The sequence below is a fragment of the Stenella coeruleoalba genome (genome assembly GCF_951394435.1).
Source record: "Stenella coeruleoalba genome assembly, chromosome: 2".
NCBI classification, from domain to species: domain Eukaryota; kingdom Metazoa; phylum Chordata; class Mammalia; order Artiodactyla; family Delphinidae; genus Stenella; species Stenella coeruleoalba.
Window position 1 is genome coordinate 106,839,755 of NC_137147.1, and position 72,089 is coordinate 106,911,843.

Consider the following 72,089-nt stretch of genomic DNA (forward strand, 5'->3'; position numbering starts at 1 on the left):
CCTGAAACTCACACAACATTGTAAATCAACTATATTTCAATAAAACTTTTAAAATGAAGAAAAAAAGTACCAATATCCACTTCTAAGTCAACATGAGCACATGGGCCACAGAGCTGTATAAAAGATGTTTAGTGCAACATTGCTTTTAGCTGCAAAGAAGTGGAAATGACTTCAACGTCCATCAGTAAGAAATGGATAAATATCGTGTAGTTTATTCAAATGGTGAAATACTACATAGCAGGTGTAACAAGTGAGCTTGATCTGCATATGTCTTCAACAGACCCCCGAAACATAAATATGTACAATCTGTGCAGTATAATAGCGTTTACTTAAGTAAGACATACTTACATATTGTTTATGGATGTGTATACATACATGTTTACACACATGCACACACACATGTATAGCTGTAAACAGCTGGCTGAACGGACACACGCCGTGTCGTGTGTCACGTGCCTTGGCAGCCTGAGGGGAATGCAACTAAGTGTGGGGATTAGAGTAGCTTCTGATGACATCTGTCCTGTTTTCTTTAATAAGAATAACAAAATGACTAGATGGAAATAAAATTTCAACATCTGTTGACACAGGGGGAGAATGGGTCCTTGTCACTCTAGTCTCTGTGCTCTTCTGCATCTTTTAAATTTCTCTAAATTAAAGACATAGCCCATCACTTAGTTGTGCAGCAGAAACTAACACAACATTGTCAAGCAACTATACTCCAATACAAATTTTTAAAAAATAATAAAATAAATATATTTTCAACCCTACAGAAAAGTTTCAAGAACAGAACAATCCCATACTGTTATAATCTGTATACGTTTCTGTAATACTTCAATAAAAGAAAATTCTGACCAACAAAAAGACGTAGCCGAATATTAAGTGCTGGAGTACCTGTGAGCTATGTTGCTCACTGAAAGGTGATGAACGTATCTGCAGCTCTGGAGAAGTATTGGCAAAACGCGTGTTTTCTTAGGAATGCTGCGGCGCCTGCCGGTCCCCTAATCCTAATGGAATCCTCTCTGCTCTCACACAGACACAAGTACTCCTGCGGGTGCCTGGAGGCAGGGCCAGGCTTTTCCAAAATACGTTTCAATGTCCCAGGGAGCTCTTGGCTAACAGCCCCAGACTAAGCATGTAGAAGAGCATACCCTCATCGTGGAACTCCTGTGGGCACCTGTATTACAAAAGGACGTTCCCATGGCACGTAGAGCATTTCATCTTGAAGAAGGCACAACCTCCTGGATCTGTCATGGTCAGGAGGTCATGACATGAAGTAATTAAGCACTGTCAAGCAACTGGAAAATACTGCACACTTTTTTATGAATTTGGGGAGGAGTGTTCATCTGCGTCTACTTTTAAATGGCATTACATATACTGGATTTTTCTTTGGGGTTAGAATTAGCAGTAGATCTTGGAAGATAATCCCGTTACCATGTCATTCGTGATTCACTCATTAGGACGCTCCATTTATTTATTCATCCATCCATTCACATGCAACTAATGTTTATTAAGTACCTAGGATAGGCAGCATTCTGAGATGGCCCCCAGGATTCCTGCTCTTGGTGTACATTTCCTATAAAATCTCCTGTTGAGTGTGTTTGAACTTGTGAATCTGATAAGATTTCACTCCCATGATTAGGTTCTGTTATATGGTAAAGGTGAAGTTATTTAGAAGATGTAATTAAGGTCTCTGACCAATTAACTCTGAATTAATCAAAAGGAGATTATTCTGGGTGGGCCTGACCTAATCAGGTGAGTCCTTCAAAACAGAGTCCACACCTTGCCGGGAGAAAGAGATTCAAAGCTCAGGAACCCCTCTCTTGCTGGCCTTGAAGATGCAAGGAGCCATGTTATGGAGAGGGCCATGTGGGAGGGAAACGTGGGCAGCCTCTGGGAGCAGAGGGCCTCAGTCTTACAACCTCAAGGAAATGAATTCTGCCAATAGGCACATGAGCTCAGAAGGTGACACCCTAGCCTCGGATGAGATGTCAGCTCTGGCCGACACCTCGACTGAGACGCTGAGCAGAGCACCCAGCTAAGCCATGGAAACTGAGATGATAAATGAGTGTTGTTGTAAGCCACTAAGTTTGTTATGCAGCAAGAGAAAGCAAGTACAATATCTGTTATCTGTCAGGTACTGGGGCTGCAGAAATGAATAAACACCATTCCTCTCCCAAAGGCACTCACCGTCTGTTGGAGGAGACGGAAAACTTAAAAGACACAATTTAAAGCGAAAAGTTACCATGGAAATAGGAATAGGGGTACACGTCCGGTTAACCACGGAATGCTCATGGCTGCCAAACCCCCGCATATGCCAGTGAAAGAGGCATTGACCATAAAGGTGAAGATAACGGCAAGTGGGGAGGGACAGCTCTGTTCCTTCCCTGGGGCTCACCGGCTGGATGCCATCAACCTGGAATTTTCTGTGCCTGTGCATTCCTTCTCCACCTACCACATGGAGGAAGCCGGTCAGCAGGAGGAAAAACAAGGTCAACAAACAGACATAGAGTTGAAAGGTGAAAGAGAGAATCCTGATGATGTTTGACACCCGGGTCCAACCGAGCCTGAAGCCAGTTTGATGCTCAACCCTCCCAGTTAAAGGAACCAGTAAACCCTGGGGATTTTGTTACCTCCAACCCAGGTATCCTGACTAATGAATACAGATAGGTAGTTGGGTAAACAGTATGGTAGGCGCTCAGTAAATTTTAGTAACTCTGGTCATTACTAAACTGATTGATATGAAGTAATTAAGCGCTGTGAAATCTTTAAGGGCAGCCACTTCATCTTGGGGTGTTTATCAGGGAGGACTGAGTTTTGTATGCTGAAAGAGAACATTACAATACGAACAGGCCACTCCTAAGATTCAGGACAAGGGCAGACACGTGGGGTGAGTCTTCTGTAATTGGATCAGCTGTCTGGCTTGCCTGTGATTTGGGGTCACCCTGAATGGAGGTCAAGGACTGAGGTTTTTTGAAATGATGGCCTAAAGTGGCTGGACCCAAAGAGACCCCCTGGAAACAGACCCGCACACTTGTATATGGTTGTTGTAGATTAGGGGGCCATAGCCCTGTGGGTCTCAGGGCCGCAGCCGGCAGGCCACACGCCTGGATATGCCCCACTGATCTCACCTACTGGGTGTGTTTGTCTCTCTTCCCGGAAGGGGAGGGACCATACACTTGTCGCGCTACACGGCATTCCAGTAGGCCTCTGATCTCTATGAATGGGACGCCAGGAGAAGGCCCTAGACATTTGAACAAATCAGGTCATTCAGATCTGTGGTCAGCTCCTGCCTAGACATGGCCTTCCTCCTGCCAAACTGGCCCGCAGGCCTCGGAAACTTGGGCTGGCTGCGGGTGACCTGGAGACACTGGTCGGTGCTGCTGTTCTGCTGGTCACTGCTGGATGCTGCCGACATGGAATCAGATTCTGTGACGGATGGCTCGAACTTGGCCTTAACTCTCGGCTTCAGAGGGTGCGGGGGGGGTTGGAAATTCCGGTAGCGTGGCTTTTTATACACATACATCGGCCGGTCAAGCTGACCCTCAATGCCATCATTCCAAGATTTGTAATGTGTCCGTCTCTGGAGCTCAGGAGTCAGGGCCTGACTTTCTAAACTTCTGCCAACATAAAAATGAGGAGCCCCGTGGAGGTCGGTCAGGGAGCGTGGGTAGAAAGCCCGTCTGCTCATTTTTCTCCTCTGCATCTCCTCCTCTTCTTCACTGAGCTGTGGAGAGGCCCAGGGAATACACTGTTGCATGTTCCTGGGGTACATCTCCACAGCGTCCCCAAAGATGTCTACCTTGAAACGTCTTTCTGGCCAGAAAGTCGAATGGTTTTCTTGGTGAGGGTCACGTTCATTAACCATATAGTATCTGGGGGCACGGGACCTATGACCCCGTGGCACCAAAGCTGAGACCCTTGATCCATGGTCGATTTGCTGAAGGTCTTTTCGGAAAAGAGGCTCTGAGTGAACGTCTTCGATGCGCTTTGTAAACATTCCAGGTGTGCAGGGTCTCTTCCTGTAAAGATCACTTGTGCTTGCACACAGACCACGTGGGTACCTGAAAGACAGAGGTGGTTAAACACCTGCAGCGTTGGTGCTCACAGACCCCTATGCTGTCCCAGCACCGCGAGCTAGAACAGCAGTTCTCTGCATTTCCACTGAAACTTGTTCTGAAATGTTAATGGGTGTCCAGTGGGGAATTTCCCACTGGTCCAGTGGTTAGGACTCTGTGCTTCCACTGCAGGGGGCACGGGTTTGATCCCTGTTAGGGGAACTAAGATCCCACATGCCGTGCAGCGAGGACAAAAAAAAAAAAAATTTCCTAATGGGTGTCCAGTGGGTTGCATGCACAGGAGGCTTCGGGGAACTGGGTTAAATAGATTTCTTTACTGCTGGAATTCTCAGAACCCTTAAAGTAATGATGTGCACCGTGAATCTCCATGGAGGGCAAAGCGTTGTGCTGGTGTATTTCATCATGGAGACCTCCTTTTGTCCAGGAGTATATAGTGGGCCTAAGAACTGTGGAGCACACGCTGGGAACACTGCCCCTCACTATCTCTGCCATGCAGCCGTCCAGGTTCTTGGACACTTCCTCCCCATAGCCTATGTAGACAAAGAATGTCACCTGTCATTTCAGAGAACAAAGGATGTAAAGCCATCGGTCACTGCGGCTGCCGTGACGGTGCCCCCTACGGGGAATTCGGGATGGAGAAAAACAAGATACTGGCCCTAGATAGTTAAGATGTGTATCAAAGAAATAACTTCAATGAGCTCAGACTCTTGCATATTTCCCTAGAAGATAGAAAAGCACTAAAATCATTAACTTGAAATGTCTGTCTTTTTGTGATTAGCAGTAAGGCTTTGATGTTCAACCACGTGGGTTTTTTTTCAGCAAAAACTGCTGTATCTCCTAGCTCCTTCTTTGGAACGGTCCTTCAGAACCATCTGAGAGGCCATGTCCCAGGTCATAGTCCTCAGTAAGTCCACCAAATAAAACATAATTCTCAAATTTTAGGTTGTGCTTTTTTTTTTTCAGTCGACACCTATCCAGGACTATTGGAATCTCTCCTCCGTACCAAAGCCCAATAGATACATGAAGACAACTCCTAATATAGCAAGATTTTGAATTCTTTGTTCACTTAGTCATTGCTTTTACAAACAAAACAACCTCACCCCTTATCCCTGCCAAACAACTCTCCTATATATTACCTGTATTGCTTTCACTGTGTTACATTCAGATCAGATATAATTCTCCATGTAAGTTAGGGTCAGTGCATCCTTCTAGATGTCCTACCTCCCTGAAAAGAACGCAGGGCTCTACTGCTTTCTTATGTGTAGGTACAACTGAAATAATTGACCCATACAAATGCAGAAATGATCTTGCCCATAACTTGGCCAGCCTGGAAGTAAAATATAAAAGATCTTGCCGATAATATAGCCAGTCTGGAGTGAAAAAATAAAAGATAAAAAAAAATTTAAACAACAACGTCCTACTGTATAGTACAGGGAACTATTGATATATTCAGTATCTCGTAATAACCTATAATGGAAAAGAATATGCAAAAGAATATATATGTATATATACATGTTTATATAACTGAATCACCGAACTAACACTTGAAACTAACACTGCTGTGTAAATCAACTATACTTCAATAAAAAAAAAAAAAAAGAAGAGATAAAGTCCCAACTCCAGAGAGACTCAAAGGCCTTAGTGGTCTGTGTTACACTTCTTTCCAGCATCATCTCTGGCTTCCCTCCAGGCTCCCTTTGCTGCAGTCATTTCCCAAAGATGCCTCACTTCTTCATAACGTCATACCTTTGTTCATGCTTATTCTCCACTATGGTACATTCTTATTTTTTCTTTTTGGTTTTTAATTTTTAAATTTTTTGTGTTTTCTTTATAACATTCTTTCTATATCCTCCCAAAAAATATTAAATGGAGATTGGTTAAATAAGTCATAGCATATCTAGACAGTGGAATAATAATTGACCTTTTCCTCCCCATCTTTATTGAAGTATAACTGACAAATAAAAATTGCATATGTTTAATGTGTACAACTTGATTTAATATATGTATCCATTGTGAAATGATTACCACAGTCAAGCTAATTCACACATTCATCATCTCACAGAGTAACCACTTTTTTTTTTTTATGACACATGTCATTGTCTCCTTTTAATAGAGGGATTTAATTGACCAAGAACTGCAAACTTTTTTTTAAAAAAACTGGTATATGGCTTAGGCAATACTGTCTATTACCAACCAAGAACGCTCTGGAACATATTCTAGTTTCTTTCTTAATAAATAAAAAGAATCGTACACTGTGACCAAGTGTCGTTTATCCCAGAAATACAGGAATTGTTTTTTTTAAGTCTTAATTTTAAAAAATGGCTTTTCATTGATACCAGTTTATTTCTCAACACTGGTACATTCTTTTTTTTTTTTTTTTTGTGGTACGCGGGCCTCTCACTGTTTTGGCCTCTCCCGTTGCGGAGCACAAGCTCCGGATGCGCAGGCTCAGTGGCCATGGCTCACGGGCCCAGCCGCTGTGCGGCATGTGGGATCTTCCCGGACCGCGGCACGAACCCGTGTCCCCTGCATCGGCAGGCGGACTCTCAACCACTGCGCCACCAGGGAAGCCCTATGGTACATTCTTGATTCTTCTCCATTCGGTGAGCTCTTACTTAGTTTTTAAAGCCCAAGTCCAATATAATTTCTCCTAAGAAATATTTACGCATTCTCCACGTAGACTTTATCTCAATCCCCCTTGTCCTCTGAAAACATACTGTTTATCACAGAAGCATAGCATTGATCACATCATCTAATATTTAACTACATCCTTCTCTCACTCTACTTTCAACTCTCGGAGGCAGAGATGTTTCTGATTAATCTGTAGTATCCATCCCAGAGAGTACAATAGAGTTGATTCTCAATAAAAGTTTGTTGATTTAGATACTAGAGAATTCTTTACAATACAAACGTGTTTGGATTATGCTAATCTGGAATTTTTTGAGTTACAGTGTTGTTGCCATTGACAAGCAAACAACTAATATTCTAATTACAATTAATCCCTCTATTCATTAAACCAGGTCCCCAATGGAAAAAAAAATTTTTTTAAGGCGTTTTCTTTTCTTAGGCTATAGAAATAAATACCCTAGTTTGGCAGGAAGGTTTGCTTATACGTTATATGGCAGAAGGTCGAGGAGGAAGAATTTGTCCTGTTTGACAAACTTTGTCCCCTGATTTCTTCTCAACAGCAGATGTCAACAGGCAGAAATGGCCTTGTGGCCTTCGGGCACAAATGGAATTTAATGGCTCTCACTTCCTGAACCTGTTAGGGCCTTTGAAGCCCTCATGGTTTTTTTGTTTTGTTTTGTTTTGTTTTGATGCACAAAAACTGAACTATAACTTTATTTTCTATTTGGAAATAAACACAACAAAAATAAGAACGAATTTTTATCCTTCTAAAACGCTCTATCAGGTCTGGATGACGGGGACAGTCTCCTCTGCTCTGAGAGACCTGTGTTCTTCTCGATGGGAAAATAATGCTCTGGTCTCCTGCTTCTCCTCATCACCTAATCCTTCCTTATCCGGTGCTGTCCCTAACATTTCAGCTTCCCTAATGGCTTTTTATCCTGCTCTTTATGGCTCTGGACCGTCACTGGTAAGTATTACCCAGGAGGCAGATTTCCTGCCGAGCTGCAGTTAACTCACCTGGTAGAGTTGTGCCCGGATCTGGAGACGCCAGGAAGAGGCAAGCTGGGATTGCCGGGTCCTGGCTGGGGACTCGGGGGCACGGGCTGGGTGATGGTCTCCACCCTGCTACTCATGCTGCTCGATGAGTCGAAATTGACCACATTGCCATTGTTTTGGGGTGTCGCCGAGTGAGCCGAGGACAGCTGGCTGCCGAAATCGCTGTCCTTTGGAAACCTCTTGGTGCTGTCGTCTTGGGTTTGGATGCGGGCTGCAGGAAGAGAGAGGGTGAGGGGAAGACAAGCTGAGGGGGGACACGCTCAGGCTGGTTTCGCTGCAAGTGTCCTGACTTCCAACAGGTGGGTCCACAAACAGTTGTGTGCACTCGCAGATACTCCTGACCCCATGGGTGACAAACATTTCGTAATTCAAATCATTTCTTCACTGAGAGTTGGAGCTGGAAGGGAGCGTAGGAGGAACCAGATGAACCCCGAGGCTTTACACGTGCACCATCTGATGCCCCCATGAGCAAAGTGGATTATTCACCAGCTTTGGGGCTCTGGTTCTTTATCTATACAATGGATACGATGAAGCTTAGATGATAATTACGATTTTTTGGAAATAGTTCACAGAGCATTCTGAAAAAAAGTGTGGTCTTGGGCTTGAAAAACATTAGATGACAATATTGTTATCCTGAGAAAGTTCCTAGTTTTTGAAGGCAACCTGAACTAAACTTAATTATGCTTCATGGGCAAATAATATTTGATAATTACAGTAGAATTTTATAACATGAGCTGCAGTCTCTTTCCACAGCAGTTTTTTAAAATTTTTTATTTGATACTGGAATATAGTTGATTAACAGTGCTGTGTTAGTTTCAGGTGTACAGCACAGTGATTCAGTTACGCATGTACACGTATCTATTCTTTTTCAAATTCTTTTCCCATTTAGGTCGTTACAGAACACGGAGCAGAGTTCCCTGTGCTATACAGTAGGTCTTTGTTGGTTATCTATTTTAAATATAGCAGTGTACACATGTCACTTTCCATAGCAGTTTTTATCTGTAGGCTGGCTCTCTGAGGAAGTGGATGGAGCAAACACAACCCTTAGGCCTCATGACTCTTACTCAGGCATTTTCTTGGAAGGAAACACATCCCTCCCAGTTAGCTCTGCATTGAAGCAGACAAAGGAGTTGGTCCGCAAAGCCTTTTTGGGTCTCATTTTTGTTTATTTTCTGAGGAAGAGTATGGACTACGTATGCCATTTTGCCGTTGCCCACTGATCTTATTAGTGGCTCCAAGTGGCAGACATGTTTCCTTTGAGCTGCACCTGCCCACTTTCCCCTCCCTTCAGCCCACACCAGACTTGTGCTTCTTGTATTATCATTCTTTCTACAGGGAGGCTCTTTCCTTTTCCCTCAATGAGCCCAGATGGGAACAAGTATGTCCAGGTGCTGCTGGGGAAGATGGGAAGAAGTGTGCCCGTTGGGTTTGGATTTCATACTAGGGAATCTGTTTTCATGGCTGGACCTGCCCACCTGGTATTGCTCTGCAGGCAGGGACAGAGAGGACATGACCTAAGGGGCAGAGAACTGGGGAGGGGGGATTGCAAGGAAAAAATGGGCCATTGAGAGGAAGTACACAAAAGTGAATAAGGCCAAGATGTTCTTATGGGTTTTCTTCAGATTTTTGTGCTTCTTTTTCTCTCCTACTTCAATACTTCCTTGTGATTTCAGATGTGTTTTGGGGTTATTCACAGGTCTGGGTCTGATGTAAAAATTATAGATATAAACCAACATTTATATCCCTAGATTTTTATTGTGTCTAGTTAATTGTGAAAGCCACAGTTGAGTAGGAATGTTTATTCGTGATGAACCTTAAACTGCTGTTTTTTTAAAATGCTCACCAACTGAGACATCGGGAATTTTTGTTTGTACTTACCTTCTACCATTTGGGCAACCTTTTTCTTATCTTCAGATCTTGCCTAAAATATAAATGATAACCATATGTTTGTTTTGGATTTACAGGAAGGAGTAACAAATACAGTTAAGTCCCCTACATATGAACGGGTTCCATTCCGAGAGGGCGTTTGTGAGTCCAATTTGTTCTTAAGTCCAGCAAAGTTAGCCTAGGTCCCCAACGAACACAATGGGCTATACAGTACTGTATTGGAATAGGTTTATAATACTATTATAAAATAATGCACAAAAACAAACAAACACACGCAAATAATACATAAAAAACAAACAAAAAATAAAGAAAACATTTCTAATCTTACAGTACGGTACCTTGAAAAGTACAGTAGTACAGTACAACAGCTGGCATACAGGGGCACGTTCGCATCTTTGAAAGCTCTCAACTTGAAGGTTTGTGTGTAGGGGACTTGCTGTACTATTCTTGGGGGTGGGGCTGGGGAACGATGTAGGTATCACTGCTGATCCTTTGGGCCATGGCTGAGCTACATCACCTGGGGACAGTGTGCTCTGGTCCTAAGCCTGTTACTTGAATGAATAAATGCTGACACCTGAGAGCTGAAGTTTTATCCCTGGCAAGTTTCATTTTTAGGGGCAGCTCTTTGATAGACCATGTTGAGATTCTGCTAAGCATGGTTTGGCTGAGACACAAAAGAGAAAATATGGATCAACCACACGGGAGATGTGTGTTTCCATAAAAATGCCCTTTGCAACTCCAGATGCAGATGCATTTCCTTCTTTTTTTTTTTTTTTTTTTTTTTGTGGTCATGCCATGTGGCATGTGGGATCTTAGTTCCCCGACCAGGGATCAAACCTGGGCCCCCTGCAGTGGGAGCACGGAGTCTTAACCACTGGACTGCCAGGGAAGTTCCTAGATGCATTTCTTATTTGACTATATACAAAATGAGTTGGTGTTTCTTTACATGAGTTGATATTTGTGAGAGTTGTTTTTTTTTAAACAGAGAAAGGTGGAAGTTTTTTGCGTGGGGTTCTGGGGCTGGGTGAAGCAAGTGAGGTATCCAGGGGTCAAATTTAAGGAGGTGCTCACTCTTGGGGCTGTGGGAGTGCAGGGTCGGTGTGACCCTGAGAGTCTGTGCCTCTAAGTTTGGCAGCCTGGTGCCTCGCCCCAGTCCTGGCCCTGGGGGAGCACCTGGGGTGTGCAGAGGAGGAGAAACTGTGGAAGGATGGGGGAGTGTCGGTTTCCCTCTGACTGTTCTGAGAACTATGGTTTGAGCCCCAGATGGGAGAGAAGGTATAGTAAGTCCCCCACATATGAACCTTCAAGTTATGAACTTTCAAAGATGTGAAAGTGCGTTCCATCAGTGTCAGGCGTGAGTGATATCGCAACTCGCCCTCCGTCTCCTGTTGCTGACGATCCTTCAGCTCTACCATCTCCCACCTCCTCTCCCTCCTCCAGTAACTCTTCTTGCCTGTTCACTCGATGCCAGCCCCTGGATGCCAGCTGTTGTACTTTACTGCTGTACTTTTCAAGGTACTGCACTGTAAGAGTCAAAATGTTTTCTTTATTTTTTGTGGGTTTTTTAATATATTATTTGTGTGAAAAGTATTATAAACCTGTTACAGTACAGTACTATGTAGCTGATTGTGTTAGCTGGGAACCTAGGTGAACTTTGTTGGACTTAGGAACAAACTGGACTTACGATTGCGCTCTCGGAGCGGAACTTGTTCGTACGTAAGGGGACTTACTGTAATGACAACCAGAATTTAAAAGATATGAAAAGGGTGGGTCTTTGGGTCCAAACAGTGTCTTTGGGCTCAGATGTCCAACTCGACATGGGATTAGGGAGGGATCCTTTCTCCCCGCCCAGTCAGTGCAGCCAGCAGAAAAGCCCAGTACATTGCAAGCTTGGTGGCCACAGGAGGGGGAGCTGAAGTGCTGAGGGCATGAGCGAGGCCTCTAGGAGAGGAGGCTCATTCTGGCAATTGAGGGCCTGGGTATTCTTAGAAACAGCCCTGGGAGCTCCTGGCCGGGGAGGGGTGGCCTTGCACTCTAGCTCGTGGCCAAGAGTCCCAGTAATTTGCAAATGTGACCTCACTGGTATTCCCTGGCCAGGGAAATCAGTCAGATGGTTGATGCCCATTCACGGTAGCAAAGGTTACGTAATACTTGCGTTTTGGATCTGCGTTCTGAGCTGGTGGTTGCTGAGCTTTAAGGATCTTGCGATGCTCTGAAGATAATAGATGAGCATGCTAGGGCAGAAGAGCACAGGGCGGTGAGCGTACGTCATCCCCCTGGCCGGGCTTCTGTGTTCCCGGCCCGATGTGGGCTACCCACTGACCGCCCCACCACCCCCTGAGGACAAAAGGTATCAGTGAGTTTTCAGGCTGGCAAGTGCTGGGAAGGAACTGCTTTCCTTTTCTCTCTCCTGAGTTTCAAAGCGACCTCCATTGACCTGGAATTCTGCACGGATGACAGCCGTAAGGAAGGAGTGAAGACGGGAGGGGCGTGTTACAGTGTATCGTGGTAGGAGTATTGGATCAACTACTTGATGTTATTTCCCCTTTAAGTTAAAACAGACGCAAGTTAGCTGCACTGTAAAATTCCATGTTGAGATTAAACTGCTGGAAAATAAGATAATGATAATCACATTCAACCCCATGATCATGGCCACAGCGATCGCCGAAATGCTGTTGACGAATCAATCATGCTCTACCTCCCTGGCCCGTGTCATTCAGCAGCCCTGCTCAGATCATCCGGCTCCGTAAGTGACTTTTGAATGAACTCACTGAATTTATACAATTATTGGAAAGCAGTGCTTTCTTCTTGGCCAAACACGCAGAAGTCCCCCCAAAGCAGGCAGGAAAGTACTCACAAAAGAAGCAGCACAGCTGGCAGGATAACCACAGGGCTACTGATGTACCCAACCACAGAGCCAAACCACGCGGGAAAGTCCTTCTCAATCGTTTCTGACACGATGTCATAAATTTTCTCTTGTCCGCTGTGAGAAAGAAAACCATAATTCCAGATTATATTGCTTTTGGCAGAAGGATCCTGCAAGCCATGAAAAAAAAAGAAAAAAGGCTAGCTAGCTAGAGTCCAATCCTCAAAGTCAGTTTCAAAGCTAAAGTTAAGTATCTGATGAATGTGAAAGATACATAACATTCCTGAAATGATTTCATCTGAAGGAGCCATTTAATTAACATGTAGGTTTGAAGATGGGGTCAGTAACTACAGGGTGTGTGTGTGTGTGTGTGTGTGTGTGTGTGTGTAATGTATACAAAGATAGACTCTAAATGTTACATATACGTTGTATCAAAACTGACTGAAAGCAGATGCTAGGTGAAGATAATTGAAGTGACTTCTGTCTTGATGCAGCTAGATAATGTAGAATCAAAAGTGACACGGAGGGCTTCCCTGGTGGCGCAGTGGTTGAGAGTCCGCCTGCCGATGCAGGGGACACGGGTTCGTGCCCCGGTCCGGGAAGATCCCACATGCCGCGGAGCGGCTGGGCCCGTGAGCCATGGCCGCTGAGCCTGCGCGTCCGGAGCCTGTGCTCCGCAACGGAAGGGGCCCCAGCAGTGAGAGGCCTGCGTATCACACACACAAAAAAATTTTTAAAAAAACTTCAGTCTTATCCAATCTCACGGCATCTCAAATAAAAACCATAGTCCAGGTCTTCCCTGGTGGCGCAGTGGTTGGGAGTCCGCCTGCCACTGCAGGAGACACAGGTTCGTGCCCCGGTCCGGGAAGATCCCACGTGCCATGGAGCGGCTGAGCCCGTGAGCCATGGCCGCTGAGCCTGTGCGTCCGGAGCCTGTGCCCCGCAACGGGAGAGGCCACAATAGTGAGAGGCCTGCGTACCACAAAAAAAAAAAAAAAAGAAAAGAAAAGAAAGTGACATGGACTATCTCTTAATAAAAGCTTTCTGAGTTCTGGAAGGGAAAGATTGACCAGGTAGAATTTCCTTCTAGCCTTGGAGCAATGCCGTTTCCCGTTTTGATTCGAAGTGGGCTGTATCTTTTAAAGGTGAGCACAGAGATGATTATACTTGAGGGCAGCCTGCTTAGCAAGGAAAGGGAAATGGTCTTGGATTCAAAAGACATGAGTTTGAAGTTTTTCTCTGCTGTTGACCTGTTTTGTGAGCCAGAAGGAGAATTCAGTTCAATGCGGGGGTCCTTCCTCTATAGCTGTCAGTAGCTCCAGGCAGAGTCGACTGAATTAAGAGAACTTACCTAAATGGCCCGCAATTTAGAGATGGCTTGTACCGGACGATAGCAAAAATGGTTGGCAGCATGCATAGGAAGAGCATAAAAAGGAGCATTGCCAGGTAGAAGTTGTTGGATCTGTAAAGAAACCAAATGCCAGGCGCTGAGTTCACTCTCTGGCCAGCTGCCGATGATGTCTGTGCACCCCACTGCCCCGCCCCCGAAAAAAAAACAAAACCGACACAGAAACTGTAGCCCGGACTCTTTGTAAACAGAAAAATCCTCCTCCCATCACTGCCTAGGAAAGGGTCTGTTATAGGATCACAGGCAATTTAGCAAACTAGAAATGGAGGCTCAAAGGGAATTCGTGGATCACCCAGCCCAACCTGTTCATATACTAAACGCTGGCTGAGCACCTGTCCACCTCAAGCCAAGAGACAGGTGACCCCATGGCCATCACACAATAAACTTAATTCATGGAAAACTCTTAGCACCTTTGCCCCACCCAGCTGAGTCCTTACCTAGTGGTTCCCTGTCCTGTTCCCAGCCTTGAACTTGTCCCCTATGTCTGAGGATGGTTTGACTCTTTTGTTACGGTTCTTGACTCTCTTACTTGGATGTCTCTCTCAACCTCTTATCTGCTCTGCTCCTGGCTGCTCAGGGTGAATGGTCTGCCTGAGTAAGCCCTGGGCCCTGGGCCCTAAGCTGGTCTGAAAGCTCGGCTGCCCAGGCTTCCCCCGAGGGCAGCACAGGTCTGTTTGGTGTGCAAGGCCCTGTATATAGTCCTGAAAAGAGAATGAATGGTCTGTTCACCTTGAGACTCTCAGCCTGCATGCTGTCTCTCTCTCTAAAGAAATAGACTGGACTAGAAGAGAGCAGAAAATGTCAGGGCACATACAATGTGGTTAAGTAGGTGAGTGTTAATTTGTGAAACCTTTCTCTATTTATATGCACACATTCTCTTTATATATATGTATACACACACACACACATATATATATACACTCAATATATGTGCGTATCCATTTATATGTATGTGTTATGTATATTTATGTGTGTATATATGTATGCATGTATTTTTATATATAGGCCTACATAGATGTCAATGAATATACACATTCATATATAAATTATATATAAAACATATATATGCATCTACACTGGTCTCTAGGTGAAAGATAAATACACTGTCATGCTGGTTACTGTCAAAAAGTTTGAAAGATACTGATACACACCCACATCAATAACTATTATGTCAAAATAAAATAAATGAGTTCTAATCAAGGTGTTCAAAATGTGATATGAATTCACCAAAATGGCTAAAGTGAAAAATACAGAGAAGAACAAGTGTTGACAAGGTTGTGGGACAACTGGAACTCTCACATGATGCTGGTGCGAGTGGAAAGGGCGCCTCTGCTTTGGCAAAACAGTTGGCGCTCTCTACCAGAGGAGAACACATGCGTGGCCTGTGAGCCAGCAAGTGCAGTCCTAGGTATGTACCCAGCAAAGGACATGCGTGAGAATGTTCAAGGCAGTGTTATTCATTATAGCTAACCACAGGAGGATGGATAAAGAAATTGGGGAGGGGGGTGTCCTCAATGAGGTGATTCTCACAAGCACAATACTGAGAAGAAGACAGGAATAAAAGAGGTCATACTGAGTGTGATTCTATTTACATCAAGTAAAAAATGGTGTGGCGGGGGGGGGACGAATTACGCTGTTAGAAGCTGGTAGCGACCGGCGTCGAGTACAAGGGGGCTTCTGGGCGCTGTTCTTGTTCTGTTTCTCCATCTGGGGGTTGGTTACAGAGTTGCGTTCAGTTTGTGAATATTCATCAAGCCAGGTATTTGTGATGTGTGCCCTTTCTGGATGATCATTAAACTTCAGTAAAAAGTTGTAAAAGATGTGGCATGAGCTTAAGAAGAGTCATGATTCATTTGAGGGGTGGGGCATTGACAGTGGCTTCAGGGAGGAAAGGCAACTGGAGGGCGGACAAGGTTTTGGCAGGCAGGGTGTTGGGGAGACCCCCTTGCTGGAGGTCACTCTGGCTAAGGCGAGTGTGGGTGATGTGAGTTCTCTCTGTGAAGCGGACTTGACGCTCACTGACCTGGAGGCTCGGAAGACTTGCTGGTGGGGCACGTTGCAGGTCAGCACGGCCCAGCTGCGCAGGTACATGAGCCCAATGAGTTTGAGGACGTTGAAGGCAGGGAGACACGGTGAGAAGAAGGCTCCCATCCTGAAACCACAATGGGAGGCCAGTTAGCGTCTGTTCTCCTCTGGTCTATCTTGGTTCTGAGAGCTTGAGGTTTAAAGTCTGTGCTTAAACAACTGAAGAAGCCCCTGGAGATCTGAGACCCCAACCTTCCACCTGCTGGAGATAAGACAAGTCACTTCTGCAGATGAGCAGGGAGCCTGTTTTAAAATATCCTCTTGGCACAAGGATGCTAAGTGTCTCCTGCCTCTTCACACTTAGCAAAGGAAACGCCCTCTTCCGGTCAAGAGGCAAATGGTGGGTAACTGCGGTTTCGGGCAAGCTCTAGATTTTGCCTGTCTATGGGGTTGGTGGGGCTACGTTAATACATTATTGACTTTCAGATTTGATCAACATTATGTGGAGCAGAGCTACTTTTGTTGGACCTTTGCTAAGCATCCTCACACACTTTGGCCCATTTAACCTGCTGAAACCATAAAAGGAGGGATAAATAGCCAAAGTTTTTAGACATGAAATGTGGGTCTGGGAAAATTAGGTGATTTGCTCAGAGACTAATATCATCCAAACTGAGAGACCTTTGAGAGTGACAGATCTGGGATAACATCCCGGGAAAACAGAGGTATATCTACCCTGCCAATAAGGGCCAAATACGGAATGAAACCCAGATCTTCTGACTTTAAGGCTAAACCTGCTTATACTGGATGTTTATCCAATACAATACTTGCGAAGTTTGGATTTAGCAGCAGGAAAATAGATACAAAGAGAGGTTTAATAAGTAAAACGCTTTTTTAAAAAAACTTTTGGTTTCTCACATCAGGCAAGACACTTAGCTTCTCTTTTCCTCAGTTTCTTCATATTTAAAATGGAGAAACGTTAAGTAAATGTTTTGTATTATTTTTAATACTGTATTTGTGAAAATATTTTTCAAAATAAGTGGACTCTAAGAATACAGAATTTGAGTAAAGGGATATTACTTTATATTCCATTCCTCCTGCATTTTACTGAATGATTATGAAGAGGGATTGTGTCTTCTGAAGGTATGGGACACCCAGGTTCTTCTTCTTTTTCGTCGTTTGCTTGTATTTTAACAAATAGCACTTTTTGTGGTCCAGTAGGGAAAGCCAGAGATGGAGGGATGGTTAGGGAGCTCTCCGCCGTGTCCCCATGGACACACACTCCATGTCGATCAGATGATCCCTTTCAGCCTTTAGGATCTTTAGGACCATGATTGCCTTGGCTGGGGGCTGCCCTGGGTGAGCAGACCTCCCCTAGGTCTATCTTTCTGGGGGATAGCCGTGCACCTGGGCTCAATGTCCAAGTGAGAGTACGGAAGGAGAGTGGGTAGCTGAAGGCAGGCTCCCCAGCTGTGACACAGCCACTGATGGAAGTCCTCCTCGGGGGTCAGCAGCCTCTCCTCCTAGCCTCCCCACAATCCTCCCCAGCAGCTTATTCTACTGGTTCTTGTGCAGTTTTGTTTGTTTTTCAGTGACCGATAGTGGCCTAAAAATGGACTATTTCCTTCCTCATTCCTTTCTGCAAAATGCTTAGAAAACCATTACTGAAATTACTATATATGTGAAATAGTTCAATTAGAAACTCTTTATGTCCTTTCTTGACTCTTATGACTGTGTTTATTACGGTCATGTCCCATCCAGACTTGGTAAATTAAAATCTTAGCCCAGATTAGATGTAAGCACAGCAGGAAGCTTTGCTACGTACCAAATCATTCCTTGGTTGTAGACTAAATGTAACACGTTCTCTGCTATTTTGAATTCCCCGTATTCAGGCTACAAGAGAAAACGAACTTCTGCATTAAAAAACGTTCCAAATTTCTTTGCATAAACCAGTTCATTAGAGTCAAATACACAGAATTCTCTGCTCGCCTAGATACGTAGAGATCATTGTCTGTGAGGCCATCCCAGCAAATGGTAAATGTAAGAAAGAAATGGGAACTCAGCTTTGTACAGCCTTTCCCTCTTCCCTCACGTATTTTCTCTCAGCCATGTCAGTTTCCCAGCCCGGCCATCAGGAAAGGATGGATCTGGCCATACGAACTTCCCCAATGGACACGGCATCTTACTTACAAACTTGCTCTCCAGGTCCCAACACCAGTAGTCACTTAAGTACCGAACGAAAAGTCCTCGGAAGAAGTCTATGAGCAGGATGCTGGCCACAGTGAACAGCATGTCGATGATGGAGAGCTTCAACATCTCCTGCAACACAAGGCGTCCTTGGATGCCACCACGCCCTGCCCTTCCCACTGTCCACCTCTTCCTTGGGGTCCTCCCTTCTCTCTTCATTCCCATGGCTTGAGCCACCGGGCCCCCTCCAATGGCGACTTCATTTTTGGCACATAATAGCTGCTCAACAAATATTTGTTAATTTGAATTTTGATATCTGAGGCCAGCTTTACACAAAGCCAGGGAAAAAGTCTATGGTTCTGAGCCACAGGAGACTACTTGAGGTGTTATCATAGGATATAGTGAAGGTGAAAGGCAGAGGGGTTCAGAGCAGAGTTTGGAGCAGATGCCTCGGTTTAGGGCTTCATTCTGCTTTTTTTTTTTTTTTTTTTGATGTGTATCTTTTTTAAAGTATTTATTGAATCTGTTACAATATAGATTCCGTTTTATATTTTGTTTTTTTGGCGCAAGGCATGTGGGATCTTAGCTCCCCGAACAGGGCTGGAACCCTCATCCCCTGAATTGGAAGGCTAAGTCTTAACCACTGGACCACCAGGGAAGTCCCCTTCATTCTTCTTTTACTATCTGTGTTTTGGGGCAAGTTACTTAAACTCTAGTGCTTCAGTTTCCTCATCTCTGCTTCTAAGGATGATAATAAGATTCTAGACTAAGCACTTAGAACAGGGTCAAGCACATCGTTAATACTGCCTGAGTCCTTACACTGATTATAATTCATTTTGAGACCTGGAAAATCCTAATCCCCCACTGAACTTTATTTTCCTTTTCTATAAAATAGAGATAATGACACTTCAGAGAATCGCTAGAATTAAGTGATGAAATGGACACGAAAGGGCTTTATAAGGGAACGAGGGAGCCACCTGTCCAACGTATGTCTCCCAGCATTGGCCTTGCGGACTCTGGGTGGAAGCAGTGGTCTTGTTGGCCTCTGAGAGAGGCGAGGTGTAAGTCAGAACATTGGCTTGTTCCAGGGCCCAAGTGCTGTTTCTCCTGAGCCCTATCCCAGGCCCAGGCGTGGACCACTTCTCTTCTCCAGGGGCTGCCCTGGTGACAAAGAAGATGGTAGAATCTATCCAATGAGTTGTGCTATTGGGGGGAGCAGTTTCCTGTGGAGAGAGGGAAGGAAGAAGAAAAGGTTGTCCAGTTATGTGTAAATAAGAATCCATCATGAACACCAAGGATATCACTGCATTGCTTGGGAATAATCTCTTTTTCTTTATCTCTGTTTCTCTCTGTCTCTGACTCTCTGTCTCTCTCTCTCACTATCTCTAGCTTGGTTGATAGCCACTTGACTAGAGTTGGTCCGGTAATGAACATAGAGTTGTAATGAACAGCATTGATTTTTCCCTAGTAAAGTGTCAGAGCCTGTCCTAGGTTACAGCATGTTGTATTTCTCATTCTCACAAGAGTGTCAGGTAAGAATGATTATTCCATGTTACAGATGAAGGAACTGAAGCTCAGCTAGTTGAAGTCAAACGCTTAAGGTCCTGTTGCTGGGAAGTGGCAGGTAAGGACCCAGTCTACGCAACATCAAAGTCCTGATGCAGAACCATTTCTCCCTGTGGCCTCTTCTGTCTCATAAGCAGCAGGATTTGATGCTAGGAAGGTATGGCTTGGGCAAACAACCCTGAAGAAGCCGCCTACTCCCTGCCTCCTCTTCCCCTACCATTTTGGGATAACCTCACAGGTGGGGCAGGTTTAAAATGACCTCCAAAACTACCCTAGGCTGGGATGGTGAGGGCTGCTCTGAACTGCTCTCCATAAGATATTTATTTTATCCTGATTTTCTAAGTGAAAATTAGTCCCATGGTCTGCCATTCTCCTGGGATCATTTACAATAGCTGCTGATAACCTTTCCTGATGGAATTCCAGGAAAGAGTGTTAAGAGACCCAGGTTTTCATTCCAGCCCTGTCACTGACTAGCCATAAATTCTGGCCTCAGTTTCTTTATCTTGGAAATGAGACCAAATTTCCTATCCTCTGTTGAGAAGACCACAAATGAACTGATTTTTGAACATGATGAACAGAGTGCAAATACTAGCAGTGATATTGACGACACTGATGATGACTCTGTATCTGTGTGTATGTGTGTGTGTGTGTGCATATGTGTATATATGTATGTATTCAATATGTATGTGTATGTGTGTGTGTGCATGTGTATATGTGTGTGTATGTGCGTGTGTTTGTGTATATGTGCGTGTGTTTGTGTATGTATATGTGTGTGTCTTTGTGTGTCTGTATATGTGTATATATGTGTGTATGTGTGTGTGTTTGTGTGTGTGTGTATATATGTGTGTATGTGCGTGTGTGTATGTGTGTGTGGTGTAGGGGGGGCAGTGGTTGGCTGGGCACGTCCCCAGGACGGAGCACTCACCTCAGTGCTCATGCTGTTAACTTTGTCCAAGAGGGCGATGATCAGACTGTAGAGGTTTCCCAGGTACAGCACAAGGACCCTGAAAGCCACAAGCCCACCTTGAATGATCAGACCACCACTCCATGGTTCTAGACTGACCACAATTTGGGAGTGACCACCATGTTTTGGCTAAGACAGTTGCTGGTTGCCACACTTGGTTTCCTTCAGAATCAGACTGTGGGCATTAAAACAAAATACAGAATTCCCAAATCTACACTGTTTCGAGAGGTCTGGATGGGGTCTGGGAATCCTTTTATCTCCTTACCAGGTGATTCCACTGTAGCCGATCTCTGGATCAGTATTTCAGAGCCGCTGGGATAGCAGACAGTGTGTGAGCTCAGGAAGCGGGGCTCTGAAGTGTAGAGTGAATTATCCATGTCCTGTCCTGTCTTCTGGTTTATAAAGTGATTTTCCAGGCATTATCTCATTTGAGTCTCGCCTGTGAGGTCCATATTATTATAACCCCCACTTAAGGGACAAGGGTATTGAACATGGGGAGGCCTTAAGTCACCTGCTCGGGTTCACACAGTTAAAAAGAGGCAGGTGAGATTTCAGGATCTCAGTGGTCTGGCTCTGAAATACAGGCTGAACCTGTCAGACGGGCTGAATCAGTGAGGGGCTGTGGGCACGTCTACACCTGCTCACAGGTGGGCAACCTTGAGCAGATGGTACCTGCCCGCAGCAGCCTCTATCAGCCAGTGATCCAAGACTTGATGCCCGTTTCCCCGGAGTTGGAAGGTTTGGGGAAACACGTCATGGAGTTTCCCAGGCTGCAGCCTTGGATCTTAACAGAAACATGTCTGGGAAAATGAGATGAGAAAGGAAAGTGGCAGGTTTACAAATCTCTCACAGGACAGTGGTTGGCACTTGGAGAATCATGAAGCCAGTGCCAGTTGGCGAAAAAGAGAAAGCAGATTTAACATGAGGACAAGACTCCAGATGATTGGAACTTTGAGTCGCCCTCATCTCCTCAGGTGTAGAGTTTACCACCTGTGGCCACCAGTGTGCAGGAGTGAGCAGGGAAACAGGGGCTAGGACACCTCCGGGGGCATCATTCTGACTCATCTTGGCTTTCCCTGTGCACTGTGGAGGGATTCCCTTCAGCTTCCCTTTCTATCTCTGTCTTCACCTAACACAGGGCAGGACCCTCAGAGTCGACTTGGCACTTGTTGGCTGAAGGAAGGACCGAGAGAATTTAACCTTCTGCCGTCTTCGTGTCGCATGGCTCTGGTTCTCACTGTGCCCTGAATAGGCTGGTGAGTTAGTGGAACTAAAGTCATATATCCTACTCTTATTTCTAGAATGAGCCTGAATTCATCAGGGGCAAGTCTCTTGAAGCCCCTGTTTCTCTAGTTTTGAACGAGAATAACGAGGCCAATCTGTATAATAGGACTGCTGTTAGACCAAATGCAATCACAGAATTGATCCTCCCCAGTGCCTGCCGTGAGGGAGTTGCTGAGGACAGCACTTCTCTCTCCTAGGTCAACAGAGGAGGTGCCGAGCAGAGCACAGAGACCAGGGTTCAAGCCTGGGGGGCTGGGAGTGCCTTCCAGAGCTACCCTGGGTGAGGGGCTTCCACACACCCCTTGATCTTTCGAGTGATGTTTTTCTATCTCTGAAGTGACAGTTGGACTTCAAGATCGTGGCAAACTACAGCCTTTTAGCCAAACCCTACCCTCTTCTATTTTTGTAATAAAGTTGCAGGGAACTCGGCCACACCCTTTGGATGATGTATTGTCCGTGGCTGGTTTTGTGCTACAACCTCAGAGTTGAGCCACAGAGACCGTGTGACCCGCACAACCAAAAAGATTTACTATTTGGTCCTTTATGGAAAACATTTGCCGACTCCTGAATGGCAGCCATTCTTCCCAAAGTGCTCTGTGGGAAATTTGTTCTGTGGAACGTGATCAAGCACTACAAGGGAAAGCACAAACCAAACACTGTAGACCCGGGAGGGATGGGAGGTAAATCAGCGGGGCTCGGACAGTGCCACCCTCTGCGACAGTCACCCTAACAGAGACGGGGATTTTTCCGGGAAGACAGTGATGATGCCAGCGCTAGAGAAGAAGTGTGGTTTCAGGGGGCTGGCCCCTCTGACCTCTCCCTCCCCCGCCCCTACTCCCCGCCTGCTGTGCTCACATCTGCATTAACCACCTGTATTCACACCCACTGACCATCCCAGCACAGCCCTGATGCCCGAGGCTCCCTGACTTACAAGAACCGCTTTGAGTCTACGCTTTGGGGAATTATTAGCAAAGCACGATGTTCATCTCGCGTCTGGAAAGACAGCATGGGTCTCTCACCTCTCACGGTCAGTCCACTGAGGGACCCAACGTGAGCGATACACGGCACACTGTCCATCATCTTCTTGGTCCTCTTTCTCTTGTATCTGCTTTTTCTGCCTGTTCTCCCCCTTCCCCTCCCCCTCCCCCTCCCTCTCTCCCACCTCCTCTTCCTCCTTTTGTTCTCATCACCACCTTTTCACCCCGTTTCTTCCGTCCTGTCCTCCTGGTCCATCCTCTCCAGCCCCCTCCTCTCTCCCTGCTTCCTCTTCCCCCTTCTTCCCACCATTCTCTCTTGTGGTCCCCTGAGTTTCTTGCGATGCAGCCGTAGGGGAAGTCCTGTGCTAAGTTTTGGGGGGAACAAAGCAAGCCCTGGTTCCCGAGGGACTGAGTTCCCACAGTGGGTGGCCGGACGGGTAACCCACAACAAGCCATTTCCCAGCGGGTGGCGGTACCTTGCCAGCTGGAAGCGCAGTGTGGTCCGTGGGTGGTACATCTCCAAGGCGGCGATGAGGTCAAAGGCTGACGGTGCCAGCATGGTGACGAGGGACACCACCACGCTCACCTACCAAGAGAGGGTGTGCCCCACTGAGCTCCTCGGGGACCCGCATCCCAGCCTCCCTCACCTCATAGTTGGTCTGTAGCCTAATGTTTCATCGGGGAGGGGGGTATTCAGAGGGTCATGCAGTTCTTACATGGAAAACCTCCCCCAAATCTTGGCTAATGAGCTGTTTTCAAAAGGCCACTTTGCCATGGGTTTATCCCTTCTAGGAACACTCCTTAATCTGAAGACACTCGTACATGCCTTTTGAGATTTACTGGTGTTTCTGCCACCTTCTCCAATTACCATCTCATTCTATTTCTACTTCCCTTACCTTGGATGGAAGAAGGAAATAACTGTAACTGTTAAGAATAGAAAAGGGAAGGCTAAGAGGTAATTTAATATTCTTTCTGCACATGGAAGATTAATTATCTAGAGAATTATGCCTGGCTCTTGTTTCTCTGGACTTATGTACTTTCTCTGCAAATGAAAAAGGAGGCTTAGCTGGTACACAAGAGGTGTGAGCTAAAGGAAGAAATAATTTCTGAATTTACCTTTAAAATATCTATCTACACACAAGCCCATATTTATCAATATATAACCCACTTAACTGACATAAAACACGAAGAGGTATGGGAAGAGATTACCTAATGCAGTCTCAGATTTTGAAAAATTATTGTACATTGAGGATAAATTGATAAGTATCACCTTGCCTGCCCACTTTGTTTTTTAAATCCCAAGGATGGTAATCATTTTCATACAAGTGGTCTGAGAGGTAGCATTTGTGCAGGTAAATTGAGCCAAGTGTTCAGGACACGAGTTTTGCAATAAATATTAAGAATTATAAAATTGTTTATAACCTCCCTCTTGGTAATTTTCTATTCATGGGAATATTCCCATAAATGGAGGGGAAAGAGCATTTTAAAAAATAAGCCATACGGGGCTTCCCTGGTGGCGCAGTGGTTGGGAGTCCGCCTGTCGATGCAGGGGACACAGGTTCGCGCCCCGGTCCGGGAAGATCCCACATACCGCGGAGCGGCTGGGCCCGTGAGCCATGGCCGCTGAGCCTGTGCGTCCGGAGCCTGTGCTCCACAACGGGAGAGGCCACAACAGTGAGAGGCCCGCGTACCGCCAAAAAAAAAGAAAAAGAAAAAAATAAGCCATTGGTGTGGGGCTGTTTGGGAAGGATTATTTGTGATTTAGAAATATGGAAAGCACCTAAATGTTCAATAATCCCCACACGGTCAACTTTGACACATGCAATGAAAGACAGTGCAGTTGCCAATGCAAGTCTAGGTGAAGTCGGTTTCTGGAAACATGTATATAAAGGAACATGAAGCCAGAAAAGCAAAGCACAGTCAGCAGCAAAACTCAAACGTAAAGACTGTGCAAATGCCTGAAGGTGTTTTTGAATCAAAATCTTCCTTATTAAGACCAGTGAAATCATTTAGCCAAGGCCGGGTGTTGCCACTCTGGCTCCAAGCTCTTGCAGCCCGTGCTCTAGAAGAAGAAGACTGCAATTTTTCCGTGGAGATGTTTCCAGGGAACCCACTTAAGAAACACCCAGGAAACAGAGGGGCAGCTACTGTTGTGTGGGTACCTCGTTCTTTTCCCAGAGCGTCAGCTCCTTCTTGGACTGTGCCAGCTTCTGGGACCGATCCACCACGAAGTAGATGAGATAGATGCTCCCAGCCAGCGAGAGAAGCACCAGGATGTTGGCGATGACCCTCAGGCAGATGGTCACTGCCCTGCGGGGAGAGGCAGGTATGAGGACGATACACCGGGCTCTGCACAGGGCACCCTGATGCACAGAAAAGGCCAGTGAAGGATGGGAAGACATTTACTGCCAAGTGGATTCTCTGCCCTGAAGAATCAGTGTTCTTCCCCCACCCCCAGAATCCCTCATTTCCTAAGAGATCAACAGTGAGTTATTAATCTAAGCCATCAGCATCAGTGGGGCTTGAAACACACACACACACACACACACACACACACACACACACACACACACACACGTTCTGGAGTCTGAGTATTTGGGCTTCAGTGTTTGCTTTGCCACTTAAAATGGGAGTCCTGTGGCGTATGCACATTTCAGTTACAGGAGCTCAGGTACAGGTGCTCAGGAGAGGGAAGGGGGAGGAAGGAGGGGAGGTAATGATCCTGCCTCTCATTTCACACCATGATTTCAATATTATACCACGTATTTACTTGGGATTGGTTATCTGTCTTTTCCCTCTAGAAAGCAAGGGCTCGATTGTTAAAAGTCTTCTTCACGGCTGTATTCTCAGCTCTTAGAACAGGCCCAGTCCATAGAAGCACTTCATAAATATTTGCTGGAGGAAGAAGTAAAGAAAGGAGCTGGGACACGGGCTCCTCTTTCCTCGCCAGGTCTCACTTCCCAAAGGCCTCTTACAATCAACCGTGTTGCTACTACAGTAAGTCCCCTACATAGGAACCTGCAAGTTGCGAACTTTCAAAGATGCGAACATGCATCTGGAACCTGTACCAGCAACGTCAGGCGTGAGTGACATCACAGCTCGCCCTCCGTCTCCTGTTGCTGACGATCCTTCAGCTCTACCATCTCCCACCTCCTCTCCCTCCTCCAGTCACTAACGTTTCTTTCCTGTTCACTCGATGTCAGCCCCTGGATGCCAGCTGTTGTACTGTGCTACTGTACTTTTCAAGGTACCGTACTGTAAGAGTCAAAATGTTTTATTCTTTGTGTTTGTTTTTTATGTGTTATCTGTGTGAAAAGTATGATAAACCTATTCCAGTACAGTACTAGAGAGCCGATTGTGGCTAACTTTGTTGGACTTACGAACACATTGGACTTACGAACGTGCTCTCGGGACGGAACTCGTTCATATGTAGGGGACTTACTGCGTTTACAGTAAGTTTCCAGTTTTAACTGAAAAAACCCTACTCTTCCTGGAGGAGAATTCACTGACTCCAATTGGCTTATCTTTAAGGCATCTGCTTCCGACTTCGGGGTCAGTCTTAGTCCGTTTTCCCTGAAAGCAGAACCTCAGGCAAAGGTGTGTTTGCGAGGAGTTTTTCTGGGAAGTGATGCCAGGAAGTGTGCGTGAAGTTCTGGGGAGTGAGACCACAGAGGGCAGGCGGCTGCAGGGCCGTCTGAGGGGCCTGTGAGGTGGCATCTCAGAAATGCCTGGCCGGGGTGGGGGGGGCGTGCAAATGCGAAGCGTTTTCCATCAGCTCCTGTTCCCTGGTTTTCCATCAGCTCCTGTTCCCTGGTGGTCAAGGGCCACTCCAGAGCACTGACTCCCAGTGCTGCACCCAGTCTTTCGGTTGCATGAACACGTGTGGACTGGGATCTTGTGGGTGCCCCACACTGTAGCCTCAGAGGAGCCCTGGGCAGCGAGCAATGGGTACCAGTGGAGGCTCTGAGGGGCATGTGTGCAGCCGGTGGCAGCCTGCACAGCCTGCCTGGCATCAAGGGCTGGAGAAAGAGGTGTGGCCAGGAGGATTTGGAGGGGCACGCGAGGGGTGTACCACCCGCTCCCCACCCTCTGGGTGACCTTGGACAGGTCACAACATCTCCTTCTGCACGGATCTTAGCCTTTCCTCTGCGCAATGAGGAAACTCACTCCCAAATGGAATGCTAAGTGTCACCTTGTCTTCTGGCAGAGGAGAGCTTTCGATAAGGCGTCATAGAGCACCAGAGATGGAAGACTTGAGAGTGAGGTCCATTAACACCACCTTAGTGCTTCTTCACTTCCTCCTGTCCCCAGATCACCCTGTCATCATTTGTAGGGTCATGCTACCCACGTGGTCCCTGAGGCAGGTCCTGCATTTCTGGTCCCCCCTCCCCGCCTCCAGCACTGTTGGTCCTTGTGGCAATTACACCAGAAAATGCACGTGATGGGCTTGCGGGGGAAGTAGGCAGTCACATGCTACTTTTCCCCTGTCTCCATCCTCTTCCTTCCACCTCCTGTTATAATATCCTGGATATCCCAGAATACCTCTTACACATCTATTTTCCTCAAGTTTTGACAGAATCAGGAGGACTCAGGATTTGTGCGTGGAAGAGAGATGAGAATCCGGTTCCTTGTTGATTTGTTTGTTTGTAATAATGAATCATTGAATGAGACGTTTTTTAACTGGAATGCATTTAGGATGGCAGGAGCTTCCAAATTTGAGGGAACATAAAAACCTCCCCTGAGTTTTGCTTTGCGAGACCTGCTAAGAATGTGGAGCCTTGTCTCTCACTCCCAGAGACGTTAATTCAGTCAATCAGGGTGGGCGCCAAAGGGGTCTGCGTCTGCAGTGCCCACGGGTGATTCTGATGTGGGTGGGCGCTCTCTTTCCTCTGAGAAGCACGGATGGAGTCCCATCCTTTCATTTCATAAGTGAGGAATGAGAGGCCCGGAAAAGTCAAGGGAGTTTCGGGGTCCTAGAAGTTAATGACGAAGAGAGGGCTAGAATCCATCTTCTGACACCCTGTGGAGAATCCTTCCCACCACGACACCCTGCTTCCTCTCGGGGGCTGGGTGTTTCCTCCACTCCCCAGGTCTCCAGCACTCCCCAGGACAGGCTTTCTGCACTGTAGGAACTAATCATGGGGCTTAAAGAACCAGTGAGGATGGACCTAGAGACTGTCATACAGAGTGAAGTAAGTCAGAAAGAGAAAAACAAATACCGTATAATATCGCTTATATGTAGAATCTAGAAAAATGGTAGAGATGAACTCATTTGCAAAGCAGAAATAGAGTCACAGATGTAGAGAACAAACTTATGGTCACCAAGGGGGCAGAGAGGGTGGGATGAATTGGGAGATTGGGATTGACTTATATACACTACTGTATATAAAATAGCTAGCTAATGAGAACCTGCTGTATAGCACATGGAACTCTACTCAATGCTCTGTGGTGATCTAAATGGGAAGGAAATCCAAAAAGGAGGGGATCTATGTCTACCTATAACTGATGCACTTTGCCGTACAGCAGAAACTCATGCAACATTGTAAAGCAATTATACTCCAATAGAAATTAATTTAAAAAAAGAACCAGTGAGGATATTGGATGAGCAGGCGTGTCCGGCCCAGGAGGACTGGGTCATCGCCTTTCTGTGTCGTCCATTCTGTGGCCGAAGGGCCTCAGCCTCACCAAGGAAGCCCTCACAACCTTGAGAAGAACTCCAAACCCGAGAAGTCACTTTAGAAGTTTTGTCAACAAGCATTGGATACTATTTGTGTCCTAGGACTTTAGAGATTTGTTGCTAAATAAAATTAGTCTTTGCTTAGTTTAACAAACTAGAAATTGGTGCTAAAAATATCTTTTATTATCTAAGCAAAACAATAGGAAGCTGGTCAGCCTCAGACCTCTCACCCTACTGCCAAATCCATGGAAGGAGGAACAACTCCGAAATACTGCTATCGAAAAATTATGGGGTTCCCACATTCCACATTACCAGAAGGACAGGCTTTAAGGAGAAGAACTGCCTGAAAAGGTGTGAAAATGAGATATAGTCTGGTGATTTTTCTACTAAATTAAAACAGCTTATCAGTGAATTCAGGATGGGGAGTCTTCATACATACAGGTTTTTGCTCTTCTTCTTCTCCTGTTCTTCCAGTATAGCCTCCTTTAAAGAAAGACACATATGGTATCAAAAGCTTAGCATCATCGTTAATCATAAATATTCAGAAATAGTTTATGAAAGAAATGACTTATCCAGTATTTTTCATCATAACTTCAATGTCTAGACTCCATCCAATAAGATTCTATTGATATCAGTGCTTTATATGATAATAGATAGATAAAAAAGGAAATTGGGGAATGGGAAAAAGAGGGGAAGGAGTAAATTATTTAGGTCACTGAAATATCTAAATCATTTTTTTTCTCAAAAGGGGGCACCATTGAACTGTCTGTGTTGTTCAGTAGATCCAGGTCTCCGAATGCCTTTGACTGCGTTATCTTCTAAGGTAACACTAAAAGCTTATATCCCTCACATATATGTATTTATTCATTTACAAGTTATGTACACGCAACACGGTAGCAATCCATTATGCAAATGAACAAAGATACACACACTGACATTTTAGAAGGATGAAAGTAAAAAAAAAGAGACGTTCCCGTATTTTTCTCCAGTACACCATCCGATTGTTTGGTGCCTGTTGGAGGCACAGTATGTCACGTCTCGGTGCAGACCGTGGCTGCCCTGGTCTGTGAGCACCGTGGGAAGGAGACCACGCTGACTCTCCCAGCAGAGGGCCAGCGGCTCACGCTGTGAAGGCTGTGATCTGCAGAGCCCTGACTCCCGGCAGCCTGAACGGCTCGCTTACTCACCCTGATGCTGTTCACGATGGCAGCGGTTTTGCTCTCTGCCGCCTCTGGGTTTCCAATGAGGTAATCCCAGGCGCAGAACACCCGCCAGCAGAACGTGTAGTTTTCATTGGATGCGCTGGCGAGGCTCATTCGGGAATTCTTAGCCATCCTGCAAAAAAGGACCAGAGAAAACCATAATTTGAAAAGTTACATGCACCTCAATATTCCTTGCAGCACTACAATAGGCAGGACATAGCAGCAACCTAAATGTCCATCATCAGATGAATGGATAAAGATGTGGCACATATATACAATGGAATATTACTCAGCCATAAAAAAGAATGAAATAATGCCATTTGCAGCAACAGGGATGCAAATAGAGGTTATCATACTAAGTGAAGTAAGTCAGACAGAGAAAGACAAATATCATGATATCATTTGTATGGGGAATCTAAAAAAAGGCTACAAATGAACTTATCTACAAAACCGAAATAGAGTTACAGATGTAGAAAATAGACTTATGGTTATGGGGGGGTAAGGGGGAGAGGGATAAATTGGTAGATTGGGATTGACATAGACACACTACTATGTATAAAATAGTTAACTAATAAGGACCTACTGTATAGCACAGGGAACTCTACTCAGTACTCTATAATGACCTATATAGGAAAAGAATCTAAAAAAGAGGGGATATATGTATATGTATAACTGATTCACTTTGCTGTACACCTGAAACTAACACAACATTGTAAATCAATTCTACCCCAATAAAAATTTTTATAAAAAAGGACCAGAAAGGGTCATGTAAGAACAGTGTCAGGAGCAGGTTCAGCCACTAGGGGGCTGCCGCGAGTCCACGCAGAGCAAGGCGCCCCATCTGGATGTGGGCAAGCAGAGTGCCGGCTGGGTTCAACCTCTCTCCTGGCTTGCGTCCTCAGCCAACCCCTCTGAACAGTGTGAAAACAGCAAATTCTTGGGTGAGTCCGGTGCACAAGCTCTCCCGTCACTGGAGGTCAGGAAGTCCCTGAAGGTGTGTGCATCCACTGCATCTCTGTGCGACTGTGATTGTGAAACCAAAGTCTTTACTCTGAGCCGAATCCATCTCCTTGGAGCCCCTGCCCATTGAAGTAACTACCCCACCTCACCGAGCAGAAGCACTTCGGATCCCTCCCTAACACGACTTTCCCTCAGGTGTATGGGAAGGCGGGGGTCACGATCCCTCCTTGGGTGCAAGTTCCCTGTCTTTTAGACCATCTCTCCTGTTAGAAGCTTTTACCACTCTGTCCATCCATACTTCCTGCTCCCGAGTTGACATCAATTTGTCTCTTAAACTGTAACATCTCGCAAAGAGCCCGTGTTCTAGGTGGGGTCATGGGGTCTTGAGGCCATCCAGAGGCTAAGCTGGAAAGCTTCATGGGAACTGAAGGTCCTCAAGTCACTGTGCATCTCCCTAGGTTCTTGTTTGATGATGGTGACGATGGTGATGATGATTGTTCTATCTTTTTTTAATCCCAGCCCCTTCTACCTGCACTTTGCAAAGATGCCACAAGGGGCAGTGTGATGAAGACGTACTGGTACACACGCATCCGAGGGAAGTAGCAGGTGAGCCAAGAGGGTGGGGGCCCGCTTCTCCTTGGGCTCAGAGCCTCTCTGTCACTCTGCATTTATCTAGCTCCTACACAGAAGCACAGAATGGAACAGCCTTAAGGGAACCTGGTGATATTCTGAGCCAACCTGCCCATTTTACAGATGAGGCCCCAGCCAGTCTGCTTCCTTTGCACTGCACCCTGCTTTCAATAACCAACTACATGTTTGAACTGCATCACAACACAGACGAGACTGGCCTTTACGTAATTTGTAACTAGGTCACAGGCAAACAAATAGTCGAAGGAGGATGCTTTGCTTTCTGCAACCTCTGGTCACCTAACCCATCTCGTTCACCTCTCTTTTAGTGCAGTTCCTATGAGACAGGCTGGGACCCGGGACCCTTTGCTGCAGTGCTGCAATGTTTGCACATGGACACACCTCCCCATGAGCAACAAAATACAAAGAAACTGTATGGGACTAAAAATAACTGTGTGCTTGTGCAGCTGGGGCAAATTCTGGACCCAAAAGATACAAAGAGACCAAAAAAACCCAACTGCCACTTTTGAAGAGCCTGGAGCAAAAACAGGGTGTCGGGAGCAAAAGCAGGGGGCTGCGCATGACCCCTGCACACACCACCACCTAAGGGGTGGGCAAAACACCTAAGCCACCCTTCTGGCCTGACACCTGGACACACACCTACCCGCACCCCATATAACAAACAAGCTTGCCCCCCTTCAGGGAGCAAGGGAACCTGTTGTTTGCTTTTGCTCCCTGCTGCTGCAGAAGGGGCCCTAGTAAGGCCTTGCCTGAATTTCTTGTCTGGCCTCTAGTCAATTTCTATTGGCTGGGGAAGGCCAGGAACCCTGGTCAGTAACATCTACATTGTCTAAACTGATGTTACCTGGTAAGTCTATTTGATTCTTGTCTCTCCAGACCCAACACAGAACCTGGCACAAAGCTTCAAGTGTTCAATCAGTGTCGGTTAAAATGAGCATTTATCTCTTTTATCTGTGGTCTCCTCATCTGGAAAATGGCCTTGACTTTACAGGGTGAGTGACAAGATGAAATGAGATCGTATGTATCATTTTGGCATGTATTTTGAGAAACTGAACAGACATACTTTTTTAAGAGAATGATGAAGCTGTAAGCGAACACTGCCATCCCCACCAGGAAATAGGCCAAGGGCAGCCGGTAGCCAGCCCTCCCGATCCTTCTCTCACTGCCATAGTAGCCATAGAAGAGGACTGAGTATTGGAGGTAACCCTGCAAAGAGAGCACTCGGTGTCACTTCTGACTCCCAGGTCCCAGAACATTCACCACCCGCCTCGAGACAAAAGTGTGGCCAAGCCTGAACCTCACCCCCAGGGACCAGACGGTGTCCAGATCTTGGGCAGACGCAGTGTGCTCCTTGGGGATGGTCTTGCTGGCTGTGCTTCCAAAGGGTTGACCTGCAATGAGCTGGTGAGAGAGGAAAGGATGTCACACGGTCCTCTGGGTGGGAAGGGACCAGAAGAAAAGGGGCCACTGATCTCCATGCACCTCTGAAGATGCTGTACATATGAGGTCCCTAGGGGGTGGATTCTCCTTGATACTCATGGATGAGACATTAATCATGAGTGGCCAGATTTTCTCTTTGCCTGATCGGGGCCTGTCTGGGTGTACTCTCTCTAGGCTGGACGTGGCTTCTGTGGGTGGATGACTGAAGCCACTGGGTTTCTAGAATGGCATGGGACATGGCCCCATTTACTTTACAAGGATGAATTTTAGTTGAAAAGTGGTTTTTATTTTAACACAATGTCTGCAAACTGTCCCATAAGCCAAATCTAGCCTGTCGCCACTTTTTGTGTGGCCCGAGAGCTAAGGTTGGTTTGTGCATTTTTAAATGGTTGGGAAAAAAAAAACCAAAGAAGAGTAGTATTTTGTGACACATAAGAATGATGGGAACTTCAAATTTCTGTATCTATAAATAAAACTTTATTAGAATACAGCCACACTTATTAGTTACCTAATGTCTATGGCTGCTTTCGCACTACACGGTAGATTTGAGAAGTTGTGACAAACCATACGGCCCACAAAGCCTAAAATATTTACTCTCTGGCCCTTTGCCGAAAAAGTTCGCCAGGCCCTTTTTTTTTTTTTTTTTTTTTTTTTTTTGCGGTACGCGGGCCTCTCACCCGTTGCGGAGCACAGGCTCCGGACGCACAGGCTCAGCGGCCATGGCTCACGGACCCAGCCGCTCCGCGGCATGTGGGATCCTCCCGGACCGGGGCACGAACCCGTGACCCCTGCATCGGCAGGCGGGCTCTCAACCACTGCGCCACCAGGGAAGTCCTACCAGGCCCTCTTTTCACACACAGATTATCCTTCCCATGAGGATAATGAGTGCGGTTGTCTAATGCTATGGCTCTAAACGTCTCTACTTTTTAACAAATGGCACTTTTAAACTCACCGGAAATAGTTCTTACCTCTGGAATGACAATAAAAGCACCTGTCATAATCGTGAGCACAATATTAATTCCGAATAACCATCTCAAGAATATGAAATAAGAGGCAACACCAGATCCAAAATGACCTAAAGAAAGATAATGAGAACGGTTTATAGAAAATCCTCCCAGTGTAAGAAGTTCTCTGTAAAGCAACACTGTAATTTTTCTTACAGCAGCAGGACATAGACTAAGAATGCCATAATTGAACCTATCAGGGTGTTGTCCCACGATGATCATTTAGAAGGATTAAGATGTTCATTAATGTCTCCCAGTCATATACACAGATCCCTAATCCCTAATGGATTACTTTCCCTAAGGTCATATTGATCGAAAATGCTTTTATCAAATTTACATTTCACCTATGTTCAGAAGTATCAGCATCTTTTGAGAATTTAATATATTTCTTTTCTATTTTGCATAGTTCTGAAAGTTCCAAGGATATTCTAAGGATTCTTTTGTCTTAATTTCAAAAGAAATAACAGTATGTTACATGTTAACATTAACACCTCACATGGTGTTAGATGGGTGAAGGGGTTATGAGAATTCTCTTTGTCACTCTTCCATGCATCTAAACTTATTCTAAAATAAAAAGTGTAGTTAAAAACAAATTTCTATTGAGAAAACAAGGGGGCATAGAAGAAGCTGGATTGGGATATGCGTGATACTTGTGATGACTTTCTGGACTTGTATCATACTTTGGAAGAATAACGTCTTGAAATTTTATTTCAAATCTAGCTTATGTTTCATAATAGGTAGGAAAACACAAAACATCACAAAGAAGACCCAAAAATGACCTACTGCCAGGTTACTAAATTAAAATCACTACCAGAATTACTTTCTAGTAAATTTTTAGGGGAACCCTCCATTTTCATTCTATATGTGTATTTTTTTGTATAAAATTGGCATATCTCTATAATATGCACCTTGAGCTATCAATATATTATGAGCATTTTCTCATACAAAATATCTCCCTATAAAATGAATTTTATTGTTCCAGCAAACCAATTTTACATAATTGATTTAACTTATCCCCCACTACTTGACACTTAGGAAGTTTCTAACTTTTCACTAGGGTAAATAATTCTGCAAGAATCAATTTCTGTCTAAGGTCAGATTTCCTGGAAGCAGAGTCTGAGAAAAGGATTCAGCTAACATGATATATTGAGGAAGTGCTCTCAGGATAAAGGAGGTGAGGGGGTCAAGGAAGGTCAGGGGAAAGAGCTAAGCAAAGATGTCGTTTCAGCTGGAGCCCAGCTTAGCCTTATCCCATGGGGACCTTTGGAGGGCAAGTTGCATCATAAGTTGGTTCCACTTTGAACAAAAAGCTGGACTTGAATACCCCTTTGTCATTGCCTCTAGGCTACCCATTGGGTCTGGGGGAGCAGGTGATGAGTGCCCACCATCTGGAACAATGTGGGCCAAGGCTCATCCTCTAGAGAAGGAGACAGCTATGAGTCATAGCAGCTAACATACAGAGCAGCTGAGAAAAAGTGGACCAGCCAAGTAAAGGGATCTGGGCTGGGCACCAAGTGTGTCCACACAGCCTAGTGCATTGATTTTGTTGTGGCTGTTGTTTTCTCTGGTTGTTAAGGAGTGGAAGAGTTCTATCAAAGAGTACAAACATTTTGAAGACGTTTGGTCCAAATTATAACTTTCCCCTAGAAACATCATCCCAATTGACATTTCCACCAGCTGGTATTTAATTCCACTTCAATGTTGAAAATTTTTTCCCCCCTCAATTTGTCATCTTTTAGATCTGTTTATTTTTTATGTATGTAAAATTTCTTTGATGTATAGTTAAATACAACAGTACTTTCCTTGATGATTCCTTCTTTACTTTTATAATTTGACAGGCTTCCATTCTGAGATCACATTACTTATATTTCTTTTAATTCTCTCATGGCTTCCTATTTTCTATTTAAATATTTAATGGAACTTTGAAATGAAAGATCTAATGTTATTCTTTAAAACAGTTGAATTGTTCCAGCATCATTTATGGTGCTGGGGTACACTGTTTCAATTCTTGTAGCTTTTATAATGTATTTTAACATTTTGGTTATACAAGTTCATCTGAGTTTTTCCTTTTAAAAAAGTTTTCAATTAGTTTTTTTTTTCATATGAGTTCATTATGTTGAATACAAAAAACATTGCATTGAGAATTTTATTGGAATTGCATTAAAACATAAACATATTGAGAAAATCAACACCTTCCAAATATTAAATCATTCTATGTCTCTTCACAAGACTTTAAAAATATCCCATGGTCCAATTTTACAGTTTCTTTATTTCAGACTTCTGGTTATATTTATTCCTGGTCTTGTGTGTTGCATTTGCGTGTTTGTACTGTGTGTGTGTTTTTAAAGGTGACGGTGATTGATTTATTTTTTAGGATATTTTTCTAAATGATTACAGTCACTTCTCTCCAAATTTCTGCATTTTTGTTCTGCAATTGCCATGTTATCCTTTTATTCCTCTACCCAGTTTTCCCCTCTATCCTTTTGAGTTTGTATTGTGTCTAAGGCATGAACGGACAGAGAACTGCAGAGCAACAGTGGAACGTGGGACCGTTTTTATCCTGGGAGGTGGTGGGGACAGGCACTGTGTCTTCCATCTCCACGGACCCATGTCCAGCCTAGGTCGGCACTACGTGTGCAAGGGCCCCTGGCTGCTCAGTGTAAGGTCTGGGATGTACCAGACCCGTCTCAGGCCTCACCGTTGTCTGGCTACGGGCACCGCATCCCCACCCCACTCCTCCAAGTGCCAACACTTACTCTCGATTTTCTTTATCCTCATTTCCCAGGGGATGAAGATGACCACAAAGTTACAGGCCAGACGAGCAAACTTCCGCCACAGCTAGACAGGAGGGAGTAGGATTAGAGGACTTGACATTCGTGAAGACGGCAATGCCTTTGTGGAACCAGGGTCCTAAATGGAGGCGAGGCCCGCAGACACACCAGTTGATACCTTTCATTATGATTTCACAGGCCTTTAGGGAGCCCGAGGACCAAAGCAGCCGCTTGTCTTCTCTGGGCTTCTGCCCAGGTGAAGGCTCCTGTTCAGGGCTCTAAGCTGCGGTGTCTGTACTGAGGTGCATATTCTCTAGGGTTTCAGCCTGCCTTATTCACACCATTCCTGCTGTGAGGACTAAGAACTACTTGAGGAATGATGTCCAAATACACCCCCTTGGTCCCCTCTGGGAGTGGGGCTCAGGAATCCACATGGCTCACAAACTCCCCAGTGATTACAGTTCCCGTCCCTATTTAAGGACCAAGAGTCTAGAACATACCCTGAAAATGAGCCCCATTGTGTGCCTCCCATCCTGCAGCTGGAGCTCATCTCCCAGCCTCTCTCCTGGCCAAAGTTGCCAAAATAAGGTCTGGAAATTTGTCTTGGATGTTGAAGACACAATCGCCAAAAGTTCAAAAATCTTTTTTTTTTCTCTCTCAAAGGAGAATAAAGCAAAATGTGAAAATGTGCCCTGACACTGGGCTTTCTCTCCCACAACATTAGCAGGTTGTTCATTTTAACACACAAACAATGTGGGTTTGTGTTGGAAGCAAATGATATCATTGCAGAAAGAAGGGTTACAAATGTAATTACAATCTTCTGAACTATAAGACAGCACGTGGTCCTGATGCAGACGTGCATGATTATGTTATCCTGAATATGTCTGCTAAGGCCAAAACAGCTGCTTGTAAATGAAAATCTACTTGAATGTTATCAGAAGTTGGAATTGTTCACTTTCTGCTCATGATTTAAGACCCAACTCAAATACAGCTACTCCCATAGAGACCTCACACAGATTCTCTGTAGCCAGAAATACATTCTTCCGTCTGTAAACGTCCCCAGCTATCATTCTGGTCTCTGATAATGCTTATCACATCCTAGCTTATATTGCCTTTATATTGTTCACCTGGCTTTTTCTCCTCCAGTATTGAGAGGAAGACCATGGCTTTCTGATTTTTCATCCCCTACAGCAGACAGAGGCGGAATGCCCAGTATCCTTTGGGGAGGGTTTGGTGTTGAAAGCATTTGAGTTTCTGGTCCATTGTAAAGTCGTTAAGAGTCCTCAATTGGTAGAGGAGCTGTCTAGGAGGGGAGAATGGCCAGTAGGAGGTGTGGCTTAGCATGAGCTGGGCATTTTATAGAAGAGAATAAAGAAGAGAGGAGTGAGATGCGGTCCAAGAGTTAGGTCATGGCCAGATCAGGTGGGTTAGAGGAAGGAGTTTGGATTTGATTCTAAGTGTAATGAAACTCTATCTATCGTATCTATCTACCATTCATTATTATTAGTAGTTTTAAAAATAAGTTTATTGTATTTAGTTATTTAGTTTTGGCTGCGTTGGGTCTTTGTTGCTGTGCACGGGCTTTCTCTAGTTGCCGCAAGCAGGGGCTACTCTTTGTTGCTGTGCAGGGGCTTCTCATTGCGGTGGCTTCCCTTGTTGCGGAGCGTGGGCTCTAGGCGCCCGGGCTTCAGTAGTTGTGTCTTAAGGGCTCTATAGCGCAGGCTCAGTAGTTGTGGCACACGGGCTTAGTTGCTCCGTGGCATGTGGGATCTTCCCAGACCAGGGATTGAACCCATGTCCCCTGCATTGGCAGGTGGATTCTTAACCACTGCACCACCAGGGAAGTCCCTGTCATTCATTATTTTAATTAAAGGATGGCATGCGTAGTTTACTGTATCAAAGATTTCCCTGGCTCCTATGTGGAAGAGAGTGGAAGATGGAGGGACATGAGTGGAAACAGGAAGATCTGTTATGAGGCCAGTTAGTCTATACACCATCATGGGCAGGTACCTTTAGCTTCTGCACAGGGGAAGCGTTCCTGCCAAATCATGCCATGAAGGCTCTCAGGAAGGATGACGTCCCTTGCTGGTATCATGTGAGAAACCGAGGACATAGACTATTCGAACTAGAAGACATCTTAAGAATCAAGCATGAAAACCTCGTCAGGTTCCAGGTCATTACCCAGAGCAGGGAAACAATGGCAGAAGGACCTAGGTGTCTTGACTCTTGGTGTTTGGTGTTCCATGTGCCCAGGGTAGCATTTCTGCCTACGTGACTGCATGGGTCCTGGTGGTCTCACATGCTCAGACCTTGCTTTCTTATGAAGCATAGAAATAAACTGGTGCCAAAGGCAGATTGTCTGCAACAAGGTGTTTTCCTGCTGGAATCAAGGAGAAACCCATGTGCACAGAGGATGCAGGTGGGAAACAGTGGGAGGGGCTCCAGAGGACGACTTGTGTTCTGGAACTGTGATTCCCAAGAGAGGATAGAGTGGCAGCCCTGGTGAGTGGTGAGCAGGATCTCAGTCGTGGGAATCATGGGAGAAAGTGTACAGTAGTTATATTATACAAAATTTACTATTTGAAAAACGAAGTTATCATTTTTCTAAGAGAAACCAAAGACTATAAATAGAGACAAAACTCACTGGGCTGCAGGTAACAGCTAGATAGCTTCTGTTTTCTCTGCTTTGGAGTGGCTGCTCATCCTCAGGGGTCTGTATTAAAATTTCCAGCGTAAAAAAATTCTAAATAGGGGCTTCCCTGGTGGCGCAGTGGTTGAGAGTCCGCCTGCCGATGCAGGGGACACGGGTTCGTGCCCCGGTCCGGGAAGATCCCACATGCCGTGGAGCGGCTGGGCCCGTGAGCCATGGCTGCTGAGCCTGCACGTCCGGAGCCTGTGCTCCGCAACGGGAGAGGCCACAGCAGTGAGAGGCCCGCGTACCGCAAAAAAAAAAAAAAAAAAAAATTCTAAATAAAAAAAGGTAGAGGAATGATGTTCAGAATGAGAAGGGGGAAAACCAAAGTGTCAGGAAGACGTGGTGGGAGGATGATTTTCTTTGATATTTTGCTGTGTCTCCAGAGGGCAGAAGACACTCTATCTCAGCCATCTCTTTACCCTGAGTGCCCAGCACAAAGCTTGGCACATGGATTAAGCTGAAGTGGGTTGAACTGCTTTCTGCAGGGCCATTGGTAAAATGGAAAGGACTGGGGCAGCTGTGTCTGCTAAGTGCAGGCTGAAAACTTTGGGACCATCTGTAGGTAAGACTGAACATTTGGATCACTTTTCTCATTTTAAAAACTCTGACTCTCAGAATTCAGTCCATTATTAACTTATACCTTTAATCCACTTTGAGCCCACTGTTACGAAATGCCCCAGGACTTTTTCATTGTTATATATATTACAGGTTGTCTGAACCCAAGTGAGAGACCCTACATTATTTCAGATATTTTTCCATAGCATTTCATACAGTTTATTTAGAGAAAATGAGAGAGCTTGGTAGCACATATGCTTATAAAAAGATAATTTTGTTTTATAGATTTATTCCATAAGCTCCATCATAGTGTGACAGGCATAAAGAGTTATGGGTAATTTTGATCATAGGAGTGGATTAGCGTCTTCAGGCAGATTCTGTGAAAAGTAAGAAGAAAGAAAGCCAAGGCACAATCTTGGGGATTCTTTGATATTTTATAACTATTCAGTTATGCAAAATTTATGACCAGCTTTAATTTAAACTTTACTAAGAATATTTTTTGTTTCAGAGAATCGAAAAAGAGTGTGTCTGTCAGTTTTTGTCTGTTCAAATAATAAACTTGAAAAAACGACAATATTCAGCACTAGTGGAGATACTATGAAGACAGCAAATTCTTTCCTTGTGGATGGCAAAGCTTTTGGAAAATAATTGATTAGTATTTATCACGAGCCAAAAAACATGGACCATACTCTATACTACAGAGGTCGTAGTTTTGACATTTATCCTAGAAAAAGAATTTTAAAAGATAGGAAAAGCCGTCTGTGCAAAGATGGTCTTTGCAGGGCTGTTAATACTAATGAAAAATTAGAAGCTATTTAAGGACCACCAGCAGACACGTAACTAATTAAATTAATAGACATTTTTCTGATGGAATATTACACAGTCATAGAAAACAATAGGTATAAAAACTACATAGCAACATGGAGAAAAATCCTTGTTATGGTGTTAAGTGAAAAAACAGCAAGACAAAAATATTTGTATACTCTACTTACTCCGATGCGAAAATGATATATACAATGGCTGAAATGTGAAATTTTAAAATAGATTCTATCTTGGGAAGTAGGGAATTATAGTAGGAGAAATGATTTTTTTCTTTGTCTTGGAAACATTTATGAAAAGTATTGGAATGTCTATAAACAGATAATTTCAATGTATACGAAAGTTTAACTGCAAGTAACTGAATGGGAAAAATAACAAACAAAAATCTTAGCATTGTATTATAAAATGAGCATTGGAATATGCCTGTAACTTTCTCATTATAAGAAATACAGTAAGTCCCCTACATACGAACGAGTTCCGTCCCGAGAACACGTTCGTAAGTCCAATTTGTTTGTAAGTCCAACAAAGTTAGCCTAGGTACCCAACTAACACAATCGGCTATACAGTACTGTATCGTAATAGGTTGATAATACTTTTCACACAAATAATACATAAAAAACAAACACAAAAAATAAAGAAAATGTTTAATCTTACAGTACAGTACCTTGAAAAGTACAGTAGTACAGTACAACAGCTGGCATCCAGGGGCTGGCGTCGAGTGAACAGGCAAGAAATAAAGATACTGTACTACTTCACTCTATACAGCACTGTATAGTAAAGTACACAAAACACAACCACTTGTAGAGGATGCATGCGCCTGACGGTGTATGCCAGATACGTAAACTAGCTTATGTGTTTGGACATGTGAACGCCCATTCGCATCTTTGAAAGTTCTCAAATTGAAGGTTCGTATGTAGGGGACTTACGGTACAGTGAATGAAACCTACACACATGGGTGGGCTTAACTCAGGGAAGAGGCTAGAGGATTCTCCCAAGGGCAGATATAACCTTTTTCTGATGAGCTGGGCTTACCCAGGGTCACACCACTTGGTAAGTGACAGCATCGGGAACTAAAATCCAAGTTTGGGGACGTGCAGACCTTCAAGCTCTCCATACTGTTCTACAGCTATTAATGATGGATGTTCACAACCTATATAGTACAGCAACTGCAAGGACAAGTACAACTTCCTGGGCCCGGAGACCCCAGGAAGGGTGGGCACGTCCATGTGTGGGCTCTTTACCTCTGCACCTGCCGCTTGGTAGCCTCGGGTCCTGGTCAGCCTCCCCTCAAACTTCAGCACAATGTCCTTCGCTCGCCTGAGAGAAGAAAAACTTGGTGGTGAGCGCAATTTTATGACCTTGATAATCTTGGCAAAACATGTGGAAGTGCAGCAGGAATAGATAGTCAAACGGTGGTAACCAGACAACTCCCTTAAAATATTTTCTATAACATTTAAATGCATGAAATCATAGGAAATGATGAGTGAATACTAAAATCAGTTGCAACTGAGTTTCTTAACACCCTGCCCTGATTCTGGCTGTTGGCTGGGTATTATGGGCTTTGGAAATCCTGGTATCAGGTACCAGCATCTCAGCTCCTCCACTTAATCTCAGCAGCCTTCTTCCTGCAATTAATTCTTTGGAAGTGAGAGTCAGACCTAGCTCAGAGAATCTGCTTTGAGAAAAGGGTAGTGTCTGGTTAATGTGAGCAAGAAAGTTGTGTCTATGTAGCCATGAACAACCTGATTTAGCCCAGACTAACTACTGGCACACTGGCTGACCACTTTGTTGAGTTGACCTGATGGGTCACCTAAATGGCTAATCCTTGGAAATAGACTGAATTCATTAGGATAGATGGTTAAATTCACACTTAAAGAGCCACAGGAATAGAAAAAAAATGTTAATTCCATGGAACGGACTGAAGTCAAAAAACTCTTAGCGAAGAATGTCACCTTCAAGGTGACCTCATCTGTGACTACATTGATGAGATCTTCATGAATCCATGGTTGACCACTGAATTATGCTCAGGATTGAAGAACTGCTGAATTATTCAGTTTGTTAGTTGGACCAGTGTACTTGGTAGGAGTTCATGCATGTATATCCCAAGTCACACCCACAGGTTCCTAGCCTTTCGTTGATTGACACAAGGAACTAGCTGACTTCCTTTTCCACAAACAGCACGATCGCTTCAGAACACGCCTGACCAGAGAGCTGGGCTTTGAACCTCCCTGCCCTTACTGCAAATACTCCACCTTCATAGCCCCGCCAATGGGCTGGCTTCATTCCGGTCAGAACCAGAAATGCAGGCAAGGGTGAGCGTTGATGTTATACCTTTTATAGCATCTAAAAGATAGGGGCCTATATAAGTGAAATAATAATTCATTTAATTTCATTCATTCTAATTTTTTTCCCTGCAAACATTTTCTGCACACTTGTTTGGGTCAAGTATAGTGGAATACAGAGGCGCATAAAATAGAGCTATTGCCCTGGATAAGCCCACTAGCTAATAGGGATGATAGAGACCTGAAACAACAATAGGAGTGGGTGGGTGTGTAAGTGTAGGAACGGGGAGCGGAGTAGGGGGCTGAGGCGGCAGTGAGACAGGCTGGGACCTGGGACCCTGTGCTGCAGTGCTTGCACCTGGACAAACATCTCCTTGAGCAACAAAACACAAAGAAACTTTAAGGGACTAAAAACGACTGCGTGCAAGTGCAGTTGGGGCAAATTATGGACAGCAAGATACAAAAAACCAAAAAGCCTAACTGCCACTTCTGAATGGTCAGGAGCAAAAGCAGGGTACTGCGCATGCGCCCTGCACACGACACCACCAAGGGGATGGGCAGACCACCTAAGCCAACCTCCGAACCAATCCCTGCACACACCCCTACCCTCACCCCATATAAGGAGCATGCTCGCCTCCCCCTCAGCAAGTGAGTGAGCCAGGAAACTTGCTGTTTGTTCTCACTCCCCCCTGCTGCGGTCGGGGCTCCAATGAAGCCTTGCCTGAATTCCTTGTCTGACCTCTGATTAATTTCTATTGATTAAGGAGGCCAAGAACCCTGGTCAGTAACAGCAGTGGGGACAGTACCTGACCCAGGCCCCATCATAGACCAATGCTGACTCCATGGCACTGACCACTTGCCTCCCTACCGGGGAAATAAATATATGCTCTGTCCCCCCATAGACAGAGCTCGCTGCTCTCTCTGTGTCAGCAATGCTCCCTTGAGCCCCAAGCAGTCAGGGTCTGCGCCTTCCACAGACCTGATGAGTCTCGCAGGCCCAATTAGTGAAGCACTGCTCCAGTAGCTTCTCAAGGTGACGGGGAGGAAACGTGCGACGCGGGGATGACAAATGCAGGTCTCAGAGGGCGAGCTGTTCTCTGAGAGCTGGACCACTGGCCTGTGCCTCGCTGGCGTTGGTGTCTCGCAGCCCTGGCTGAGGTCCCTGGCTTACGCTTGTGGAGGAAGGCCTGGTTTGTTCTTTTGATTCTGACAGAAAAGTTATCATTTGCTTTGCTCTGCCCGCAGGTTAAAAAGACTCACTCTCTTACAGTTCAGATAGTTATTAGTCATCAGCATTCCTGTATGATTTTTAAAATTCTGATAGAATACATGACTTTTTCATTGCAGTAGAGTTGATTTACAATGTTGTGTTAATTTCTGCTGTACAGCAAAGTGATTCAGTTATACATATATGTACATTCTTTTTTATATTCTTTTCCAGTATGGTTTATCACAGGATATTGGGTATAGTTCCTTGTGCTATATAGTTACATGGCTTTTTTTTTTTTTTTTTTTTTTTTAAGGATAAATTGGTAGAGTTCCTCTGTTTCAATAGAATAGAATATTGGAGTTGAGGTCAGGAAGCCCAGCTTTAAGGCTCAATTCCAGTACTCAGAAGCTGTGTGTCCTGGGGGAAGCCACTTAATATCTCTGAGTATCAGTCTTCTCATTTGAAAAATGTCATCCTTACTCAAAGAAATGGAAGTGATGAGAACTGATATCGGACCTGGAGAATTCACTGGAAACTTCTGGGAGTGGAAACCATGGATGACCTTAGCTATCTGCCGTGGCCACCTGGGGGGGCAGGCTGGATCTTTGGCCAGACTGGAGGAACAATGACTGGAGTGGAAATCTAATGAAGGCATGATTTGATGGGAAAGAAAGTCAAACCTAATGGTGGACTGGAGAGACAGGGCAATGAGCTTGGTGTCTGGAAAGGGGCACTAAAACGTGAGATACGACAGTGGTTCTAATCCTGTCCACACAGTAGGTACCCGATGATTACGTGTCATGTCTGTTTCTCTAGGAAGGTCCACTTCATGGGTCAGAGTAGCTCAGTGGCATTGGTCATTAAGAACAATTCTACTCACTCCCTTTGCTGTGATCCCAGGGACCCACACCATCAGTTACTACCCACTCATAGGGAGTGACTACTATAGCCCAGATACAAGGCTTAATATCGTATGGTTTACCTCATTTAATCCTTGAACCACTATCAAGGGATTTCAAACTCTAGTTTGCAAAAGAATCACCCTGAATGCATGCTAAAAATGCTGGAGCCCTCTGCCGTAGTTCCTGATTAAGTCCGAGGGCAGCCAGGAATTTTTGTCTGATTGCTTAACAGCTTAACAGTGCCACAGGAGGTAGGTGCGCTCCACCTTCACTTCAACTTTACAGAGAAAGGAACGGGTCTTTAGAGAAATTATGAAAAGAACCTAATACCACATGGCAAGGCAATGTCTTCCAACCTTCAGCTCTTCATTATTACCTAAACAGACTCTCCAATATGACTCTAAGCGTCCCAGTCATCTAGTTTCCCACAGAGATCCCCGCCGCAAGAGGGAGGTAATAGCCAAGCAGGTAAAACTAATATTTATTTTCATTCTAGATTGCATACCTAGTGAGTTTAGTTATTTTGTTCATCTCTAGGCATAGGGCTAAAATCTAGTATTTGAAAAGGAGGTAGAAACCCAAAAAACTCTCTACCAAGGCACACAGCCAACTCAGACACACATACACAGACACACACACTGAGGCCCGTCTGGACCGGGTGGATCCCTCAGACGTGTCTGTGACTTCTCTAAGTCAGATCAAGAGCATCCGACCCACCACTCCCTCCAATGTGGATTTTTATGCTCGTTTCCCAGGGCAGGGCAGGGTGGGTGGTTTCGTGGGAAGCATACTTGCAGTAACCCATAACCCTTACCTCAGTGCCCTCAGCTTCTGTCCCATGGTCCAGGGTCGGCAGCGAATGTTTGCCATGAGATCTTTCTGGAACTGTATATTCTGGAAGATTTGTTCCGGATCATGGCTGTCCCCTGTTTCATCAGCAGTAAAGCTGTCATCCAAGTTGCTGAAATGATCAGGGCATTAAGGAGGAAATCTGATTAGTAGAATTGCTTCCATCCCAGATCTTGCCCTGGGTAAGTTTAGCATCTTGCTGCCCTGGGGTCATCTGTATGAAGTTAGTGTGTGTAGAAGGAGAGGGGAGGGATCCGGGGAGTCAGAGAGAGAATTCGGCAGTTGTTAGCAGCCACTGGAACACAGTCACTGGGTTCTGTTACTTTGATGGGTCAGTGAAAGAGAAAGGCTTCAAAGGATAAGAGATACTATCAGAAGACATAAAAGGAACCAAGAGAGTGCTCCTGTAGGATTACTGAATAGCAGCATCTTTGGTGGCAAAACCATTTCTTTTTCAGGCTCATTGAAATAACCAGCTAATTCCAAAGAAAGGACGCCTCCTGTCCCCTAACTCTGGATGTAAAATAAATAAAAATCAAACTCTCTCATCCAGAGATCCCCCGCTCTCTGTACTCCTGCTTTGATTCATTTGAAATCAGAGATAACAGAGGCAAACAGGAAGCAGTTTCTATGAACAAGAAATTAGCTAAGCAAATTTACATGTCCAAATGTTTCAGGGAAATAGTTACTCTCTAGGAGAACAACTTTGCAACACATAGCAACACTTATTCCCAGTGAAAATGAATACACTAATCTTAATGCAACTTTTCAGGAGGAGATAAGGGTATTTTGCCGTGGCTATTTCATCAATGATGCACTTAAAAGTAAGGGAAAAGAATTCCTTTGCTTTTCTCTAATTCAGCTTGTTTTTACTTACTCAAAAGAGAATTTTCTCCAGGTTCTCCAAATTAATGGAGATTTTAATATACCTTTATAAATATTTAACAAATTTGAATAATACTCCCCCACTTCTAACCAGCCTGTAGCCTTTTCCAACAGAAACCTCATTTATTACGACAGATGTATTGTCTGCTCTCTCTTGACATTGCTGATTGAGTAAACAGAGAGAAAACAGATAAAGCACATCTGTGGGTTTGGCCAGCAATAAAGCCAGGTTGGGGTACAGGCTTTTGGATTCTGATCGGAAGCAGGTAGAGCCGTCAATATCTGTGTACATCGCTGAGGTTGCCACCCTTTTTGTATAGTGACCTGGAAAAAGGAGTTTCGGAGTTCATTCTGAAGGAGAACCGAGCAGGATGGGGACTTGGTCCTCTGGTCAGATGCAAGCAAGGTGACCCAGGCTTTCCCTCGTCACAAACCTGCCCCAGTGGATGGATGGGACTGGCTCACCTGAGCAGCAGGGACTCCTGGTAGAAGTAGTGCTGGCTGGCATTTCTCCGGATGCTCCTGTAACGCTGGGATGCCTTTGATGGTTTCATGGGAGCAGACTGGCTGCCAGTGATTAGTACTGGTGGGCAGGGTGCTGGGAAGCCGGCAGGCAGGAGTCTGCTCCAACGGAGGTTTCTGAACTGGATCTGCAAGGAGCTCTGCCCTCCAGTTCTCAGGAGCTGGACTGCACGTCTGGAGCCGATGCTCGGAGCTGGGGAGAAGCCAGGAAGCCAATCATGCATATGTATGTTAAGGCGGCTGTGGCAGCAGAGATTGGCTGGAGTCAAGACAGACAAAGGCGAGAGGCTTGGCCAGGTGATCTAAGAGCACTTGGTTCTGCCCAAATAATCACATTGGTTACCCTTGTGCCCAGAAAGGGCTCTGTGGTTTGCCAAGCACTTTGCATCTATTACCATGACTGGTGTTCACAAAATACTTAGGGAGAATGCAAGGCATAGGTTTTTGGTTTTTGTTTCTAACTACCAAGAAAGAAGCTTAGAAAGGGTAAGAATCTTGTGTGTGTTCATGTAACCAGGAAGAATAAATCTAACTCAATATTAGATCTGTTTCTTTTACTTTAACCTTTGTATTCTATTGCTTTGAGTTAAGAATATTGCCTAGAGCCTGAAATATACAGGAGAGCCCATTCTCAAGGCTCTGACCTTTAAGGGTATAACACTTTTCCATTCATACAGAGATAAAAAGTTGCAGAACAGAGAATAACAGTTGTCTTGTTGGAGGTTTACAGGAACATCGTGAACTGACCTAGGTGGACAGCTGCAGGAACAAAGGATTCCTACACCAAGAAGTTTGCAATAACCAACCACGCCCCTTCTTCACCTTACCTTTAAAAATGCTTTGCTGAAACCCTTTGGGGAGTTCTGGGTTTTTGGGGGAACAAGCCATCTGTCTCCTTGCATGGCCCTGCAATAAACCTTTCTCTGCTCCAGACTCTGACATTTCGGTATTGTTTGGTCTCACTGCGCATCACACAAACTTGAATTCGGTAACATCCACACAGCAGAGCCCAAGGAGAGGCACCGTCATAACACTTTATTTGTTTTTATATATCTATTCTCAGCTTCTTTTTTTCTATTTTGAAAAAAGTCAAACCTACCTAAATGATAGAACAATACCACAAATATTGTTTACTCCTAACATAGATCCGCCAATTGCTAACATTTTGCCACATTTGCTTTATTTCTATCTATACACTTTTCCCCCTACACCATTTTAAAGTAACTATCAAGAAAAAAGCTTAGAGGGGGTAAGAATCCTGTCCGTGTTCATGTAATAGGGAAGAAAAACCTGACTCCATATTAGATGTGTTTCTTTTACTTTAACCTTTGAATTCATCCCCAAGTCCAGGACTTTCCCATAGCTTCACCATATAAACCTCCATTTTTTAATTAACACAAGAAACAATTTGCTCGCAGCAAGGTTGATCGTACATTAACTGAATGGGCTGGTGCAGGACTGAAATAGAAACAGCCTTTGCTATTGAAGACGCCCCTAGTCAGTATACTAGAGATGCCGCAACCGGGTGAGTCAGTGAATGGGGCAGGCACCGGACAACAGGACAGAAAGGAAATCTATTAGCAGCTCCAGGTGTGGGGCTTAGGAGGGGCACTTCATTCATGCACTCATTCATTCCTCTGTTAATTCATTAGCAAATCATTAGATCCCTCTTACTGTCTGCCATGCACTAGACTGACAAAGGAAGCCAGAGCCCTAGACTGGGGCATTGAGGTTCAGGGACCACCAGACAGGTATTCAGACTTCGGGCTCTGGGCATGAGAACAAAGCAGAGGCCGGGGCACCAGAGCTGACCTTTGCTCAGAGATGGACTGGGGCCTGTGAAGTAAGGTCACCTGTCTGCCAATTTGCCTGAGGCCGTTTGACCTGATCGTCTGTCTTAATACTAGATAAAATTTGTGTTTATCAAATGAACAAAATGACATAGTAACAGAATTATTTCTAGCCTCCTGAGTTTTTTTTTTTTTTTTTGGTAGCATTCTTTTAGAGATCTTTACTTACATGAACTGTATCTGAGCATTTCAAAGATTTTTTTCATCCTACTTTTTCTAAAGACTGCTTTGCCTTATTTTGAAATATGTATTCAAAAATTGAAATATTTTATGTTAATTTTATGCAATCAACTATTTTCAGCATTTTTGTCTCTTCTTTGCTTATATGTATTATACACGTGTATATGTATATATACACGTGTATACATATATATATGCTTGTGCTTTTCAAGGGGTAGGAAAAGATAATAGCAATTTTTGAAGTATACTACAGGGAATTATTGAAACAAATTACGATATGATGTGTTTTTATTAACATTGGTAAAATGAGTTTTAATGTGCTCAAATTTGTCTCTTTTTTTTAATTTTTATTTTTTATGGCTTCCTTGGTCTGATTTTTAAAAATTCTTTTTGAAGTCCACCTGGCATTTATTGTGGTGATGAGCGCAAGGTGACGGGGTCATTGCTACTCCTTGTTCCCAGCACGAGAGACTCAGATTCATTTCCCCAATTCCCCTCTGGGCCCCCTGCTCCTCTGGGCTCCCAAGGGCCAGGCAGAAAGAGGAAGTGCAGGCAGGGGATGTCGCTTTCTGAAAGCAAGGGACAAATTATTGAGCGTGCATCTGGCTTCCTCTGACAATTTGATTAGAGGTTTTAGGTGTGCTGGGTGGTTTTAACTTAAGCCAGCACGTGTATATAGATAAATGACTAAAAATCCCTTAAATGTGAACAATTTAAACACTTAAAAAAATCAGAAAGGATCCAGTGTCAAAATGGATCCTTTTGAACAGTTCATCCTAGATGAACTGCTTACAGGTTCTGGGTAGTGGGAGAAGGAAGAAGATAATAAAGGTTGAAAAGGAGAGAAGTAGCAAGGGAAGCTCTATTTGTATAACACACAAATCCCTTTCAGTTGGAAAAAAAAAAAAAGAATAAAATTTTGTTAGAAATCCCAGGAGGTTTTAACAGAAATCATCAGATGGCTTAGCTTACAGGAACAATAACATTCATTCCCTTCATCGTCAATTAAAGACATTTCCCCCTGCTGCTAAGTGAATTCTGAGACATGAATATCCCCGAGAGGGTATTGAGTCGCATCAGCAAAGCCAAGTTCCCTTTTCTAAGTTATCAAGTGTTTAGCTCTGAATTTTACAAGAGAGACTTTTCCATTTCTGGGATATATTTACTTGCCTGTTATATTGTTTGAGTGACTCTAAAAGCTTTTGTTTGAAGTTTAGAAATGCACTTTGGGTCCAGAAAATGTTACTGAGGGAAGACATTCAAGAATTGTTTCCAGTTTTCTAAATGACAACGGATTGGTTGAGACATGAGAGCAAATTGTTATTGTTGAGTTCCTCCTGAAATCACCGGCTGCCAGTAAGTTTGAAACTGAGCAGACACTGAGATTTCCATGAGGAAAATCGTGATACTCTTGTTACTCATTCTGAGAGTTGTGAGAGGTTGACCACAGGGCTGGAGGGGTCCTTTGCTACACTCGCTCCCTGCCATGAGTGAAGACAGATTGTCACCACCCCAACAGAATCCTGTGGAAGGAAGAAGTGATCATTATCAGATGGGTGGCAACTGGGATATGAATTATAGACCTTTCCTATCCTGCTCTGCGGTTATGCTTCCTCAAAAAAAAAAATCTTTTTCCTAGGTGATTACATCTAAACACATAAACTGTCCTAGGAAACGGGGACAAATCGAGCATTCTCAAAAACGGGGGTGAAAGAAAGCAGTTGAATTCCTTGTCAAGCAACCATTTAGTAGCTGGTTGAGGTTTCTCTTTAACGATTTTTAGGTTGTATTTTCCGTAGTTTGGGGGGACTTTTAGACAGTTCAGCAGTGTTGTCTCTCGGGAGTGGTGACCTCATCTCAGCATTTCCTTCCCATCCTTCACAGAAACGTTATGTCTCCAGAAGCTGACGGAAGCCAAAAACATCTACGGATCGGCTGAGTGAACAGAACAAAGCAGGTTCCGCACGAGACATCTTTATAATATGTTGACCTACCACCTAACCATGAAGTGTACCACGTTCTTGCTTTAGTCTGTGATATTTTTAAATCCTCTCTTTTCAAAAAATTATTTTCGTTTTTCCTTCCATTTTTACTGACATCTCTGTTCATCTTTTTTTTTTGACATATTTTCACTTCTTGCTTTATCGTGACCTTTCAAAATCCTTTTTCTTAAAGTGCAAAGCAATTTCCCCTTAAAATTTCCTTTCCTTTCCTCAAGCAAGACTTTTAAACAATGAAATGCCCTTCTCTCTTCATTTTCCTTTAGAACCATATCTCCTCGTAGGTTAAAGCATATTTTCGTAGGTCCGTTCACATTTGTTGATTTTCAAATGAGGAGAGGTCTATTCTGGCCCATGTATGCTCAAAAATAGTTCACGTACAAACTCAATTCTCATCTTAAGTATTGTACCCATGAATGCCATGAGGATCTTCCTTATAAATCTTCTGGGATTTTTATACTACTTGTTTAGAGATTTAATAGCCCAAAGCAGGGGCAGCTAGGACTGGAGAAAAAGCAGACAAAAGTAAAATTTCTTATTGTGTTTCTCTTTCTTTTGCCAACCTCTGGCATCACTGTTTGTTTCCAAAGTCACTTTCATTCCAGCAGCTTCCAGTGTGGCTGGGGCTGACTGGCTGCCTTCCTGTTGCTACCTTCTGCTGGGTCTGGGATGGGGGTGGGGAGTCCCGCTGGACCACAAAGGAGTAGGTTGAGCGCTTCTCTGTGGAGGTTGAAACTTGTAGCATCAGCGAGAAGCCCATCGGCAGCACCCTTTGGTATTTGGTAGTGAAACATTGTCTTGAGTCTCCTGGGCAGACATAGAGGAGGGTTATGGATCTGTAGTGACAAAAGAGATTCTAAACATAGGGTCTTCCTGTCTCTTGAGGGAGGCTCTGTGCGGTGGTAACATGGCTAAGCTGGAAAGGTGTTTCCCAGTGGCCCCTTTTCTGTGAGGCTCTGGGCTGTGGTTGGCTACAAGAGATACGTGAACGATCTGGAAGATGGAAGAGAAAGAGCTGCCATTTTCTGTGCTCTCAAGGTTGGCGACGAGCAGCAGGTGGTGCGCGGCTCACACACGTCGCCTCTGAGTCGCTAGCCCGCCCTGTTGGCGTGGGGTTGTAGTCCAACACTCAACTCCTTCTCCTCCTATTGGGTCTCTTTTTTCAGCCCCTCTGAGCGCTGGACCAGGTGTATGTGCACCTCTGTGTGATAGGCACCAACCACCCCTGTATGTCATCTGCATCTGTGAGGTTGGAGATGATGGGGGACACAGGTGGGCTCTAGTTTGCCCAGGTGGGTTCCGGTCATTCGGCGGGGGTGGGGAAGGGAGGGATCTCTCTTGTCTTCACTCTCCTCCATTTCACACTCAGCTCTCCTTCCTCACTCCCAGGCCAGGCAACCTAGAGCAACTTCAGCCCAAGAGCAGAAGCAAAAGCAACACCTTTGCATCGACTTCACCAGCTGCCATGACTGAAGACCTTCTAACCCCTATTACAAATCCCAGATATTGACTCTGCTCCTCTAGTTGAACCCTGACGGAAAAAGCTCTCATGGCTGCTCCTGCCTCTGGAGTTTTTCTCTTAAATTAGGAGATGGTGGTATTGCTCTGCCAGAATTATTCGACTCTCTCCCCAAACCCTGCCTCCCCAACTCCTTTCTCAGAAAGGGCAAAGAGCCAAGTGGGAATTGTGATTCGATTCTTTTTATTTATTTAATTATGGCTGCGCTGGGTCTTCGTTGCTGCATGCTAGGGCTTTTCTCTAGTTGCAGCGAGCAGGGGCTACTCTTTGTTGTGGTGCGCGGGCTTCTCATTGCGGTGGCTTTTCTTGTGGCGGAGCACAGGCTCCAGGCACGCGGGCTCAGTAGTTGTAACTCAGGGGCTGTAGAGCGCAGGCTCAGTAGTTGTGGCGCACGGGCTTAGTTGCTCCGCAGCATGTGGAATCTTCCCGAACCAGGGCTCGAACCCGTGTCCCCTGCATTAGCAGGTGAATTCTTAACCACTGTGCCACCAGGGAAGCCCTTGTGATTAGATTCTTGATGACCTACTTTGGGTTAGTAGTTTGATCTGTCTATGATGTATCTTTAAAAAGCTCATTGAAACATGTATTATGTGACTGATATCCTTGCTTTTACCATGTTTAAAGTTTTCCCTTATTTTTATAATCCTTGACCTTAACCTTTCATTCAAGGGATTGGGGGGCTCGGATTACCCTTATCCTATTTCTTGGGATTCTGCTAATCCTGTTTTCATTTTGCCATGTCAATTTCCACTCACAGTTTCTTAACTCTTCCGGTTTCCTTTATAACTCACTATCTTTTCTTGTTACCTCAATTTGCCTCTCGTTTCAGAAAGCATCATTTGATTTTATTTCATTGGGAGAAGTAAATACGGTCTAAGATTTACGTTTTGTTTTCTGCAGGAAATCTTTTTTCTGAAATACGCTTTTTCTCTGCTCTTACATGCTTCACGTTCATTTCCTTTTTTATGTTGCAGAATTTTTAGTTAATTCTTTTTCTATTCATGCTCCTTGAATAAGCAGTGTTCTGAACGTTTGGTATTTGCTCCCCCATAACGTTCTTTGGTTTTCCTTGCTGCTTCAGGGATGCTGTTGGATTCCTCCTCTCAGCTCATCACTGGGGGAGACTGCTGGGTGATGACTTTGTGGGGTGAGGCAGTGGAGGGGGAGGTGAGGTGGGGAGCATCTTGAAAAGAAGAATTGGGTGTTCGTTCAGTTAACTCCTCCCTTCTTGCACCAGAAGGCAGTTCTCTCCTTGTGTCCTTTTGTTCATGGTGGCCTCTTCCTCAGATCCTTATGTGTATCAGTCTGCCTCCCTTCCTGCTCTGTTAGGAACTTTTCCACAGCAGATCTTACCACATTGGAGAGAGTCAGAATCTCTGGAAAATACCCATGCTGGAGACTTCCTGTTTGGAATGGCCACTCTTGTTTTGATCACCTCCGTCCCTACAATCTAATTCTGAATATTCATAATATTTGTCATTGTAAAACCATTTTAAGTGTGCAATTCAGTGGTATTTACATTCACACTGTTGTGCAACGGTCACCACCACGCATCTCTCTTCATGGTGCAAAACAGAAGCGCCGTATCCATTAAACAATAACTCCCCATCCCCTGCTTCCCCTTGATACTGACCAGGGTTCCTGGCCTTCCCCAATCAATAGAAATTGACTAGAAGCCAGACCAGAAATTCAGGCCAGGCTTTTTGGGGGCCCCTGCTGCAGCCGGGGGGAGCAAGAAAAACAACTGGTTCCCTTGCTTGCTAGCTCCCCGAGGGGGGGCAAACTTGTTCCTTATCTGGGGTGAGGGTAGGGGTGTGTCCAGGGGTTGGGCTGGAGGGGTGGCTTAGGTGATGGTGTGTGCAGGGAGTGTGAGAAGTACCCTCCTTTTGTTCCCGACCCCCTGCTTTGCTCGCGGCTCTTCAGAAGTGGCAGTTGAGTTTTTTGGTCTTTCTGTATCTTTTTGTCCAGAATTTGCCCCAACTGCGCATGCACGCAGTTATTTTTAGTCCCGTATAGTTTCTTTGTATTTTGTTGCTGGAGGAGAGGTTTGCCCAGGTGCAAGCACTGCAGCAAAGGGCCCCAGGTCCTCAGCCTCTGGCAACCATCGTTCTGCCTTCTGTCTCAATGAATGTGACCACTCCAGGGACCTCAAAGAATTGGAATCATACAGTATTTGTCTTTTTGTGACTGGCTCATTTCACTTAGCAAAAGGACCCCAAGGTTTATGCATGTTGTAGCCTGTGTCAGAATTTCCTTCCTTTTTTTTTTTTTTTTTTTTTTTTTTTTTTGCGGTACGTGGGCCTCTCACTGTTGTGGCCTCTCCCACTGCGGAGCACAGGCTCCGGACGCGCAGGACCAGCGGCCATGGCTCACGGGCCCAGCCGCTCCGCGGCATGTGGGATCCTCCCGGACCGGGGCACGAACCCGCGTCCCCTGCATCGGCAGGCGGACTCCCAACCACTGCGCCACCAGGGAAGCTCTTCTTCCTTTTTAAGGCCGACTCATACTCCATCGTATGTATTTACTGCATATTGTTTATCATTCTGAATGTTTTTAAGCTACAGCAGGGAAAGGGGCAGAATAAAAACTGCTCCCATCTCTTGCACTATCCGGCTTCATATCTAGCCCCTGCTCTTTCATAATAGTGGTGTTTATGGGGCTCTAGCACCTTCCTGTGGGTGTACCTCAACTTGTAACAGGGAAGAGCCAAATCAGACTGCACGTTGGATCTGTTTCTTTTACTTTAACCTTTGCTTCCCATTGCTTTTGTTCACTAAAAGGATACTGTCTATGCATAATGGCCTGCCTTGGGGAACCCTGCCCCTCTGCCTGAATTTTAAACCACAGCACCTTTGTTCAGGGAAACAAAGGGACACTGTTCTACCTGTGGATGGCTGCAAGAAAGAAATTAACACATCCCCTCCCCGAGGCTGGCCATTCCTGGGGATATTTGCAAAATTTATGACCTTTTTACTTTACTTCCTCATCTCCTCCCCCTCTCTGTGCTATAAAAGAAACTGGCATCCAAACCGAATAAAGTCACGTTCCTTTGCCTCAACAGCTGTCTCTGAATTTGGCCTGTTGTGTGGCGAGCAGAGCGAGCGTGGACTCGGTAACACACTTACCTATGGACAGGAGTTCTAAAGTGTTCATCAGAGCTTTCCTGAATCTTCTTCCATTTTACCTTATCTTCTAGAAACTTCTTGAAGCACTTCATATGTGGAAGCGTCTCTTTCCCAGTTCCTAGTGCTACTGCAGATTTCCCCCTAATTAAAAAAAAAAAAAAGAAACCTAATATTCTCCGCTTCTACTGGGTGGAATTCCTGCTACCTCTTCTCCTTCAAATCTTTTGTCAAAGGTTAGACGCTTAGGAGAGAGTTCGCAATATTAACAGTCATGACTATCCTGGAGGCTTGCTTTTCTTACCTGCAGAGTGGCAATCACCTTGCAAAGTTGTTGTATGAATTAGTACTAGTATGCATATTGAGCTTAGCACAGTGCCTGGAGCATGGAGACCTAACAACCTGCAACTACGTTTTACTGTTGTGTCTCTAATGGTAGCATTATTTAAACCTCACTGTGAAAGCACGGCTAGAATGGTTTGAGTTTAGCAATTTTATACGAACTATTGTTATGACCACTATCATCACCATTATTAACATTATTTCAACTTCAGCCTGAAAGCTTGATTAGAATGGTTTTGAAATTATTTATTTCTCGAGACCTGGCCTGATTCATGTAGAGAATTTGCAAAGGAAGTATATTGCAAATCTGCTTACTAACTACATGACAGACACACACTGTGTCCTCTTTATACACTTTTTAAAAAAAATTTTAAATTTTTGGCTGGGTTGGGTCTTTGTTACTGCGGTGGGTTTTCTCCAGTTGCGGTGAGCGGGGGCTACTCTTCATTGTGGTGCACGGGCTTCTCATTGCGGTGGCTTCTCTTGTTGCAGAGCACGGGCTCTAGGTGCACAGGCTTCAGTAGTTGCAGCACGTGGGGTCGGTAGTTGTGGTTCACGGGCTCTAGAACCCAGGCTCAGTAGTTGTGGCACACGGGCTTAGTTGCTCCACGGCATGTGGGATCTTCCCAGACCAGGGCTCGAACCCGTGTCCCCTGCATTGGCAGGTGGATTCTTAACCACTGCACCACCAGGGAAGCTCACACTGTGCGCTCCTTTATCTGGCTACAAATACAATTTTGAAAATACCTTCCCCTTTCTAAAAAGCGTACGAATCTAATAAACAAGCCCAAACGGTAGCCAATTACCAGTATAGAATTTAACTCTGGGTGTTTGCATTTACTGCAGTCGGCCATGGAAGAGAGAAGCAGCCTGCCAAGGTGGAGAAACACAGGGATTCAGTCCCAGAGCTCCCAGGGAAGCAGGCTGATTGCTGAGAGAGACCTCACTGTGTCCTTGAACACGTGGTCCCAGCCAATCACAGGAAGGATGAAATCTGTTAAGTGATATCTTTCGTGAGATTTAAAAAGGAAGACGAACCAGGCTTAATTATGATTGGGTCTTATTAAATTTTTACCCTGCAAATTTGGAAACTCTGATAATGCAGACTTGGCATATGTTAAAGAGAATAAAGATGTGTGTACGATTCAATGCTGTCACGTGGAAATTTTATATTAACAGCACACCGCTAGACAATGCAGGCCAATCATTTATGGGAGTTTATTGTATCTCAATTTTGTGTACTTATTTTCGACCCTTAGGTGCCATCTGCTTGAATGTTATTGGGGTTCACTTCCAGTGTAATGCTTGGGCGGCAGGAATAATGCCCAAGTGCCGGGAAAGCATCTGAGTGGTTGCAAGATGGAGAGAAAAGATTCATGAAGGCACAGGCAAGGAAGGATCGGGGTGGGTTGCAGGAGAGGTGTCAGTCCAGGCTGTACACATCAATCCTAGGAAGAGGACCAAAATCCCAGAGCAGAGAGCTGAGCTAGTGTAAGTGAGAGCAGCACCGTGGTGAGAACGATGTGGGAGCCACTCTCAAAAGAATGGCTCTAGGGTGTGTCTGCATGGCCACCGTTCAAAACAGAGAGCCCGTGTTGAGCTCGCTGGGCCCCTGGAAGCATCGCCTGCCTGTGACCTCACTGGACAGTGGCTTAGCGCAGCTTAGAAAGAGAGCCGTCTGTTCCTCCTTGTTGGTTTAACCACGTGATACACAATCCTGTAAACAAATTAATTTCCCCCCGGGAGTTTTGAAAGCATCCTAACTGTATTATCATTTTTTCTGCATAAAGGAAGCTTAGCAAGAAAACAATTACAGAATGGACTTCAAATGATCTCCAAATGACCATCAAGTAGAGATGGCAGTCAACAGACATGCGGGGGCAGGGGGCAGTGGGGTGAGGGGCAGGAATAAAGTGTCGCTTGCTAAATCCAGACTTGTTTATGCTGAAAGCTGGGTTGACCCTTTCCTTTTCTTTCTCCCTTCGGGAAGAAATTCTTTGGCACCCTCATTGAAGAAAATTCTGTTCCTCTCCTACTGTCCATAGCCTTTCTGCTCTGTCCCCAAGTAGAATTCTCAAGCTTGGCCTGTTCTGGGGATGAGCTGACATGGCCGAGGCCAGGAGGACAAGCAGATGTGCCAGGATGTAAGATGTAAACAAGCACATTTATTCCTGTGTTTGCTCAGCAGGCATTTACCAACTGTCTGGTTTGCGCCTGGTTCTGCGCACTTCCTTAGAGATGAAATGGAAAACAATACATGATCCTCTCCTTAAAGCAACATGATGCTTCGTGGCATGACAGACAAACAAAGCAAGAATCACCAGGCAGTGAGGGAACCGCTGTGTTATGCGTAGGAGGAAAAACTCTCCTCTACCCAATTTGCGTCTCTGGCTGGGCTTCAGAATTACATGGATATGAAACAGATTAACAGGAGTCAAGCATTCCAGTTTTACTGAATTTTCACATGTACACTGAAGCCTTCTCAAGAGAATGAAGATCCAGAGAAGTGAGCAGAGGAGGAAGCTTTTGTATTTTGTAGACAAGGAAACAATAAATTTGTGAACAATTGACAAGACAAAGGGATGTGGACCAAAGGAGTAAATGGGGAATAAGTATCAAGGTTTGTTAATACAGCCTTCTCAGCCCTGAATTCCCTGTCTCTGCTGAAAAGGATGCCTTCTATCATCCTGGTACAGGGAGGGTACCTTTCACATGGGAGACTTGTCTCCTGTTTTTAGAGGGACAAAGGAGGGCCAGAGTGTCTTTCTTGTACTGGCTGTTTCTTAAGTGCCTTTAATCCAAAATAATACGCCAAAGTGACATATTTTGGGGTGACATGTTCTAGTCAAAAGAAACGATGACTAAATGTAATGTGGGATCCTGGGTGGGATTCCTGAACAGCAAAAGGTCACTAGGTAATAGCTAAGAAAATCTGAATAAAGTATGGTCTTTAATGAATGATAATGTATCTGTCCTGGTTCATTAATTGTGACAAATGTACCATACGAATGTAAGATATTAATAATGGGGGAAACTGGGTGTGGGGTATTATCTTTACAATTTTTCTTTAAATATAAAAGTATTATAAAATTAAAGTTTATTTTAAAAAAACGTGGTACTGTCAAGTACGGGGGGGAAAATAAAGCTCTTAGCTGCCTTTCCAAACGTCATTTCCTCCTTTTATTTTTATGCTATTTCTTTTGTGCAAACCACATGTTTACTGTAATGAGTAATGACATGGAATAATAAATGATGACAAAAGCTAGCTTTCACTGAGTACCTCCTGTGTGCTATTTACATCTATTAAATATAAGAGTATACCTCTAATATAACCCTGATAATAAGGACAGTTATGAGGCAAAAAGGAAGGGGCAACCAGGTCTCACCCATATCTGATTTTTCTGTCCTTCATGGACACATGGGGGAGACTATATTTCCCAGCACCTTTGTGATTAGTCCAGGTCCTGTGCCTGGTTCTAATGACATGTGAACCAAAGTAAAATGTGTTATATATATAGACCATTTAAGAGCTGTTATAACCCATCTACATGTCTTATCTCCTTTGGCAGTGACCATGGAGGTTATGGGCTGAGATGGCAGAGCCACAGATGAAAGTAAGCTGGATCTCTGAGTCACTACACGGAGAAGAGCTTCTCTGGAACATCAGCGGAACCACATAAGTCTCGGACACGAGCCAGATATTAATTTTTACTGTGTCGAACACAGCTTCTTTAATGATGATGCTCACAGACCCGAGACTTAATGTATAATATCTACTATGTAATCGCAATGTAATTATGTAGTAGTCTTTATTGATATGACTGATGATCTATTTTGTAATAAAAATCTCCTGAAGAATATTGGCTGAAGGAATGACAGTCCCTGAGAGAATTACAGCCTTGTTTCAGACGTTTTTGTAAGTCCTTGAAGCAGACCTTTCTGGTTTTTCTAATTCCAATGGCCAGCCTAAAACTTTTACTGTCATTCTCACATATTCTGACCTCTGCTCTTTCCTGTTGCCCGATGATCTTCCTATAAATTGTATAGGAAATGAAGCAGATGCAATTACAGTGTCCGCCAGCCCTGATGCAGATAAATAGGCGGAAGTCTAGCCAAGTGTCTTCCCAAGGCAGCCCTCGGTGTCTGTTACTCAGAACAGAAAGAAGTAGCCTATCTATCGCAGCCCTGCCTTGTTCCAAAGATATCATTAGCTCCTGGAGAACAGGGATTGCGAGAAAGCCATTTCAGATGAAAACACAAGTCAACACAAACAAAGCTTCTTTGGGAATAGAGCTAGAAATTTGCATTAGAATTCTGACTTCCCAGTGAATAATCTATTGACTCTTTAGGCCACAGCCAACCTTTCATGATAAACTTCCTCATCTCTGTGTCACAGGAGACCTCATCTCTAGGCTGGGGCTGGGTCCCTTCATATGGTAGAGGCACAACCAGGCATATTGGGAGGGCTGGTTGAATGGACCAGTCCGAGACTTATCTACATGAGAAACTGAATGATTAGATGGTTTGGAACAGACTGCCGGTCTTTCAGAATGACATCTCCAAGCTACTCTTTAAGTTTACAGGTTGTAGAAATGAACTCTTCTCAAGGGAGGAGTTGAAATAAAGAGTAAGTGAACTAACTCCTTTGTTCTTATGTTTTTTGTCTAATAATATGAGAATAAAAGCAAGGTCTTTCTTTGACCCAGCCCATGACAAAATGCAAGTGGAGAAAGGATTCCCCCCAATGTCTTCACTTTTAAGGCAATAGGAATGAAAAACAAAGAACTTTCCCATCTAGGCTGGGTAGATACAAAGAAGAGGTTTTCTTTTTGTTTTTTTTTTGCGTTACGCGGGCCTCTCACTGCTGTGGCCTCTCCCGTTGTGGAGCACAGGCTCCGGACGCGCAGGCTCAGCGGCCGTGGCTCACGGGCCCAGCCGCTCCGCGGCATGTGGGATCTTCCCGGACCCGGGCATGAACCCGTGTCCCCTGCCTCGGCAGGCGGACTCTCAACCACTGCGCCACCAGGGAAGCCCACAAAGAAGAGTTTTAATGTCTTTTTGGACAGCAGGTCCGTACCTGAAGACTGAGGTACTCCAGGAAAATCTGGGAGCCACTATAGAGATGTCAGTGCCAGAAGGCCACACAGGAACATTGGAAGATGACCGCTTTTGAAAGAGTCCAAGGATTCCAATCCTTTAAGCCAGAAGGCAGGATTCTCCCCATCCTTCTTTCACACTTTGAGACTTTGTTATGCGTTAGCCCCCTACTTCCTAACCCCACCTCCTGGGCCCTTTAATCCTCACACACTCTGACTTTACCAACCCTCACTGTCCTTGTAACTCTGATATGGCATAGAAAATGGACACCTCCTACAACCAACTCTTGTCATGATCCTTATTATGTTAGCTGGTGTGTAATAAACTGTATGGCTGACCCTTGCCCCTATAGCTCTAAACGTTTGGAACTTCTTGCATAATAGGAGTGTCTTTGTTATTAAGGTAGGTCGACTCTAAACCTTTGGAATTTCTTGCATGGTAGAAGTATCTTTGGGGACTTCCCTGGTGGCACAGTGGTTAAGACTCTGTGCTCCCAATGCAGGGGGTCTGGGTTCGATCCCTGGTCAGGGAACTAGATCCCACATGCACGCAGCAACTAAGAGTTCACATGCCACAACAAAGGAGCCCTCAAGCCACAACTAAGGAGCACGCCTGCCGCAACTAAGACCTGGCACAACCAAATAAATAAATGAGCGACTGACTGAAAGAATGAATGAATAAATAAATAAATAAATATCTTTGTTATTCATGGGGCCACATTTGATAGTTTATGCTAAGCAGATGACTCAGGAAGGGGGCTGGTCCTGTAAGAAAGACCAGCTGTGTGATTAAGTGGGGTGAAGCTTTGAGGCAGGTAATATCAGCCCAATCAGGAGAGCAGCGGGGCTGGAGGTTCAGTTCAACCGTATGGCCAATGATTCAATCAATCATGTCTACATAATGAAACCCCAATAAACACTCGGGGCACCAAAGCTGGGTAAGCTCTCCTTGTTGATAATATCCTGCATAATGTCACACATTGATGTGCTAAGAGGGTAACTCATTTAGACCCCACCATTCTGTAGGCATCCAGGACCCCATCCTGTGTATGTGGCACAGCTGAAATGTGTTCTGCACCACAGGAGGGGGGATATCTACATGGCATGGTTTGGATGGAGGCTAGGGCAAATTCTCACAACATAGACAGATGTTCTTCTCCTTGGATAATTGAAAGCAGTGATGGCTGTTCTCCATTTCTGGTCTTCCCTTGATGATGAAATGAAAGACAAACGGGCTCTAAGATTATACTGACTTGCGATGCGTGATCACTGTGCTGCTGGAGATCTTTGGGTCTTATACTCTCTTGTCTACCTTGTCCCTTCCTTCTCTGGCTCTCCCCCGGCTTCCTGGTATCTAAAGGCAGGAAATAGCAACCCTTCCTATTATTTACTTAGACAAGTTGCCCATCTCAATGCCATTGAGCTTTTGAATTTCACAGTCAAGTATCTGCAACCTTTGTCTTCTGGTTCTGTAGTGAAGGACTGATGTCTCATTGTCTGGCCTTGTCGGGGGCGGGGGGTATGCAGGAAGATACAATAGAGTCCAGGATACAAGTGATGGAAACTAGGTGATCTCAGTGTGTGTGTGTGTAGGATGTACACAGACTCATTTTCCTTTCCAGATGCCAAAGCCCAGTGATGACAAGGCCACGTTGAGAAGACAACTCCTGCCACCTTGGACTTGGAGAGACTTACGTCAGAATACTGAAGCTAGGACTTCCCTGGTAGCACAGTGGTTAAGAATCCGCCTGCCAATGCAGGGGACACGGGTTTGAGCCCTGGTCTGGAAAGATCCCACATGCCACGGAGCAGCTAAGACTGTGCACCACAACTACTGAGCCTGCGCTCTAGAGTCTGTGAGCCACAACTACTGAAGCCCGTGTGCCTAGAGTCCGTGCTCTGCAACAAGAGAAGCCACCGCAATGAGAAGCCTGTGCACCGCAACAAAGAGTAGACCCCGCTCGCCGCAACTAGAGAAAGCCCGTGCACAGCAATGAAGACCCAACGCACCCAAAAATCGTCCAAAAAAAAAAAAAAAATACTGAAGCCAGACTTTCTTCACATTCACATTCCCCGATTGGGAAGATCTTTCCCTGTGGTAATCAACTGATACCAGACCTTGTCCTACTCAGCGGGTGTGGGTAGGTAGGAGGGATACCTGAAATTTTAGGGGCTCCCATCCTGAAGACATGACCTTTTAGGCCAGAAAGAAAGTGATGCTTCCCACCCTTTTGCTGCACGCTGGCCCTACTGCTCAGCCCATTACCCCATCCCATTCAGTGGGATGTCCAGGACATGCTGAGTTACCTTGTTAAGGAGACTAAATGGGGCTGTCACCTTCATCCCATAAGAAACTACTCAATTTGAATTCTTCCAAATCCAGTGTAAACTCCTGAATAAATCTGGCCCTACGTGGTCCCCTGCTCTGTGGCCCTCTTCATTGGCAGTTCACATCACAGCTGTTTATTTCTTCAAGATCAGCAGGAGAATCTCTCCTTCCTCCTGAAAACAGGCTCTATGACCTCTATGTGACCCCTCCATTTTATAGATGGGGCCAGAGGATGGACTAGAAGTGAATTAAGGTATTCATCCTAAAATTGTTGAGTACAGAAATTCCAGGAGCTGGGATGCGTTCCAGGACTAGGATAGTCTCCACCTTGTGGCTAAATTCAGCTATGCAATCACTCTTATTACTGTGAACATCGAGCAACCTAAAAGTCAACTTAGAGGAGCAGCTTAGCTGTCAACGTCTTCCACAAGAAACATAAACACAGCTTCTTAGCTTCAATTGAGCAGGGCAGGTTACATTCACCCATTTGAAAGGGGATTTCAACTTGTACAGTGAACTATGCAGAGATATCTATTCATTCTTTTACTCAGGGTAGGGCCTACTATGTGCTGGGAAGTGAAGATACACTGGTACATGGCACAGTCCCTGCCTCCAGTGAGTTCACAGTCTAGTGGGGCAGTTGTGCAGACAAGGACATACAGGGTGTTAGATGCTATGCAAGTAGGGTGTGCTGTGGAACACCTGGGATACCTGGAGACGCCAGTGGGTATTGTAGAACAGGAGGCATCTGAGCTGATACCTCAAGGAGGTGTAGGCGTTAGCCAGGGGAAGTGCACTGGGATGGAGGAGAGGGTGGCTGATATGACATATGAGGTAAGAGTGGGTAGAATTTTAAAAAGGAACCAAATCTTAGACCACAATGTAAATTACTACCAGGAGCTTCGATTTTGTCCTGAGCATCAACATTTAAGTCATATGCATTTAGAAAGAGCACCCTGGTGTCCTAGGAAATGGACTGGGAGGGCAGGGGAAGGTTAAAAGCTAATATGGGCCCAACTAAGATAGTGACAGGAGGGATGGAGAGAAGGATACAGAGGTGGATTAGATCTAGGCCATGACAAGGTCCTAGGTGCTATTACGATAGTGGTAGCTAAAGTGGAATAAAGAATTTAAAATTTTATGGAAATTGAGATGGTCTGAGGATCTAAAAGGTCAGGACAATGGCTGGGTGGTTCTTGTGCAGGTTGACATCCGAGCTGCTAAATTGGGTGTCAAACTTGCATTAGTTTCCTATTCCATGTATTCCATGTAGTTTCCTCTTCTACCACAAATCTAGTGGATTAAAACAACACCCATTTTTTATCTCATGATTTCTGTAGGTCAGAAGTCAACTGGGCATTCTGAGCTCGACTGAGTTTCTTGCTCAGGGCATCACAAGACTGAAATCAAGTGTCATTTGGGGCTGTGATCTCATCTGCATCTTGGGGTGCTTTGCAAAGCTCATGTGGTTGTTGGCAGAATATAATTCCTTGCCGTTGCAGGAAAGAGGCCCTCCACTCCTCCGGTTCCCCTGCTGTGTGGCCCTCTCTGTAGGCTGTTCACATCACAGCTGCTTATTTCTTTAGGGTCAGCAGGGGAGTCCCTCCCTCCTGTCTGCTAAGATGGAGTTTTACATAATGTAATGCCATCATGGCAGGGCCATCCCATCAGCCTTGCTGTAGAACATGACATATCATCAGGAGAGTGTAATCCCATCCTAGCCACAGGTTCTGCCTACAGTCAGGGGAAGGGTTACCCAGGGTGTGTGCACCAGGAGGTGAGATTCTTGGGAGCCATCTCAAGAATTCTACCCACCACAGACGTCTTTGAGGGAGAGGGTAGTGAGGAGGGCAAGTCCTGAGGTAACAGCTGTGAAGAAGAGAGGAAACTCCAGGGCTTTCTGGTCTACCTGGGAGAAACAGCAGGCCCACTGTGTGTGAAGGGCCCAAGCTCATTCACAACGGTGTAACTGTATGACACTGTACCTCTGGGAGATGGGAGCTCAGTGGTGGCAAGCTGTAGCTCTTTTAAAGACTCTCAAATATCATGGTATCAGAATTGCAGGAAAAGTTAGAAGGCTGTGCAGACCTGCCCATCTTCCCTGGCTGTTCACGCCAGCACCTCTCTACTGTTAGGGGTGACCTTCTCAAGTCGGGTTATTCTCTGTTTCTTTCCATATCTCTCTTTCCAAAGGGAAAGTAATCTCCTAGGTAGCCATCTGTGTCTTTGACTTGGATGTTTTCTACATCCAAATGTGAAATGAAGCTTCAAACCACATTAAGGAAATTTCTAGCATTAAAAGCTAGGTATGATGGTTTAGGATTTGGGAGCCTCTGAAATGAGAGATTCACAGTCTTTCTTCCTTTCCCTCTCTGTAGCCTGATTCCCTTTCTGTTTATAGCCAGGATTCATTATCACCTGCAGCAACATTGACTGGAGACAGGAAATATGAGGACCTGGGACACTTAGCTAGCTCATGAAATCAGCCGGATTACTCTCTGACTGTGCACCCACATTCCAAGGACTGAGCTCCTGCTTTGTTCTTTGTGAAATGGCCCTGGCCTCCCATGTGCAATATCACATCTCCATCAAGTTCTCTTGTGCCTGCTGCCCTCCTGGGCTCTCTTTACCCCAGCACAGGGTCTTGCTGAGTCCCAAAGAATCCAAGCCCATGATGGGGTCCCCTGCAGCTCACCAGACTCCTCTGGGGTTAGGTTGTGCCCCTGGGGGAGGGAGCTGCCCTCAGGCACTCTGAGGCTCATCTCCCACCAGATATGCAGAGCATCAATGTTAAGGGCAAATAGGTCAAGTGATGTTTGAGAGAAACGTTTTAGATCAGGGCTTCCTAACTTGCACACTATAGTTTATTAGGGGCAGCTGTGGGACAAGGGGAAATATTACAGTAAGTGTTGGAGATTGACAAATCCAATAGCTTACAGAAGGATCTGAGACTGTCCTATAGTAAAGAGGTCTTTACTAGTTTAATCCAATATTTTCCAAACTTTTCCATTATTTTGAGTAACTCTTTTTCCTATAAAGTAGTGGTCTATTAGAAATGCTATTTTGGACAAACTAACAATTTTTTAGAAACCACATTTCCTCCCAAATAACCCCCATGAAACAAGGAAAATCGGGGTGGGAGGGAGAATTTACTGTCTCCATTTTTAGGGAAATTGGAAAGGAGTTGAGACTGGACAGAAAACACACGTACTGAAGAAAGAGAAAACATGCAGAGTAAAGAGACAGTCCAGTGCCAGCAAATCTCAGAAAGGAGCAGCACGACCTCCCCCCTGAAAGTCAGAGGTGTGCCCTGAAGGGGAACACCATAGACACTTCGTCTGCAGTAACAGGTGCAGGAACTGCAGTGAGCAAGGCTGGTGGCAGAAGCCCTCCTGGGCCTGATTTGGTTTGGAGAAGCAGAGGGAATGGGAATTTCAAGGAATCACACAGGAGAACCATACGCACATGATGCAGCCAATTTCTAAGGTAGCATAAAAGGTGGAAGAAGTAGTAAGTCTTAAATAAATAAATGGATAAAAGAGCTGTCTTAAAAAATGATTTCATGATGAAGAAAAAGCAAACTGGTGGAGCAGCTATATAACATTTTTTTAAAGGAAAATATGGAAGAAAACAGGAGTAAAACTGCCAAGAGATGGAGAACACACACCATAACAGTGTTGACTCAAAAGAGATAAAAATAGTGACCAAGTAATTTGCCAAGAATTTTTTTTTAAGCCTTCATCAGCATCAAGGAGTCTCAGGAGCAGAAACACAAGGGAGATGGAGAGAGAACAGAGACAAACATCACAGGTAAGAGGATAAAACTGGAAGGAGCACAGGAAAAAATAGGCATTGTGGAAAACACAGTGAAGACACGAGATAGAAATGCAAACAGTGAACACAAAGAAGAAAAAATTAAAGGGTTGGGGAGAAAATGATGAGTAAAGAGACTCCAACGTATCTTCAGTGAGAAAACTAAATCAATGGAACAGAATTGATATTTAAAGTTATAATCCAATAAAACATTCCTGAAACAAAATATGTGTAAGACACATCTTGTATCAGGGAAAAATGACCTATGGGCAAAAACACAAGATATATCTGAATAAAAGTATTGCACCTTATAGGTAAGGAAGGACTCTTTCAAGTGTCCAAGTAAAATAAAATCAGTTATAGGTGGAAAAAAACTCAGGCTGGCTTCAGATTTGTCCATCGCAACCTTCAAAGCCAGAAGAGAGCATAACGAGACTTGTAGATGCTCAACAAAAGAAAGGAAAATCCAAGGATTTTATTTCCAAGTGAATTGTAATGCAAGTGTAAGGGCTACAGACATGCTTGTGGGTAATTAAGAACTCAGACTCTTTTGAGGAAATCACCAAAGGATGCATCTCAATGAAAAAAGAAATGGCTGAGTATACTATGACAGAAGGACCAGTGATGAGCAAGAAATATATTTAATTGTAGAACTAAGAGTAAAATAATGCAGAAGTAAGGGTTTAGAGAAGAATAGAAATATTATATTTGCTGATATATAATATTTGATATAAGCAACAGAATTGGATGAGAGAAATCGATTCAAGGTGGGGAGATAAAACAAGAATACCCAGCACCTAGTCTGTGAGAGTTGGGAACCAAAGCAATTAAGTTAAAGCTTAATTTAAATCAAGTAATCACGTTATTTAGTAGTTCAAAAGCAACAGGTAGAGATATAATATTGTAAACTAAAATGGGGTTGTAGGAAAGGAAGTGGGGGAAAGGAAGAAGAAACTTGCTAATTTATCACTTTTTGTTCTCATTGAATCTAAAGAAATCAAGACATGATGGTATTCAGTGATGTCATATAGGTAACCACTAGAACTCACATACAAACCTTTAGAAATACAGGTTTCCCCTGATACCTGAAAGCACCAAGCAGAACCTTCCTATGAAACCTTTCTCAAGCTGAAGTGGTGTAAAGTGAAGAGTGTCCCCCACTTTCCAAAAGTTCAAGTTAGGTCGCTTACTTTTAGGAAAGTCCTACATTAGTATGGCAATGGCTTTTTTGGCAAAAGTAAAAATCCTCTTCGAATTTCTCTCCAGGTACTAATGCAAGGTCTTTCGTAAAAGCCAAGTGGCATAAGGCAAGCTTTCAGAAAGAGGGATATACCTGTATTAGAAAACCAGACACACACACTCCACATAGCAAAAGACTTTTAAAACGATAAAACAGGAACTATAGCAGAAAAGAATATGACAGAACTGAGACAAAACATGTCATATAAATAACTACTAATGGGTTGAACTAATCTATAAGGAGAAAAATACTTTGTTGGATCAAAAGCAAAATGTGGCTCTCCTCTGTTTATAAGAGACATACCCCAAACGATGCAACGGAGAAGGGTTGGAAGGAAAAGATGGGCAGATGTATACAAGGCAAATTTAAACAAAACCAAACAGGAGTGGCAGTCACAAGACCAGAAAAGGTGGTATTTAGTCCATAAAACATTCCATGGGAGGGAGAAGTGCATATTACAACTCTGAAGTTGAGCAGGGTTAATGCAGGAAACCATTCTCATACCTCATGAGTGAGGCCAGCAGAATCCTGTTTCAGGACGGCTGTTTACCTTGAGCTGTGAGGAGTGTAGACCTCTTGAAGTGATAAAACACCTTTGTGATATACAGTTTTGGAAAGAAAGCAGATCATTAAAGCTGGTGCTGGAAGACAAGAAAAAGAGTCTCAAGAAAGTGTTAAAATGTGGCGGACCCAGGGGTAGGGCTGAACCAGTTGGTTTTTACCTTTCTTAGCAGATAAAAGTTTTGAATTTTATTAAATTGTGGCTAGAGTTTTGGCTAGAAGATGAAAGTTGGAGAACTAAGATATTAAGACTAATATAAAACAGACCTATGCAAAGGACAGAGAGGTAAATGATGCTATCTTGCCATTTGGCAAAAAGGACTTAAATAATATACTGTATGGATGGAGCATGAATTATTTCACCCATATATTATTTCTACAATTTAATTTTTTTTGTTGTTATAAAAATTCTACTGAGGACATTTTTGTGGCTAAAGTTGAATGTTACACGTGTTCATGATTATTTCCTAAGGATAAATTCCTAAAGGTAGGACAGCTGATTCAACAGAATGCATATTTTAAAGAGATTTGATATTGATCACAAGTTGTACTCCGAAAAGTCTGCACCAGGACTTCCCTGTGGTCCAGTGGTTAAGACTTTGCTTTCCAATGCAGGGGGTGTGGGTTTGATCCTTGGTTGGGGAGCTAAGATCCCACATGCCTCACGGACAAAAAAGCCAAAACATAAGACAGAAGCAATACTGTCACAAATTCAATAAAGACTTTAAAAATGGTCCACATCAAAAAAAAAAATCTTAAAAAAAGTCTGCACCAATTTACTTCTCAGTAAGCAATTTATGAGAGTGAACATTTATTTCCGAAATATCAGGCAATGATTTTAATCTCGGACGGACAATTTGTTAAGTGAAAATGCAATCATGGTGTGGTTTAAATTTGCATTTGTTTGATTATTAGTAGGTGAACTAACCATATAATGTCTTATATATTCATTAGCCAATTATATTTCTTCATTGTGTATTTCCTTTTATTACTGGGGCAATTGTTTTTTAAATTTATTCTTACTTGGTTGACCATCTTTGGCAGGACCTAACTATTAATGCTTAGTTGTCCACAGTCTCTCCACGCCTGTGACTCACCTCAGTCTACAAAGAGAATCCTCAGTGGCAAAACCAATTTTCTCCCTTCCTACACTCAGCCTCTTCTAGCTCTTAGAGCCTCTCTCTTTTTGACCAGGTCCTAGATTTTTTTGTGTGTGTGCTGCAGAATAAAAAATTACATGGAGAAGGATGTCCTGGAGCATAGAGGAGCAGGGAGAAGTACTGAGGGATGGGCTTGGGCAATCTACATGATGAAGATAGTGCGTAGGATAGGAAGTTGCAGCAGAGATTTGAGCGTGTTTTGGTTAAAAAAATCAGGGAATTGGGGAGTGTATTAGTTTCCTATGGCTTCTGTAACAAATTACCACACACTTGATGGCTTAAAAAAAACACATTTATTCTCTTACAGTTCTGGAGGTCAGAAGTCCAAAATCAGTTTCCCTGAACCTAAATCAAGGTGTTTGCATGTCCACCCTCCCTCCAGAGCACCTGGGGGAGAATTTTCTCCTTATCTTTTCCAGCTTCTAGAGCTGTGTTCCTTTATTCCTTGGCTTATGTCCACTTCTTTCACGTTCAAAGCCAGCAGGGTAACATCTAGCTTCAGTCCTTACCTTGCCTTATTCTTCTGTGTCTAATCCCCCTCTGCCTCACGCCTATAAGGATACCTGTTGTTACGTCGGACTCACCTGAACAATCCAGAATGATCTCCCTATCTCAACGTCCTTTAGGTAATCACATCTGCAAAATCCCTTTTGCCATATAAGGTCCAGGGATTTGTCATCCACGTATTCCAGTGACTAGGACCTGGATATCTTTGGGGATTACGATTCAGTCTACTACAGGGGGGGAAAAGAAGAGGACCTGGGAAAAGTGTCACCAAGAGTATAGTGGACACTGTTACTGGTCTGTCCAGCATCACTGCCACCACTGGAGAGCAGCCATGAGGTGTCATTCAGAGGGACCTTTGTCCAGTTCCAGGAGCGGGTCCTGACTGGCATAAGCTGCTCACTATGACAATCTCCCTGATTTTAGTGATGTATTCAGGAAAGGTCACTTGAACAAATTCAGACCAACTCAGGGCCCTCCCAGCCCTCTTCCATGGTGGTGGAAGGAGAAATGTTTTTCCTACTTGGATTTTGTGTCAGCTATCCTGGAGGTTAGGAAAAGAAGCCCAAGTGATTGCAGTCTTTATTTTATTTTATTTTTTACTATAAACCTCACAGTGATATTTGACTTATCAAATTATTCTATTGAATTGCATGAAGATTTTTTTGAATTGAAGTGGGAAAAATAATTTGATTTCAAAGAGAGAGAGCTAACAAATATAATGTAATTTCAGAGTATTGCTTATTATTCTCCAGAAAATCATTTGTTTTATTATTATTATTATTTATTTAACTTCAATGTTCATTGTCCAAGAAGTGTGTTGACTCCAAGAAATATTTTTTAAATGGAATATTCTGAGGACATCATTGTGGGAAAATGTTGAGCATCCTTGGTCTTTTCTGCTCATTGTGGATGTTTTCTAGAAGATGGCTCATCTTAGACACACTTCAGGCTTCTTATAAATTAGCAGTCAATCCTTTACAATACTGTATTTCTTAACTCTCTTGGTTTTCTTGGGTGACTCTTGTTGG

The 72,089-nt window shown here is 44.4% G+C and overlaps 1 protein-coding gene across 1 annotated transcript; it reads right to left on the bottom strand.

Moving 5' to 3' along the window:
* Nucleotides 1-214: 214 nt before the first annotated feature.
* On the bottom strand, nucleotides 215-47,914 carry TMC3 (transmembrane channel like 3). The gene is made up of 22 exons (XM_079910118.1): nucleotides 47,286-47,914; nucleotides 45,901-46,047; nucleotides 41,934-42,009; nucleotides 36,609-36,690; nucleotides 33,817-33,923; nucleotides 32,711-32,809; nucleotides 32,472-32,614; nucleotides 29,786-29,933; nucleotides 29,038-29,081; nucleotides 25,084-25,231; nucleotides 23,398-23,507; nucleotides 20,622-20,700; nucleotides 19,108-19,353; nucleotides 18,134-18,262; nucleotides 17,769-17,836; nucleotides 15,945-16,073; nucleotides 13,865-13,975; nucleotides 12,505-12,630; nucleotides 11,792-11,881; nucleotides 9,639-9,676; nucleotides 7,722-7,971; nucleotides 215-4,061 (listed from the first exon to the last, which is right to left on the bottom strand). Exons 1-22 carry the CDS (start codon nucleotides 47,564-47,566, stop codon nucleotides 3,242-3,244), a joined length of 3,471 nt encoding a protein of 1,156 aa, XP_079766244.1. The 5' UTR covers nucleotides 47,567-47,914; the 3' UTR covers nucleotides 215-3,241.
* Nucleotides 47,915-72,089: the final 24,175 nt, after the last annotated feature.

Coding starts and splice junctions, on each gene's coding strand:
- TMC3 (XM_079910118.1), bottom strand. CDS start 47,566: ATGCATGATTGGCTTCCTGGCTTCTCCCCAGCTCCGAGCATCGGCTCC. Junction 36,691..41,933: donor ACCAAGCGGCAGGTGCAGAG/GTAAAGAGCCCA, acceptor CCTCCTGTCTAG/CTGTGGCGGAAGTTTGCTCG. Junction 29,934..32,471: donor TTCATCATTCTCTTAAAAAA/GTATGTCTGTTC, acceptor CCTTTTTTGCAG/GATGGCTAAGAATTCCCGAA.